Genomic DNA, 72,089 nt, shown 5'->3' with positions numbered 1-72,089 from the left:
CAAGATCAAGTTGTCTGTATTTGCAGAGGTCTTTGTGTGGACTTTCCATGATTTTTCATTTACCTCTCTGTCTATTCATTTTATTTTTTTATTTTTTATTTATTTTTTAATTTTTTTAAATTTATTTTTCCCCCAAAGCCCCAGTAGATAGTTGTATGTCACAGCTGCACATCCTTCCAGTTGCTGCACGTGGGATGCGGCCCCAGCATGGCCGGAAAAGCAGTGCGTCGGGGTGAGCCCGGGATCCGAACCCTGGCCACCTGCAGCAGAGCGCGCACACCCAACTGCCAAGCCATGGGACCGGCCCTATTTTTAAAATATCACGGTTGCAGATCCCGGGCGTGCACCGAAGCACGGATTTTCCGGCCATGCTGAGGCAGCATCCCACATACAGCAAATAGAAGGATGTGCAGCTATGACATTCAACTATCTACTGGTTCTTTGGGGGAAAAAAATAAATAAATAAAATTATAAAAAAAAAATCACGGTCTCTTGATTATTGTAGTATTGTAAAATATCACAGTCTCTTGACTTTGTAATTAATCTTGAAATTGAGAAGTGTGAGTTCATCAATTTATTCTTCATCAGGATTGTCTAGACCACTCAAGGTTTCAAATGAGTTCTTCAATATCTACAAAATAGCTTGATGAGATTTTTATTGGAATTGCACTGGATCTTTAGATCAATTTAAGAAGAATTGACATCTTAATAATGCTGTGACTTTTGATCATGAGCAAGGAATATATCTCAATTGATTTATTTTTTCCTTTATTGCTTTTAAGAGTGTCTCATATTTTTTTTCCACAGATATCTGTAAATATTTTATTGGATTTACACTTGAGGATTTCTTTGTGTATGTGTGTGTGTTGTTAACGGTATTGTTTCATATTCCAATTATTTGTTGGTATATAGAAAATCAACTGAATTTTGTATACTGAATTTGAAACTCTCTTCATGATATCGCTATAAATTCCCATCTGGGCACAGAACAGGGGCCTCCGTTTCTGTTTGAACATCCCAAATCATGGCATTGAATAATCTGAATACTGAACTTCAGCCATTCACCAGAACTGCCAAGGCACACAGCCACCACTAATACTGCAGTTACAAGTTTTTTCCAAGAGACATGCCCTCGGATTCATTAAAGAACGCGTGTTTTCCACTCGGCCTGGCAGTGGCAGTTTGGCAAGAAGACTGCAGAGCCCTTACAGGCTTATTCCTAGAGCTGAGCCAAACTCTCCCTGTCTTCCATTGTTGAAACTGAGTCTGTGCAGAACCTACCTCAGCTCTAGGAATTAAGGCTCTCTCACACATAACTTCCCAGACACACTGCAGTTACCAAACTTTTCTGAGAGTCATTCCCTCAGATTCACTAAAGAAAGCCAGTTCTCAACTCGGCCTGCCAGTGGCAGTTTGGCAAGAAACTGCAGAGCCCTTAGAGGCTTGTCCCTAGAGCTGAGTCAAACTATCTCTGTCTTCCATTTCTGGATCTGAAACTGTGCAGAACCTCCCTCAGCTCTAGGAATTAAGACTGTCTCACACATAAATTCCAAGACACACTGCAGTTAAAAGCCTTTTCTGAGAGGCATTCCCTTGGATTCACTAAAGAAAACTGGTACTTGACTCGGCCTGCCAGTGGCAGTTTGGTGAGAAACTGAAGAGCCAGATTGTATGTATAACTGAGATCAACTGGTATTTGTCTTTCTCTGTCTCAGTTATATCACTTAGCATAATGACCTCAAGGTCCATCCATGACATTGCAAATGGCAAGATTTTTTCATTTTTATGGCTGAATAATATTCCATTGTAAATATATACCCCATTTTCTTTACTTTTTTTTTGTGAGGAAGATGAGCCCTAAGCTAACATGTGCCAACCCTCCGTTTTTTCCTGAGGGAGACTGGCCCTGGACAAACATCCGTGCCCACCTTCCTCAACTTTATATGGGACTCCATCACTACATGGCCTGACAAGTGGTGAGGCAGTGCGCACCCGGGATCTGAACCCCGGGCTGCCACAGCAGAGCACACATAGTTAACCACTATGCCACCAGGCCGGCCCATACCACGTTTTCTTTATCCACTCATCTATTGATGGACGTTTAGGTTGTTTCCATATCTTAGCTATTATAAATAATGCTGTAATAATCACAGGGTTGCATATATCTTTTCAAGTTAGTGTTTTCATTTTCTTTGGATAAATATACTGAAGTGTATCTATTTTTAATTTTTTCAGGAACCTCCACTGTCTTTTCCATAGTGGCTGCACCAATTTAAATTCCCATGAACAGCACACAAGGGTTTCCTTTTCTTCATATCCTTGCCAACACTTATTATCTCTTGTCTCTTTGATGATCACCATCCTTACAGGTGTGAGGGGATGGATCTTTGTGGTTTTGGTTTGCATTTCCTTGATGATTAGTGACATTGATCTCCTTCTAATGTACATGTTGGCCATTTGGATGTCTTCTTGGGACAAATGTCTACTTAGTCCTTTGCCCATTTTTCAATTGGATTGCTTTTTTGTTATTGGGTTGTATGAGTTCATTATAAATTTTGTTATGGGTTGTATAAATTTTTTATAAATTTTAGATATTTAACCCCTTATCTATACATGGTTTGTAAAACTTTTCTCCCAGCCTTTTGATTTTGTTGGTTGTTTGTTTTGCTGGGCAGAAGCTTTTAAGTTTGATGTAGTCCCATTTGTTGATTTTTTCTTTTGTTGTTTGCAGTTTTGGTGGGATATCCACAAAATCATTGCCAAGACCAATGTGGAGGAGCCTCTTCCCTATGTTTTCTTCTAGCAGTTTTACAGCTTCAGGTCTGAGAATGCCCAAAAGGCCAGGAGGAGCAATGTCCCTTTTTTTCGGAGCTGAACAGATTCAGTCTCTCATTTCTCTATCAAGAAGTTTTGTTCAGACCTTATAAACACAATTCTTTCCAATTTTAAGCCAAATTAAAAAGGTCAGCCTGGCCCCTTCACTCCAAAAGTGCCCCCTAGCCTCCCCTGGTCTAGGAAATTCCCCCTGGGTTTCTCGTTCCTAGGAATTCCCCCCTAGGTTCCTCTAACCTAGATTATGTACCAGTACACCCTTAAGACACCTAGCCTTAAGCCTTGAAAACAGCTCAAATAAATTCTGAACTGTTGACTTACAATAAGGAGGTCCAGGTTTCAGGAGAACTCACTGGGGTCACCTGAAGAATGCAGTGATCTGGAGGGCACAGTGGGTCCCTATTGGTACCCAATGCCAGTTCAGCATAGATTCCAGGTGGTCTCTGGTGGGTTTCTCTGAAATCCTGCCATGACTACACCAACAAATGTCTACATAAGTAATCCATAATCAATGTATAAATCAAAATTGGAGTGAGTTTATTATGAGCCGCCTTTTGAGGACCATGGCCCAGGGCCTTCCTTCCCTAAGGAAGGAAGGGCATCAACGAAGTGGGGGGTACAGAGCAGTTATATGCTGTCAAAGAGCATGTATCACATAGGATTGTAATGTCCCTTTTACTACAGCGACAAGATCGCCCTGTCAGACTGCCCTGCCAGAATAGCTATTGATGGACACAGCAGGGAGCAGGTCTGCTGTCTCGATGGGCTTGGCTGGTGTCAGGTATGTTGTCTCGAACTAGGTGGTCACAGGATGACTGCAGCAAGCAAATCCTAGCTTAGGGAGAAATGCTCATGCTTAAGGTAATGCCAATGAGGGCATCCTTATCTTAAGGGCATATTCTCTTCTCTTTGGGACATGGGAAAGCAGATACACAATGCAGGCGACAGGCCCTTTTGGAAAAACAAACTCCGGCCAAATTAGTTTTACCCCAAATGGCTTTCTCATGTGCTCCAATATATCCTATTGCTTGCCATTTATTTATCAGTTCCTTAGTACTCATTGTGTGTCTGTTATGTATACAGAATATGTAATATCCTGGGGAAAACAGGGATTATAGGATATAGTGTCTGCAGACAAGGAGCTTATTACCCTACTTGGAAAATAACTACATTTCTTTTTTTTTTTTTTTTTGGGAGGAAGATCAGCCCTGAGCTAACATCCATGCTAATCCTCCTCTTTTTGCTGAGGAAGACCGGCTCTGAGCTAACATCTATTGCCAGTCCTCCTCCTTTTTTTTTCCCCCCAAAACCCGAGCAGTTATTGGGGCCGGCCCCAATAACTACATTTCTGAAATGCTAAACAGAAACACAGCAGAGAAAAAGACATGCCTCAATGGTCGATGAAATGCCACAGCAAATTTATTAAGTGAATGCAAATAGTGACAATCAGCACAAATGCCAAGAAAGCTCTGGAGTCTCAAGCTAGCTCAAATAGCTTCTCACAATAAAGCAAATGTTCAGCACTGGTTCTGGAGAGACCTTGATGTGGACATATGGTGATGACTTTGAATTCCTCAGAGGAGAAATTTTTAAATACAGGAAATAATGTGTGATTATTCTAACTAAACATAGATTTTTTTTGTTTTATTTATTTATTTTTTCCCCCAAAGCCCCAGTAGATAGCTGTATGTCATAGCTGCACATCCTTCTAGTTGCTGTATGTGGGACGCGGCCTCAGCATGGCCCGAGAAGCGATGCGTCGGTTCGCGCCCGGGATCTGAAGCCGGGCCGCCAACAGCGGAGCCCTCACACCTAACCGCTAAGCCAAGGGGCCGGCCCTAAACGTAGATTTTTAAAATGTCAAAAGGAGTGGTACTCCTGGTGTGTTATTTCTGAATAACAGCTGTCATCGTCTTAGCTCTTTCCGCATAGTGTTTGCTCCTGCCTCACACCAGCCCTATGAACAGGGCCAGAGCGGGTATCATACCTGATTTCCTGATGAGAATGCTGAGGCCTTGTAAAGTTAGGAGATCTGTCTGGGCGCCAGTATTGATGATATCCTAGGATTTTTGTCTACTCAGTATTTTTCTTTATCTTCTGTAATTGCCATTATTTCAATATAACTGATAACTTTATACCTGGGTTTTTGAAATGAAACCCACAAAGTTTGTGGGTATCTTTTGGTCCCTTGTTAAGCAAATGATGAAAATATGAGATTACCAGCTACAGCTGCTGCTCATATTGACAAGCCATCTCCTTTATTTTTCTACCTGACAAGGGTGTTCATTCAATAGACATTAAGTGGCTGTTATGCAGTCATCATCACATTGTCAAGAGTGGGGGGATTGACAGGACAAGTGTGCACACTTCTCGTGCTGAAGAGACTTTCAGTGCATTTGAGGGAAGATGAGATACACTCAGGAAAGTGTTAAGCTGCCACCCTTCCAGAAAGCACAACATTATTGTCAAAACGAGGGGTGCAGGTGTGCCGTGTTTGTGTGCCGATTCCGAAGTGGTCCAGGTGAGCTGGGCCATCAACCAGACTTTAGTGATTGATGAGACTCTGTGAGGGGAGGACCAGGTAGGGCCTTCTAGAGAAGTGGAGCTTGACTCAAGAAACAGGGAGAGATGAATTTGGGGGGTGGACAGGAGGCATGTAGAAAAATATAAGTGATAGTCTGGTTGAAGACATGGCATCTGTAGACACTAAAAAGCCATGAAAGAAATTGTGTTTTCCTTATTTTCTGCTACTGGAGCCATGTGGTGAAGGAGAGGTTTTGAGATTACCTCACAGCACTGTAATGTGTGAGAGTCCTGGGCTGTGGTTGAAAGCCTGGAGGACCAACTGAACTTTCCATATATATATAGTTTATATGGGGTTGTATAGAGTGCTTATAGCATACATTGTATTGGGGTGAACGTGGAATCCTAAGTGAAACCATTTATCCCTTTGGCTGTTGGTGCCGCCTGTTTTATATGGAGCCAGCGATGTCCAAGACTGAGTGGAATCATTGTATTAGGATGATGAAGCGCTCTAGGCAAGAGTCCATTCATCAGGAGATGTGCAGTTTGCTACCCTGATAGATGCCCGGCTACACCTTCCATGAAAGGTTCACATGATACAGATATGAAGGAGGCAGGATCCTGTGCCTAATGCCTGCAACAGGCAGGGAGACATTTTCCTAAACCAGCAGCTGGTGCAGCACTGTCAGGACATCACGCCTGACATCCTCCTTGCCCGACTCTTACCTTCTTCCTCTAAGTATGAGGATATTCTCTGATATTTTGGCCAATGCACATATACAGAATTCTTTCAGTTTCACCAATGAGAGCTCATTTCTAAATTCGTGCTAATTAAGCGAACCACTCATTTCACCAATGAAAAGCTATTTCTGATATTCAGTAAGCTAAGTAGCAAAGCCTGTGGTGCTTATCAAGATATGACTAGCTTAAAGAGACGTGAATAGCTGAAACGCACAGCCAGGTCTGAAATGTGACACTTTCTGATACAAGACTAGCTGACCCCTGGAATCTGAATTCTCTATTAGGGTCAATGACTGTCCCTGAAGGTAAAGCTTGAACTAACTCATCTATGCGTTGTATATTACCGTCAATGCTGAAGAATATTTTATGAATCTCTTAATTTGTTAAAAAAAATTACAGAAAGAGCATCTCCTGTCCATCAGTTAATTCAGTTTACTTTATAGTCTCAACATGATGACTACAGTATGTTTTTTGTTTTTAATTTGCTCTTTACCTCTGCCACACTCTTATTCTCTTTGCTTTGCTTTATAATCGACAAAGGTTTAGCAAAATATACATATAAGTAAGGAAAATATCATAGGGAGAACCCAGGACATGCATATATTGAACACATACATACTAAACATGTTGTTGTTCTGAAATACTAATGAGTAGTTTTGCAAGGTGTTTATAGGCCTCAAAGTGGCCTCCTTTGTGAGATTTCCACTTTACTCCCTGGTGCCAGGTGTAGTTATGAGCCTTCTCATTCTGTCCAGATTCTATTTGTCTGTAGCTGGGAAAAGTTTTCTTTGCCAGCAGATCTCTGTCCAATTCTTTTATTCTTGTCTGGTTTATTTACTTTTTCACTATATTTCTCCCAAACAGTTCCCAACTTGGACCTAAGATAAGTCAGTTTCCTGGACCTTTTGTTGTTGAAGGCAGGGAAGGTATTATCATCCTGTGGTGCCTAGTACAGCCTGTCCTTTGACTTTGCCACACGTATTCAAAGAGATGTTAAAGGGACAGCATATTTGAATGTATTAAAGATGCTAAAAAATTGCTTAAAAGATGCTTAAAGTTCAGGGAGTTCTCTGACTGAGCGTCTGGATTTTCTGATCTTATAATCTCTGCCCACATGCCATCTCTACCTCAAAAGGAAGAGACTTCTCTTCTCAAAGAAACTGCTCTTGGTTTGATTGAATGTTTCTATTCTTTTTCTAGCCTCTCTTTCATCTATTTCTGCTCTGATTTTTATTTCTGTCCTTCTACTGACTTTAGGCTTTGTTTATTCTTCTTTTTCTAGTTCTTTTAGGTACAGTGTTAGATTGTTTATTTGGGCTTTTTCTCGTTCCTTGAGGTAGGCTTGTATTGCTATAAATTTCACTCTTAGTACTACTTTTGCTGCATCCCATAAGTTTTCATATGTTGTTTTTCATTTTCATTTGTCTCTAGGTATATTTTGACTTCTCCTTTGATTTATTCATTGATCCAATAGTTGTTCAGTAGCATGTTGTTTACTGTCCAAATATTTGTGACTTTTCCAATTTTTTCTTGTAGTTGATTTCTAGTTTCATACAATTGTGGTCAGAAAAATGCGTGATCTGATTTCAGTCTTCTTAGAATTATTGAGGCTTGCTTTGTTTCCCAACATATGTCTATCTTTGAGAATGTTTCATGTGAACTTGGGAAGAATGTGTATTCTGCTGTTTTGGGATGAAATGTTCTCTATATATCTATTAGGGCCATCTGGTCTGATGTTTCTTTTAAGGCCACTGTTACCTTGTTGACTTTCTGTGTGGATGATCAATCCATTGATGTGGGTGGGGTGTTGAAGTCCCCTACAATTATTGTGTTGCTGTCAATTTCTCCCTTTAAGTCTGTTAATAGTTTCTTTACATAGTTTGTTACTCCTGTGTTAGGTGCATGTATATTAATGTATTATGTCTTCTTGGTGGAATGTCCCCTTTATCATTATATAATGTCTGTCTTTGTCTCTTGTTAGGCAAGGGAAACAAAAGAAAAAATAAGGAAGTGGGACTACATCAGACTAAAAAGTTTCTGCACAGCAAAGGAAACTGTCAACAAGATGAAAAGACAACCTACCCACTGGGAGAAAATATTTGCAAATCATATATCTGACAAGGGGTTAATTTCCATAATATATAAAGAACACATACAACTCCACAACAAAAAAAAGAACGGCCTGATCAAAACATGAGCAGAGGTTATGAAAAGACATTTTTTCAAAGAAGGTATACAGATGGCCAACAGGCACATAAAAGATGTTCAACGTCACTAATTATTAGGGCAATGCAAATCAAAACTACAATGAGGTATCACCTCACACCCATCAGAATGGCTATTATTAAAAAGACAAAAAATAATAAGTGTTGGAGAGGATGTGGAGAAAAGGGGACCCTCATACATTGCTGGTGGGAATGCAAACTGCTGCAGCCACTATGGAAAAAAGGATGGAGATTACTCAAAAAACTAAAAATAAAAATACCATAAGATCCAGCTATTCTACATCTGGATATTTATCCAAGGAATATGAAGTCAGTAATTCAAAAAAATGTATGTGTCCCTATGTTCTTCACAGCATTATTCACAATAACCAACACTGGGAAGCAACTCAAGTACTTATCAATGGATGAATGAATAAAGATGTGATATATACACATATATACCATGGAATACTACTCAGCCATAAAGAAGACAACCTCATGCCATTTGTGACAGTATGGATGGACATTGACGGTATTATACTAAGTGAAACAAGTCAGATAGACAAAGAAACATACTGATTGATTTCCCTCATATTGGGAAAATAAATAAACAAACACATAGATAAGGAGTACAGATTGTAGTTACCAGAGGGAAAGAGGGAAAGGTGTAAAGGGGCACATATGTATGGTGACAGATGAAAACAAGACTATTGGCTGTGAACATGATCCAGTCTATACAGAACTGAAATATAGTAATGTACACCTGAAATTTACACAGTTATAAGCCATATGACCTCAATAAAATTAAAAAAAATTTATTTTTAAATATAGCAAGACCCACTTTACACCTGGGCTGCAGGCAGCCCACGCACTCACTGAATTACACAGAAGGGCAGTTTCCCAGGTGAGTCCTGTCTGCTTTGCCACCCTCGGAACCTCCTGATGAAGAACACAGGCCCTAGGATGCTGAAGCAGGTGGGATCCCTGGAGCAGGGAATGTTCTGAGAGTGTGTGACACAAAGTATCTGTGCAGTGCATACTGGGTAGTAAGTTTGTGCTTCTCTTCAAGGTGTGCCTTTGGTCATAATCTGCAGATAACTCAAGGAAAATCACTGGTAGGCTTGTTAAATGGAAAATTCTCATGTCCCAACTTCAAAGCTGCTGAGTTAGAATTCCGGGGAAGGGACACTGGACTTGTCCAGTTATTACCGTGTAGACTGAGGTCTGAGAAGCACTGCTGCTGGCGTCCAGCTGTAGCCACTGCCCGAGGTCAAAGCTCCACATCTTGTGAGGCCTGAGACGGCTCGCAGGGGAGATTTCTGTCTGTCGTCTGCAGAGGGGCGGCCACCTCACCTCTTCCCGCTGACTCGCTTCCCTAACTGGCTTCCTTGTGCCTTTCTTATGCCTTTTCTTTACCTTCAGAGATAACTGGGAAAGGCAAGATAGAGATACAAATTTTACTAAATCTAACACTTAAGTAATCTTTAAAAAATTGTACAGCGTTCAGATGTAATATTTATTTTTCTGTTGGGTTGTTTTTTGTCTTTCTCCCTTTTGTTGTCTTAAAGCATTTTGTGTTATTGTTTGGGAAGATAGCATGATATTAACATCAGCTTTATATTGAGCCCCAAATCAGGAAAGCACTTTATATTTGTCATATGGAATTAAGAATCACATTTGTGTAATGATGTATAAAGGAATTTGGTTGTTTTATTCCTTGTTTTTTCTTCTTTTTGGCATAATGAAGTCCCAGTTTCTTCTTGGTGGACTGATCAGGAATACTGATGTCTGGTCTATAAGTGAAGAGTAAATAGAAGGGCATTGTTACTATTCATAAATCTCTTCCTCACTAACTTTTCCTAAAGGATAGCATGGGTGTTAGAGTTAAGAATTTTGATGTTCCCCCCATTGGATTATAGAGAGAAAGATAGTCGTTAGAGACTTCACTTGGAGTTGTAGTCCAAGAGCATCACAGAAGAGCACTGAGCTTGGGCTCGGCCATGTATCCGCTTTGTAACCTGGCTGAGTTTTCTAGCCGCTGTACCCAGTCTCTTCATCTATGAAATGATGAGAAGCACAACATCTACTACGTCGGGATATTTTGAGGGTTATGGGAGTTAATGTATGTTCAAGCACAGAATTAACATTCAGAATGCAGTGCCTGGTTCAGTAGAAGTGTTTGCTGCTGTTATTATAATTATCATTGTTTCATGTCCTATCTTCCTCATGAGTTCCCTGTAAAACCAACAATGATCCACAGTGTCAACAGTTTTATTCCAGGTCCCTGCTTAAAGGCCTTCAGAGGGAGCCTCGTGCTCATAACCTCCTGTTTTTATCCCAGTCTCTGGAGAGATGCATTTACCTCTTTCTTCTTTGCACTAAGGCACTGAATGGGGGCCCACACCCAACCCTGCATGTCCTCCTTTTAGTATCCGATGTTTTTCAGACACTGCTTAGTGTTTACTTGGTGGACTATACTCCCTGACATGAACAACTCATGGGAGATAAGACGTAGAAAACATTGTTCCATGTAAGTCTCTGAGTTTATCATACCTCTGAGTACAGTTGATCAAGGGCCAAGGTAGAGTTCCATAATGCAAAGATATTCAGAGATGAGGGTGTTCTAATGTGACACCACCTGAAAATAAAGCAAGCACATAAAAGCATATGAAGTTTTAAAAGGAAAAGCACACATCTAAAAGAATTGATCCCATTAAATACACTATTCTATTTGTTTATGCATCAAATTACTGATAGGAAATAGCCAGGTGTAGAGATAGTAGAATTGCTCAATTTCATAGAGAATTCTTTTTAACAGTTGTTCGTATCTTGTGTTTTACATCATTGATTGGGGTAATATTTTCATCATTTCCTTTCCTAGTGTCTTTATCTTTCTCAACTTTTCCAAGAGATATATTTATATTATCCTCTAAAATTTTAGTGCAATTTGAAAAAAGTTATCAAACATTTTAAGTTATTGATTTTGTATACTGGAGGAGCTCTAGATTGAAAGTTAATTAGTGACAATTAGAGTTTTAGTTTGGTAAAAGATGGTAGTTGAAACTGATAACAGGATGTTTGTAACCTAGTTTTTTCTTCATTATTTGATGTAGTTTTCAAAATGAGAGAGCAAGTAATTTTTCATGTAATATATTGTCTCATTTTAAAATATGTGTTCTTGGAGAGGGTGTTGGAGGTAAGTAGAAAATAATTTAATGTAGTGACTTATTTTTCTCAAGTAGATCTGTTATAAACCCAACAGCTATATAGCGTCATTTTGTCCAAATGACCTGATGGCATGTTCTTGACTTTTCTTGCTGTGACTCTAGCAATGTGAGGTCACACCATCTTTTCCCTCCTAGTTATGTTTTTAGTTGTAAGTGTGACACTATCAATAATATAGTGACAACTTTGCACACAGTCTACTATTTACTAAAATATATATATCAATTGCAAACTTTGATAACATAATTATTAAGTAATGAACTATTTGCAGTGCACTTAACAACTGATTGCTACACGTTATTGTGTAGTGACATCATGGTTAAAACCAGTATTTGCAACATGTGACCCCTTTCAATTTTATTTTAAAGGAAAGAGTTCAATGACTTTTTTCTTTTTGAAGAAGAAAGATTTACATTTCCATCTTAGAAAATTGAGAACTTTCTTTTTGCCTTTTTTTTGTCTTCAGCTCTTCTTCCTACTGGTTACTAATTCACATGTCCAGTTTCTTCAGATTCATGGTGCTACCTCTTCTGCCTTTTTTATGGTTCTCACTTTAATTTTTCTATAATCCCGTCTGAGAAAGATGTTTATCTACACCTTCATACATCAAGGAAGGAACCGACCCTCCTTTATGTGAACTTGGAGACAGAGGCCAAGGTGAAGCCTTGGTGCCCCTCCCCACCAGTGAGCTGCAGAAGGGCTGCAGACTCCTGTGAATCTTTGGCTCCCCTCCTGACTCCCTACACAGTTGGCATTGACTCCACGGAGAAGCCCAGCTTGGTACAATCGAATTTTTGAAGTCTATAGAAGCCTGCTGAAGGATAAGACTGGCTAGAAAGGACATCAGCAAGTAATGTGCTCCAAAAGTTGGTGGCAGAAACATTAATAAGAAGAAAATCTTTTCGTTTATCTTGTTTTCTTTTTATGTTCTCTATCTTCATTTTCCTTTACTTAGATGGTACAAACCCTGTCCACTCCCCATGGTGGTTCTTTTCCTGGAGTCCCACGGCAGTTTATTCATATCTCTTTCATTCAAATTATTTCTGTAGTGTAACTTATTTGTTCATATATATCTGTTTTACTTGCAGACTGCCAACATTTCAAGACCTTTGGGCACATAGTGTATACTTAAGTATTTGAGTGAATAAATGAAGCTCTTTTGTGGCATAAGATCTAAATAAATAAAATACCTACTAAGCACATGAATGCAAGCATTTGAGAGAGAGTTTTGTGTCTCCTGAAGCAGCCTGTGGACCAGTTTAGGGGCTCAGTGCCAAGGTTACTTAATAGATTTAGATAAAATGAAAGAGATAATTAACTTTAGTTTTAAAATTCTTGGAGAACAGGAACAGCATATCTAGGTGTGGATCAGGACTTGATCATTCTTGTTGCATCTTTGGAAAATCCAGTCCTTTATCTTTCTATGAAAATGTGACTGGCCAAGAGAATTAACAGAGGACTGGCTTTTAGAAAGGCAACTTTGTCAGAGGAAATCCTGGAGGAAAAAATATAGAAGGAGAGCTGGTAGAAACACAGCAGAAACTTTTTGTGTAGAAACCCTAAAAATTGGGTATACATGCTGTCTGAAAGAACTGTAACCCAACTTTTCTCCAATATAGATTTGAGCAGCTTTTAAATATCTAGGAATACAAAAGGATTACAAAGGAAAATAGATCAAACTGAAAGGAATTTAAGATGGAACAATGAAATGAAGCTGAAGTAAGCCAGTGCACTGAAATGTGTTTCAGAAGGACCTGCAGTTTTTAAAGGTAGTTGGAAATGTATCCCTCAGGTTTCAAGTAGAAAGGGAAATGGGAACAATTCTCTATCATCTCATGTCCATGAGATCAAAAGCAACAGTCTCTCAGAGAAGCAAAACTTTTCTGGCTTCTAATGTCCCAAAAAGTGTTTTGAATGGTGCCTAATGAAAGAGATTCTGTGTGATGTAATGCAAATACATTGTCATCAACTCATTTCCAAGTTTAGTTCAAACACTTTAGGACACGTTCAATTGAGGTAATGGAGAATTCTATAAGGGACCAAGGAAGAGGCTGACAGCATTCTCTCTCAGCTTCTCACTTGACCAAGGGAGAAAATGTTCTTGAACAGATCGACCACATCTCCTAAAGACGATGCTCCATTTTCAATTTTTCTTTTTGTAAACTCAGTCTGCATTTCCCATTACATATGCAAGCTAAAGCCTGTGTGTAGACATCCTTCGTTGGCAATGAGGAGCAGATCCATACTATTAAGTAATCAAATAAGCAGAACATCCGGTTGGCCCCTTTTAGGAAAATTATAGGTTTAAGCCCACCTTCAGCGGTGGAAAGACATGGTATACCAGAATTAAAATATCTACCACTTATTATGCAGCGAATCATAAGTCATGCTATTTAAATGAAACTGAATGAATTCTTCTTCTATAAAGTGGACTAGATTTTAGACAAACTGATGTATAATTTCATATAGGTGCATTTTTACTCAATTGTAAAACTCTTTAGAGACCATTTCATTCAGTTTTAGAGGCATATTTTGTATATTTTGATGATTTTATTTATTTTCATTCATAGTAGAAAGACACATCCTACTCTTTTTCTTGCTGCCTTCTCTCTACAAGATAAAACTCATCCAAGTTTATTTTGTTTTATAAGGCATAGGCTTACATTGTCATGATAAAGAGATCATTTCTGAAACATGTTTGGAACTGTAGGGAGCCCAGAATTTTAGATTATGCTCAGAATTTTGTGAGGTAACTTCAAAGAAGATGGAACATTTAAAATTTTGCCAGGAAAGTTTTCTCCTACTTTTCTTCACAGTAATTAAAAAAAAAAAATTTAGTTTCTTAATTCTTCATATGGGTGAGTGAAAGAGTTGGAAGGATTAAATGTACGCTTGAGAGAGCTCTTTCTGGGTTACTCTTTCAAAAGAAGCATTGTGGGCCGACCCCGTGGTTTAACAGGTGTACACACTCCGCTGCTGGCGGCCCTGGTTCGGATCCCAGGCGCGAACCGATGCACCGCTTCTCCGGCCATGCTGAGGCCGCGTCCCACATACAGCAACTAGAAGGATGTGCAGCTATGACATACAGCTATTTATTGGGGCTTTGGGGGAAAAAATAAATAAATAAAAATTTTAAAAAAAGTAATTCAAAAGAAAAACCACCATCCTAGTTGATGAGTATTTAACGGGGACTCTGTCAGTCCCAGAGCTGCTGACAGAGGCAGTTCCCAAAGCTCCAGCAGGTCCCGGGAGAAGACAGCGCTGGTAATCAGTGTCATCAGAGTTTGCATGAGGAGTGGTCATTCTGTGGATGTTAGAACTTAGTGGAGTTCTCAAATGCAGGCCAGTGACTCTAGACCTGAGCCCTGCTCAGAAGCCAGTTGACTTGTCATTCCCCCTGAACATGGTGTCTTCCCTCTGCTCGTGCCCCTTTTTGCCATTTCTCATGCTTCTCCTGACTCTTTCTCTTACCTACACATTCTTTCTTCTTTTTTCTCTCTTTGTTACTTTTACTCTCTATTATATTCCTTTTCCATATCATTTTTTTCTTCCTTCTCTTATTGTTCTCATTTATTTTCTTTTTATTTTGTACAGTTACTCTGTACATCACGTTCATCTTAAAATCTTGACCCTCTACAACTCTTATACTTCAGCTAGCTATTTTGAAGAAAGTGTTTTGATAAATTTCTCTTAGATGTTATAACATGCTGATTCAAGGAGATAAAAACTATCACGAAAGGGATGGGGATGGAGAATGAATTCAGTTCAGGTAACCATGGAATTAGACAGAGGGAAACTGAGAGCTTAGGTGTGGGTGTTCAAAATATTTCCTGATACATCTTTGTAGTTCATTGTTGTGGTAAACTGCACATGGTCTTATTTACTGTCGGAGCCCAGAAATTTGCTCCTCTGGGCAGGTCAGCAGGTCTTGCTTGGCCTATAGAAAAGAAGCTAGGAAACACTGCCTGCATTTCTAATGTAAAGAACTGTTCGTGTTCCACCAGGAGACCTTTTGGGCTCTTCCCTGCACTATCTGAATAGAAAAAGAGGAAGAGAAGCTTTTCTCCATCTGCCTTATCTTGAGTTTGAGAGAATTTGCATGTGACTGAAAACAAAAGTGTTCCCGAGTTTGGATTTGCTTTAACAAGATCTATTGGCTGGCTTTGATGTTAAAGGTCTTTATTCAAAATTGGCTACCTCTAGTGTTAAGTTCAGAGTTGAGATTTGTCAGTATAAGAAAGAAGAATCCCTTTTTGATTAACTCAGTGAAATACAATATTTGGGAAAATGGTTATATTTGAAGGCTACTTGTTAATATTCTGTTGCCACAGTGACATCTGTAGGTAAGTGACTACTTCATGTTATTCTTGATGATTTCTGTTTGAAAGACACGCCCTGAGCTTGATAAATAAATGGCAAGCAATAGGATATATTGGAGCATATGAGGAAGCCATTTGGGGTAAATCTAATTCAGCCTGAGTTTGTTTTTCCAAAAGGTCTTGTCGCCTGCATTGTGTATCTGCTTTGCCATGTCTCAAAGAGAAGAGTAAATGCCCTTAAGATAAGAATGCAACTTCCCCCTCATTGGCATTGCCTTAAGGATAAGCATTTCTCCCTAGGCTGGGATTTGACTGCTGCATTCATCCTGTGACCCCCCAGCTCCAGACAACAGACCTGACACTAGCCACGCCCATCGAGACAGCAGACCTGCTCCCTGCTGTGTCCATCAATAGCTATTCTGGCAGGGCAACCTAGCAGGGCGATCTTGTGGCTTTTGTAAAAGGTACATTACAATCCTATGTGATACATGCTCTTTGACGATATATAATCGCTCTGTACATCCCACTTCTTCAGTGCTCTTCCTTCCTTATGGATGGAAGGTCCAGGGCCGTGATCCTCAAAAGTTGGCTCATAATAAATTCACCCCAAGTTTGATTTATACATTGGTTATGGATTATTTACGTAGACATTTGTTGGTGTAGTCATGGCAGGATTTCAGAGAAACCCACGAGAAACAACCTGGAATCTACACTGAACTGGCATTGGGTACCAATAGTGGCCCATTGTGCCCTCAAGATTAGTGCATTCTTCAGGTGACTCCAGTGAGTTCTCCTGAAACCTAGACCTCTTTATTTTAAGTCAACGGTCCAGAGTTTATTCGAGCTGTTTTCAAAGCTTAAGGATAAAATAAAAGAAAAGCGGGAAATTGAGTTTGCTGGACCATTCCCGGCTGGGCCGCCTGGCCTCTGAACCCAGGAGACTTGCACAAGTGCTAAGACAGCAGGGGGCCTAAGACTGAAAGAAAAAAAAATGGTTAAGAAGCTTTCTGCAGATAGAAACTAATAAATTTTCTAAAACAGCGGCTATAAAATCTTTGTTGTATCTGTTGTTCTTTATGTGTGTGTCTCTACATGTATGTTATATGTGCCTGATATTATAGCTCCAGAGGGTTTGGTCAAAATCAAGAGGTCTATTCAATTAACTTGAAGTAAGCACTTACAAAAGTTGTTTCTAAATCCAAATGTTTTTCCAGTTAACGTGATATGAAATAATCTTTGGTAAATAAAAGCTTATTTAAGCTTGTTAGTTTTCAGCATTGGATATAATGCAGATATGCAGCCTTTATTCGTCAAATAAACTGTTATTTCTATTACAAAACTGGTCTCAAAAATAATAAATGATGGTGTCGGGAGAGAGGGAGAATCTCCCTCTGCCCTTTTCCTTAAGGTTCTTCTGGCTGGCCAAATAATTAACAAGACATGTTAGCAGGAGAAAATAATACCAAGTTTAATAACATGTATACATGGGAGAAACTCAGAAATGAGCAACTCATCCCTCTGTCTAAGCTGCCTGCTTAAGTATTGTAGCTAAAGGCGAGGAAGGTGTTGGGGTTGGGTAGTGGTCTGGAACCTCAGAGGGCAAGAAGACAACTCACATGGAGATAGAAATGCAAATGTTCACCTGACAACTCTTCTCAGGGTCATCTATAGATAATGTGGTCAGGGAGAGATAGAGTTTTTGATAAAAGGGGCTTGGTGTCTTTCCTGTTGTAACCTCTATCCTACATTATCTTTACAGCCATCAGGATAATAACTCCTTCCTGAAACAGATCTTTTGTTTTAAATTCTTTAGGCAATTTGGGAGGGGAAACTCAAATATTATTCCTAAGTTCTCTGAGTCCTTATTGTCCTCAGCTCAAAACAATCTGCATACCAGAGTGGTGCCTCCTGGGGTAGCTTGACCTGAGCACCATCAATGACTAATATTATCTAATGTCTCATAAAGTCTTGTAGGCAATCTAAATAATTTTTGAGAACAGATAACTAAATAGATGTGAAAAAAATGAGTATTAAGTGATCTTTAAACAATAATCATGTGTTATAGTGTATATAGCTTCTAAAGTCTTTTTGGTGACTTAAAACTTGAGAGTTTTGCCAAATTTTATGATAAAAAATCATTGAGGGGCCAGCCCCATGGCGTAGTAGTTAAGTGCGCATGCTCCGCTGCTTGCGGCCCGGGTTCGGATCCCGGGAGCGCACCGATGCACTGCTCGTCAGGCCATGGGGTGGCGGCGTCCCATATAAAGTAGAGGAAGATAGGCACAGATGTTAGCCCAGGGCCAGTCTTCCTCAGCAAAAAGAGGAGGATTAGCATGGAGGTTAGCTCAGGGCTGATCTTCCTCAGGAAAAAAAAAAAATTCATTGAGTATCTAGATCATTTCCAAATAAGATAAGCTATTAGACATTGATTGCTAAATATAGGTTTATCTACTTTTGGCTTATTACAGAAAAACTAAAAGGTGTTTTGGGTCTATTGGTAAACATGTCTTGTGTTTTATTTAAAAGATTGTATTATAAAGTAACATGTTTCCAAAAATTATAAAAAGTGTCCATGTAAATTTGTCAAGCCATGAAATGCTATTGTAAAAGAAACTTTATAATTGCTTACTTAGTTTTTACTTAAAAATTAAGGTTTCTAAGGGTTAAAAATTTCTAATATGTGATTAAGCTACTTGAAAATTAAGAAAAATATGTTTGTATTCAAGGAGAGTAAGATGTGTGTTTTCATTAAGAAGATATGAAAAATGGAAATATTTTTGTTTGGGTAGGAAAGATAAATTTGACCTGAAAAGTACTAGACGGAAAAAAAAGGAGCACATGGCACAAATTCTGAATGTAAACAAAAAGTTATAGAAGGTTTGTTGAAGAGAAACCCTGAGGAGTTTTATACACGGTCAAGTTGGCTAAGATTAAACTAAATCCGATTAAGTAAATGATTTTTAATATCAAAAGTAAGCTGGTACAAAATTCAAATTTGGTCTTCTTCCTTTTAAAAGGATAATTTTATTCTACTCTATTTTTCTTACCCCAAAGCCCCAGTAGATACTTGTACGTCATAGTTGCACATCCTTCTAGTTGCTGTATGTGGGACGTGGCCTCAGCATGGCTGGAGAAGCAGTGCGTTGGTGCATGACTGGGATCCGAACCAGGGCCACCAGCAGTGGAGCGTGAGCACTCAACCGCTAAGCCACAGGGCTTGCCCTATTCTACTCTTAATCTACTCTTGATAGAGGTTATTACGTAAAAAGATTTTTCTTTACCTTTGAGTTATGTTTATCTAAAGAACAGAGATCTGTTTTGTTAAGGTAATTTCCTATGTTCCAAAGACTGAGGTCTCTCTATTAAAGTCTTTTTGACTGTTTAACTGCTGTTTGTTAACTAAGCATGGTTTCACTGCGACAAGAGCAGCAACTCCTTGATCTTGTCTGACTAAGTGTTTGAAACCCTTCTATATTTTTGACAATCTCCCCAAAATTCATATAAATAAAGTCTGTCTTATAACTTTTTTCTTTGAGAATTTTCAAAAGACCCTGGCAATTCTCAAGAAAATTTTATCTCTTCCTATAAAGAGGGAGATACTAAAATAATTAGGCTAGTTTGCTATGCTAAATTGCACGGGAGGCATTGTCAAGTAAATGATAAAACTTCTTAGGTTATACTGTGTAGGTAAATATTACTCACTATGCTTCCAACATTACAAGAGGAAGGACCACGACTGTATTCTATTTAATTTGGTTTACAGATGGGTCTTACTTAAGTGATAAGCAAGATATTACCAAGCTGGATATGTTATCTACCCTTGAGAATGCCTGTGTGGGGGAAGAGGGAGAATCCCCCTCTGCCCTTTCCCTTAAGCTTCTTATGGCTGGCCAAATAATTAACAAGACAGGTTAGCAGGAGAAATTAATACCAAATATAATAACATGTATACATGGCAGAAACCAGGGACACTGCGATTCTCAACAAAATAGCAGAGATTCTGATCTTAAATACCGTCTTTACATAAAGACAGAGGAGGATGTGGGGGTGGGGGGTGTCAGTTACAAGAGATCACCACTAAAGCACTGTAAACAAGAGTAAGGCTATTATGCAGATTTAAGGCCTCAGCTTCCATGTTCCATCTTCCACCTTCCAGGTTTCTAGAAATAAGGTCATACCCCCTCTTCCCAATACAGAGAGAGAGATACCTTTACAAATGGAGATTTCCCTTATAAATGTAAATGTTTGTCTGGCAACTCCTCACAGGGCCATCCAGACAATGTGGCCAGAGAGACAGAACTTCTGATAAGACGGGCTTGTTGGTGTCTTTCCTATTGTAACATTATTTTACATTATATTACAGCCATCAGATAGAAGATCTGTTGCAGGAAAGAGTTACTATGTCAAATTCTTTAGGCAGTTAGTGGGGGAGGTCAAATGTCCGTCAGAGAAAACAATCGAGGTAAAGAGATATATTTCAGGGTGGCCAAATCTTGATCTCCCACACCTGCTAATTCCTATTAACTCTGCTAACCCAATAAAAGAATTCTTTCCACAGGCTTGAAAGAAATCGCCACCGAAAAAGAGAAACAGATATAGCAGTCAAAAGGGGGAGTTTTTGACAGCCCCTCACAGATGTGGTTTGCACCCAGTAAAAAAACCCATAGTACCTATTGGAGCACAATTGCCACTGCTCCAGCATATACACCAATTAACCCATTGGGCACCTGAAATGATGATTTTGTGGGAAGAGCAATGCTTTTAAAAACCTTCTCCCACAGTGACTCATAAAGCTATACTGATTGTGTTATATGTCCAAAATATCATCTAGGGACACTACTACATGAATCACAAGGCCACTTTCCCTTTACTAAGGGACGCTTTGAGGTATAGCAATCGGACTTTGTCCAAATGCAACCATCTCAAGGATAAATATATCTTGTAATGACTGCGTGTTCTCACATTGGGTGGAGGCCTTTCCTTGCAGAAGAGCAATGGCTCTAATAGTAGGTAAATTACTATTAGAGAGAATAATTTCTGTTTGGGGAATTCCGGTTGAGTTACATAGTGGCCAGGGAACTCATTTCACTGGACAAATAATTCGTCTATTTGTAATATTGGGCCAATAATACAGCATTTCTACTGCGCTTAACATTCCCAACCTCAGGATTGGTGGAAAGAACTAACGGCACAATCAAAACTCAATTGGCAAATCTTTCAGGAACATTTCATCTCATGGCTGAAAGCTCTTCCACTACTGCTTCTCAATCTTAGATCCACCCCCTTTGCTAAACATCGGCTGTCTCCTTTTGAGATAATAACTGGACAGCCTATGCAATTAGATAAAGAAATGTATGGATCAACTTCACGTAAAGAGAATATATTAATTACTGCCAAGGTCTCATTGAGACACTTAAAAATATATATAAATATGAGAAGTCGGTAGCCGATTCTTTTTACAGAGCCCTCCCAGACCGTAAGGATGATAACCTAGAAAATTTATTTATCAGAGAAGACATCAAATAAAAGACTCTACAGCCCTATTGGAAAAGACCATACCAGGTACATTTAACCAGTTCGTGCGCTGCAGAATCAAAAGACATAGACTCATGGATTCACATTTCTTGTTTTAAAAAGAGGCTTTTGCATCTGAGTGCTTTACAGTTCCTATTTCTGAAACCTGACTTCAAGTGGCCAATACGAATATCTCCAAACCAGGATGAGAAGAAGACAACATCAGTTGTAGACAGCTGTCCCAAGACTCCGGACCAGGCCTGTATTCCCAACCTTAAATCCACTCACTTAAACCTTTGTTATGCTTAAACTGTATACCTATTTTATAATTGTTACATTTAAGATTTTCAGAATACTATCATACTTAAGGAAGGTGCTTGATTTGGAACAGACTGGTCTTAATGTCCAGGCATTTGTCGGGTGACTCCTAATATAACTTAATGGTTGTATAGAACAAATCTCTGTCCTTGACTACTGGCCTGATGGCTAAAACACTACACCCGATCTTCCCTTAAATGCAAGGAAGGATTCACAGTGACAACTGCTGCCAACCTTCCTCTGCTTAAGGCCAGACGGGCTCATTCAGTGTTCCCCTGGTATGACCACCGAGCAGCTAGCTATATTTGTTCCTTTTTTAGGGCTAAAGGATGTCACATCACATACAGAAGCCCTTAATGACAGTCAAGCAAGAATTGCCTTATTAAATACTAAAATGTCTTTAATAAAAAGACTGTCCTTCAAAATAGAATGGCCTTAGATATTTTAACTACATCCCAAGGTGGTACGTGTACAATCATTCAAACTGAATGCTGTGTTTTCATACCTGACGAGTCTTCCAATGTGTCATCTCTGCTAAAGCCCATGAAAAAGCAGGTGAATGCCATAAGCGATCCTGCGCTCAGTCTTGAGTTGTTTGGTTGGCTCCCTTCTGGTATTGGTTCCCTTTTTAGATCTGGATTGCAATTCCTATTTCTATTACTTCCTGGAATTCTTGTACCAACCATAATACTTAAACTAATTGCTGTTTTCTTTACTCAGTGGTGTAAGACTGTCATGTAAGCTGGAGTAATGAAACTTGAGGTGGTCAATTGATCTTATAACCTAGGACAAACTTCCTTTTTTGATAAGGAATACACCTAAGAACTCATTTTAAAATAATCTTTTCAAAGATGTTAAATTATTATCATTGTTACTGTACTTGTTCTATAATTGTGAATAGCGTAAATACAAGGATTCATAAAAAGCACATACACAGTGCTTGTGCAACAACCTAAAATTAATCCAAAGCCCATGAAATGCTTCCTCTATTAATATATGTATACCTTTTGCTTGTCCACTATATCCAATTAATTCCCCCCAACGGGGACAGCTGGGCAAATAAACGAGATAAAAGCCTGGCACCGAGGGACATGAGGCACCCAGGGCAGGCAGCAACAACCCTGGGGCCGAGGGACAATATTTTGATCATCAATGCTTTCTATCAAAAGATTATAGATCAAAAAGGGGAAAATGATAAATAAATGGCAAGCAATAGGACATATTGGAGCATATGAGGAAGCCGTTTGGGCTAAAACTAATTCGGCCTGGGTTTGTTTTTCCAGAAGGGCCTGTCGCCTGCATTGTGTATCTGCTTTGCCATGTCCCAAAGAGAAGAGTAAATGCCCTTAAGATAAGGATACAATTTCCCCCTCCTTGGCATTTCCTTAAGGATAAACATTTCTCCCTAGGCTAGGATTTGACTGTTGCAGTCATCCTGTGATGATCAAGCTCCAGACAACAGACCTGACACCAGCCACACCCTCCCCGCTGTGTCCATCAATAGCTATTCTGGCAGAGCTATCTGGCAGGGCGATCTTGTGGCGATTGCGAAAGGGACATTGCAATCCTATGTGATACACGCTCTTTGATGGTATATAACCGCTCTGTACACTCCACTTCTTTGATGCCCTTCCTTCTTTAGGGAAGGAAGGCCCTGGGCCATGGTCCTCAAAGGTTGGCTCATAATAAACTCACCCCAATTTTGATTTATAGATTGATTATGGATTATTTATATCGACATGTTTTACAAGTAATAAAATATCTTGAAAGGAAAAAACAATAAAGCAGCAGCCCTGCATTACACATGAAAGTTGTGCTCCCCCTGGGGGGAAAATGAGGATACAACATTGGTGGAGTACTTGATTTTATAATCTACTGGGTCCTTTCAAAAATATAGCTATTATTGTAAGAGTAAAGATATCCTTAAGAATAGTGCCACAAAACAGGTTTTCTCAGCTTCTTTTGTCAGAGCTGAGACCGACATCAGGCTCTTGATGTCGGCACTTGAAGAGGCATGGTGGACTCAGCTGAGGGTTATTTAATTACTGTGAGTTAATTAGCCAATAGTGAATAAGATGCAGAATGATTAAAAACAGGTAAAGGGACATAAAGTTGGAAATAATTAAGAAAAATAATGCTTTCAAAATATCCTCTCGTTATTTTTATAGCTTTTTTTTTTTTTTTTGAGGCATGACTAGGATAATATGTTAGATTTTTCTAAATCCTTATCTCCAGGGCATATATTACTGAGTTCTTCATTATATATGATAATGCCAAAGAAAACCTGGACAAAAGTATTCTGTACTATCAACAAGGACAAAACATGTACAACATTGCTCTATATATTAAGATTCCAACTGTAATAGTCAAGATATATATTCATGTGTGTAAAATTATAATGATTTTCTATTTTTCTCGGGCTGTGAACCATGGTAAAATATATAATAATAAGCAGAAAACCTGATGAACTAGGTGATTTAAAACACCTGATTTTACAGCTTGGCCATTCAAGGGTGAAATACATCAATTTAAATTTCACACCTTCTCCTTTCCTTCTAGCCAGTGAAGTGTCTGGAAGACACAAAATACATAAAATTAATTGAGAGTTAACAGTATTTGGAAGCAGTTGAGGTTAAGCCCTTAACAATGGTGGCCCTTACTTCTGGAGCCATTGACTCTTTGTCGTAAGTTTATTGTATAGATAAGTTCTCTTAGATGATTTGTGTATGTTTCATAGAAGAGAGACAGGGCAGGAGAATTAACTATCACTCTACACCGGTTCCTTTACTGTATTACCTCATGCAATTCTTACAGTAATCCTTTAAAGTAACTATTATAATTCATATTTAACTGATAAAGAAAACCATGTTTAGGGGCCTGCCCAGTGGCGCAAGAGGTTAAATGTGCTCGCTCCGCTGCGCCGGCCTGGAGTTCGCCGGTTCGAATCCTGGGCGCACGCCGACGCACCGCTTGGCAAGGCATGCTGTGGTGGCATCCCGTATAAAGTGGAGGAAGATGGGCATGGATGTTAGCCCAGGGCCAGTCTTCCTCAGAAAAAAAGATGAGGATTGGCAGATGTTAGCACAGGGCTGATCTTCCTCACAAACAAAATAAGACCATGTTTACAAAATTGATCAAGGGTAAGAGGGAAGATCTGAACATCAGTCTGTTGGGTTTTATGTCTCTATTCTCTCCACTGTGATAAAAATGGTACTTCAACATTGGTACTCACCATCTGGCTATTTAATACCAGTTCTTGCCAGCATCATTGGATGAGATGAGATGAGAATTTTATTTCCAAAATTATTCTATTATATTTAAACTATACTATTTATGAGTCAGATGTCAAGACATGTTTTAGAGGCAGAGAGAACAACTGATCACCTACACATTTTTCAGTTTTACTATAACTTTCGTGTGTCACATTGTGTCAACTTTGTGTCAACTTTACCAACTTTAGTGCTTCACTGTTCTTTTTAAAAAAACTCACAATTTCATTTTCCATGTAAAGCACCTTGCTGTTTTCTTCTTAGTCACTACATGGCTGTTCTGTATCTCTGTAAATTACCACTGCAGCAGGAAACGAGAGGTCTTAAGCCACTTTGATCTGTACAAATGATGTACATAGGAGGATTTCTGGTCCATCAAGGCTGCCTGTGTTATTCTGTGGCTGTAACGGGGATGTCCAGGACAGCTTAGTCAGGGGCACGAAGCAGAGTCAGAAAGCATCCTCTAAGTTCTTCTTCAGATGTGAGTTCAGGCACCTATACTCTCACTTGAGCACACTGGAGTTTATTGAATGTGTTCTGACTCTTACTTTCTCCCTGTAGTTAATAAGTCTGGGAGCTCCATGCCCCTAGAAAAAACACACGACTCATAAAGCCTTTTCTCAACTAAACGAAGTTGAGGGCTATGGTGTTGCCCGAGAGTCTGATGCTTAAAGCAAACGCAGCTGGTGCTCATGTGGAGGGAAAGCGTCAGCTACTCCTAGAGGGCTTTTATTGATGCTCCTATGGAAGGAACAAGTTTAAAATAAAACCACATTGCTTAAACCTCACTAACTGATTATTTTATTTTCAAGTAATATGCTTTGAAAATCTGCTATGCCTAAAAAACTATTTCATAAAACTGAAACAATTCTGTTTTTTATTCTCTGGTATTGGAAATACTATTAAAACTGTAAATAACATCCTACAACATACAAATATGCAAATATCAATTATATTCTCTAAAAATGTTTGCTCCCATGTTAAAGATTAATATATGGTAGCAAAACGGGTTACCACCCAGTTTCTAACTAATTTTTTGCTTTTGAAATTACATATAAGATTTGTGTTTTGAAGTATTTTCCTAGAACTCAGCATCTTTCTGATATAAATGGACTAGTTGACAGGTAACTAGAATGAAATTTGATCTTTAAAACTCTAGCTTTGTGTAAGAATTGATAATATCAAGCAGTTGAAAGTTGAGTCTCTCCACATTATGATATTTATTAATTGTGAATAGCCACATCTATTACAAAGTGCTGAATAATAAAAAGAAATTAAACAATATCAGCACTCTCTTACCCCACATGTACAGTTTATACGCAAATAAACTCTCAAAGGTCAGAAAAATGCTTATGATTTCAGCTAACTGGTAAAATACTATCTCATTCCAGTTTTAACCTCATTTGAAGTTGATTTAAAACTCTTCTCTTAGGATCCTGCTCTGATCAGTGCCCCCTGGTCCCCTCAATGTCTCATTTGATTGCAAACTTATCTGAGGAATTGAATATTCTTTTCGATTTGTTCTCTTTAAGGTATCTGTGATAGTGCTTTTTATACAATTTATTATTATTTTCAGAAACATCTTGGGCCGGCCTCATGGCTTAGCGGTTAAGTGCGCATGCTCCACTACTGGCAGCCTGGGTTCGGATCCTGGGGGGCGCACTGACGTACCGCTTCTCTGGCCATGCTGAGGCCAAGTCCTGCATACAGCTCCTAGAAGGATGTGCAACTATGACATACAACTATCTACTGGAACTTTGGGGGGAAAAAAAGGAGGAGGATTGGCAATAGACGTTAGCTCAGAGCCGGTCTTCCTCAGCAAAAGAAAAAGAGGAGGATTAGCATGGATGTTAGCTGAGTGCTGATCTTGCTCACACATTTTTATTTTTTTTTAGGAACATTTTTATTTAGGAACAAATCAAGGAAACAGATGTGAGGAATTTGGGGTAGCCTAGTTGATGGTGCTTGAGGGATTCCTCACGTGAGTCTCGGCATAGAAAAGTTTAAAGAGTAAAGCAGCATTGGTCAGATCAAAAGTGTGGGGTGAACATAATTCTGAAGGAATAATGATGGAGATGTAAAAACAAGAAGCCACCTGAATTGCATTGGAAGATATTAGACACATCAAAGGGCTGAGAAAAAGCATTGTTTAATGTAAGTTCTTTCTAAACTCTAAGGCAAAAAGTAATATGAATTTACGTGGTAATTATAAACCACAAAACATCAATTCACAAGACAAGTAAACAACTAAAGTAGAAACCAGAGTGAGAAAAATAGAGGTTAAAGGAGAGATGGAGAGAGATGGTTGGGGTCAGAAAACATGGCTTAGTCATCCTTGAAGTCTCCCTCAGACTCTGATCATTCTTAGTGCTCACTAAACACTTTGAGCCCATGAGCCTGGGGAGGGGCAAAGTGAGAGGTGGTTGGGAGGGGAGACAATGCAAGGATACCCTTGTGGAGGCACTGACATTGAAAATCAGTGACATTTTCTCAAGGTGTTTACCATAATATATTAAGGATTAGTCTGGAAAGTTAAGGATTTTTCTGGAATGTATATTTTCATTTTATGGAAACTCCAACTAGCCCAGAGAATGATTTAGACATCTCAGCTTTACAAGTAAAGAGAGGGGCCAGCCCTGTGTCACAGCAGGTAAGTGCACGCGCTCCACTGAGGCGATCCCAGGTTCACATGTTCAGATCCTGGCGTGCACCGATGCACCGCTTGTCAAGCCATGCTGTGGTAACATCCAATATAAAGTAGAGGAAGATGGGCACAGATGTTAACCCAGGGCAAATCTTCCTCAGCAAAAAGAGGAAGATTGGCATCGGAAGTTAGCTCAGGGCTGATCTTCCTCACAAAAAAAAAAGAAAAAAAAAAAGGAAAAAATGAGAAATTTTCTGTCAGTTTTAAGAATGAAAACCAGTTAGCATCTGGAAAACAGTTGCAATTTGAGATGAGAATGTGGAGAAAAAATTAGATGTCACACGTTGTTTTTGCTTTTCTCTAGGGCAGTAAGGCTTGCAGGGGGAATGAAGTTCCATCTTTGCTCTATTGAGTTTGAGAAGGTGTAAAATTCAATTGTTCTGGGCAACACTGGTGACCTGTGGAGAAAGACAAATGGTTCAAGAAGCTGATCTAAAGGAATAACTGAGCTCATAAAAGTTTTTAGCTAATAAAGCGTGCTTCTTTATTGAACTTTACTGGACATCTATTGACCTATATATGCAAGGTATTTGTGGTAGGTATTGAGGGAAATACAAAGAATTATAAGGTTCCAAGCTCCTCCACATACATGAAATTGTTTGCAAGATGTAATTAGATTCTACCAAGGTATTTAGTGTATGTTGTATTATAGAAATTAAAAAAATGGGAATGTTATCCAGAAATTGTAATTAAGGACAGCTTCTTAGGAGAGGTGAACTAGATCAAGTCCTCAAAGGGACCACTGTTGGGCAGGTGGAGGGAAGAAAGAGTGAGGATTTCAGATGGGGGAGAGGGGAAAGGTACAGACGTAGAAAGGAACATGGCATTTGGGCATGGAGGTGGGGAAGCCATGACAGGCACAGTCTTCCCGTGACTGAGAGGCAGCTCAGTTTCCTCCTCCAGGAGCCCAGCACTGCTTCCCACCTTCTGGCCTCCTCCACCTGCAGACGCCCCACCTGAGCCAAGGCCTATCTTATCTGGATCACTGCCTAGTCTCCCAACAGGTCCCTTTAATTCCAGTCTTAATTTCTTCTAATCTTTCCTCCACAATGCCTCCAGAGTTACCTCCTAGAATCCAAATTTGCTTAAATCTGACATCTGCTTAGACTCCTTCAATGACTGCTCAGAGCATCTGAGAGATCATTCAGACTCCTAAGCTGGACACGCAGGATTTCTCTTGCTGTCCTCATCTTTAGCCTCATCACCCACTGTTTCCTACATGTTCGCTTTGTTCCAGCCTTAAAAATATCATTTTCTGAAACCTTTAGCATCCTTTATATCTGTATTTTTATATGTGTTTCTTCTGTCCTCTTACCCACTTTTTTGATCAACTTAGTTCCTATTTCTTAATCGAAACTCATGTCAAATGTTCCTTCCTCTTGGACACTTTTCCTGAGAGGTCTCCATCCAGAGACCCCTTTTGATGTCCCCACTCTGGGACTCCGTACTTATCTACTTTTCCATAACTGTTATTTTATTCATGTCTCATAAACAGTGAGCTGCTTAAAGCTGAGACTATCCTTCTTCTTCATGAATAAATGGCAAGCAATAAGATATATTGGAGCATATGAGGAAGCCATTTAGTGTAAAACTAACTGGGCCTGACCTTGTTTCTTTTTTTTCCAAAAGGGGCCTGTAGCCTCTGTTCATCCATTGTATATCCGCTTTAAGCAATTAGCATGTCCCAAAGACAAAAGCAACGCCCTTAAGATGTAAATGCAACTTCCCCCACATTGGCATTTCCTTAAGGATAAGCATTTCTCCCTAGGCTAGGATTTGATTGCTGTGGTCATCTTGTGACCACCCAACTCGAGACAACAGCCCTGCCCGTGGAGACAGCAGACCTGATACCCACTGTGTCCATCAATCAACATGCCGAGAGGTCAACGTCATGACTATTGTAAAAGGGAGATTGCAATCACATGTGATACGTGCTCTTTGATGGTATATAACCACTTTGTACACCCCACTTCTTTGAAGTGCTCCATTTCTTCGTGAAAGGGCTCTCCTGGGCTATATGACCCTCAAAATTTGGCTCATCCTAAACTCACCCCAATTTTGATTTATAGATTGGTTATGGATTACATGCATTGACATTCTATTTGTCCCTCCAGTATCTAAACACAGTACCTGACACCTTTGGGGCACTCAGAAAATGTTTGATTAGTGAATAAGTATGTGGGAGACTACACTGACTGGAGCAGAAGGGGCTTTTCAGGGAGTGGTAGAAAATCCGCTCACATTCCTACCATAGTGGTTGAGCCTGTGGGCTTTGGACCAGTTTGTCTGGGTACCAATCCCAGCTATTCCACTTTTAACTGGGGAACCTGTGCAAAGTATTTACTCTCTGAGCCTTAGTTTCCTCATCTATAAAATGCGGCTAATGATTACTCCTGTCTCATAGGGTTTTAGTGAGATTGAAATGCATTAACTTATGTAAAGTACTTAGAAGAGCTCCTGGGACATAGTAAGCACTAAAATGTTAGCTGTTATGTTATCATTATTGCTCTTATATCTGAGCAATACTCTGGTTTTGAAAAGATGCTTTCATAATATAGTTGATCCTCATTATTTGTGGATTCCGTGTTTGCACACTTGCCCACTAGCTAAAATGTACTGGCAGCCTCCGAATAAACACTCACAGGGCTTTCATGTCCATTTGCAGATATGCACAAAGTGGTGAAAAATTTGATTCCCTGGATGAGCACGTTCCCAGCTGAGGGGAACCAGGTGACGCTCTGCCCTCATTTCAGCTTATACTGTAAACAAGTGTCCTTCTTGCAGTCTATTTAGTGCCTCATTTCTTATCTTTTTGTGCTTTGTGTTGGTGACTTTGCTGTTTAATATGTCCCCCATGTGTAGTGCTGCAATGCTGCCTGGTGTTCCTCAGGGTAAGAGGCTGTGCTTTTACAGAAAAAGTATGTGTGTTCAACAAGCTTCTTTCAGACACGAGGTACAGTGCTGTTGGTGTGAGTTCAATGTTAATATATCAACAATATATCTTAAATAAGGTGACTTTAAAGAGAAACACACAGAAAATAAGGTTATGTATTGATCAATTGAAGAAAATGTGAGTAAGGCTTGCAGCAACCTAACCCTGCATTTCCTGTAGTAGCAGTGGGTCATATTCACCAATTGAGTGTTCACAGTGACTTTATAGAATGTCACACTGTGCATAACGAGAACTGACTGTATCTTATGTAATCCTCACATACTCCTTTATAGTGGGCAGGGTAGGGAACAGGGTGTCCGCATTCTACAGGCTATTACAGACCTTATGAGCTAAGTAGAGAATTTAAAATGTCTTGTGCTCCGCATGAGAGCCATGAGATTTTGAGCAAGGAAGATCTATGATGAACTGATGTTTAAGGAACAATTACCTGGCAAGAGAATGTAATATTGAGAGGAAGAGGGAGAACTGAGCCGGAAAGGAGGACCAGCTGTTAAATTCTCCAAGTATTCCCATTGCTAGGTGAGGAGATTCGGAGCTAAAGTGTTGATGTGATAAAGGAAAAGTAGCAGCCAAAGGATGAAATAATGGATTTGGTAACCATATATAGGGTGTAAGTTAGGCTGTGGATCTCAAAGTGAGGTCCGTGGACCAGCAGCATCAGCATCACCTGGGAACTGGGTAGAAATGCAAATTCTCAGGTGCTGCTGCAGATCTGCAGAACTGGAAACTCTGGGGTGGGGCCCGGCAATCTGGGTTTCAACAAGGCCTCCCGGTGCTTCTGATGCCCATCAAGTTTAAGAGCCAATGAATTAGAAAATGATTCAAACACGTCACCATGCCCAGGTAAGCTGCATGGCGGGGACGTGGTATTTGTTTAGAGGATAAGATGCATTTTAAATTTTAGGCAAAAGTAGTTCAGCGTCTGTTTCATTGTAAGGATTCCAGAGATGCCATTTTAGCTCTCTGCCTTTAAGCTCTTTTTTCCACAATATGTTCTCTTTTAGAGACCCTTTGGTAACTTATTTACCACTTACCACATGTTCTGAGAGTCCCTTCTTTCTTGAAATCCCCTTTCAGACGTGAAAATATATTTTATTTTTGTGCACAATCTCCTTTATTTAAAATCTGGATGTATCTTCCTATAGGATCATGTATTGCACATGCAGCCTTACTGTAAATTTGGAATGCCATTGGTTTGTTCCAAAACCTTAGAATGTTTTAGAATTTAGAACCTGATGAATAGAGAATGTATAAGCTTCTGTGTAGGACTCATATTTTTCAGATGTCTAGAGGTATCCCAACTTGCCAGTAATGTGGCCTTAGATTTAGTAGAACTTCAAAATCTGAATATAGTAGAAAATGAAATACATCTCTCATATTAACATTTACAAAATAAATGATCACAATGTTAACTTACCAATAAGCACTCTCTATATTCTAGGCTCTGAAAGTATCTTGCTTACATAATAAACATGACAAAGTTTCAAAGATGAGCCAATTAACTTTTCAGCAAAAGCTTGACTTGAGTGTATCTTGGCTTCCTTTTTGACAGTTTTAGCCTTAATGTTACAGTAATGTTTTCTTTTTCTGGGAATCAGATAATCTTGTATTTGGTGAACATTTTAATTTTTAATGGCCACTTGTGTTTTGTGATATGCACGTGTTCAAACAATCTATAAGAACTAACCATTACCACCCACATACAAGATTATACAGGAATGGAGGAATTTTGGCTGACTTGTTGTATATAACTGTTCAGCCAAAGCAGATGGCAGACTCTACCACTTACAATGATTTAGGGGTTTGAAGCAGTATTTTTAAATACAAATAATCTCAAAATTAGTAATATATAAAGTATATTACTTACAGTGTTAACTAATCAAAATAGTTAAATTTGTTATCCCTCCTCCATTTATAAGGATGCACCCATTATATAGATTCTGTACGAAATTGCAAAGATCACTTTTTTTCCTTTTCATAATTTATTTATTTTAATTTTTATAGTGAGAATCTTAGTGTCGGGAGAAGAGGGAGAATCCCCCTCTGCCCTTTTCTTTAAGGTTCTTATGGCTAGCCAAATAATCAACAAGACAGGTTAGCAGGAGAAAATAATACCAAGTTTAATAACATGTGTACATGGGAGAAATTCAGAAATGAGCAACTCGTCCCTCTGTCTAAGCTGCTTGCTTAAGTATTGCAGCTAAAGGCGAGGAAAGTGTTGGGGGTGGGTAGTGGCCTGGGACTTCAGAGGGCAGGAGGACAATTCTTTTCAGGGTCATCTATAGATAATGTGGTCAGGGAGAGATAGAGTTTTTTTGATAAAAGGGGCTTGCTGCCCCTCCCATTGTAACATCTATTTTACATTATCATTACAGCCATCATGATAGAAGATCTGTTCTAGGAAGGAGCCACCATATCAAATTCTTTAGGCAGTTAGTGGGGGAGGTGAAGTGTCCTTCAGAGAAAACAATCAAGGTAAAGAGATATATTTCAGGGTGGCCAAATTTTGATCTCCCACAGTCCCGCCTTTGAAACTAAAAGTTTCACAGTCCTTTTGAAACTTAAAGAAGTTTCACAGTCCAGAGGCTGAGTTGGCAGATTGTTTCAACTCACTGAACACATTTCTTAGTCCTGATAATAGATTAGTTTAATTAAGTTCATTTTAGAAGGTGGTGATGCAGGTGGGCTCTCAAGGTTAGGCTTTATATTGTGGAAGCAAGCAATCAAGTACTTAATAGAAGCATTTCTATGTAAACAAAAGAAAAACAAGGTTAATGGTTGGAGCAAATTGTAAACCAGTTTCTGAGGTCAGAGGACAGCCAGGTAAGATGATTTTTAGATGTCAGCGTCAAAGTATCTTTTGCAGTTTAAAATGTCTCTTATGGTGTCGTCAGGTCATCTGTTAAGTTTATATCAGGTCCATCAGCTTCAGTTTGTAAGGCTTCAGGAAAAAGGGCAGGTTCAGTTTTCAGTGATTTCAAATGAAAATGATGGAAAAAATCAAAAATGTTAGTTTGGATATCTGTAGCCAGATATTTCAGGAGACTAGAAGAAATCAGGATCCAGTCCAGTAAATAGATACAGAAGAAAAACCTCAAAAGACAATTAACAAAACTAGGATCTAATATCCGCAAATGTATACTATAGTTTTTACTGAAATATAATTTTTCTTTCTAAAATCACCCTCATTTTTATTAAGATAGCCAAATTAAAACTAACTAGTTTGCAAATAAGTCTAGTTCCAATAGAGTTGGCACAATTATTTACATAAGTACAGCAAGAATAGCAATTGATCACATAGGCTCTTTTAAATCTGCTTTGCTGGATCTTTTTATGAGGAATCTCAGATTGAACTTCAAAGGCCTCTCGAGGCCAGGAAAGCCAAACCAAGGATTTTGTCATCAGACTTTGCCTGCAATACCTACAGATTTGGGTGAATTCCTCTCTTCTGAGGTTCCCCCAAAATATTTTGAGGTTCCTTGTACCTGCCAGATAAGTGACATTCTTTACTTATCCTGGTAAGTGCTGCTTGGAACATAAGGTACCAGGCCAATATTTCCACGTGGCTTTATTCCATAAAGTCCAATCTTCATTCCTCAAAAGCTGTATGGTTATATCGCAAATATGATGTTCCAGTCACAGCCTTCGTAATATAACCAGTGTGTTTCCAATTGTGTCCTGTTATAAGGAGAACAGATTCTTATTGAACTTATGCAAATAACTATATTGCCATGAAAACAACAATACTCACTCACTAAGAGTTTCCAAATCCTGGAGGGATCAGGTAGAGAGAAAAAGGTAAATATTTCAATTTTGCTTACAAAAGTATCATTTACCAAATTGTTATGTCATAGCTAGCTCAGGAGAAAAGAGAAAAAGTTTTCCTTAAATCTGAAAAAACAAAACATTAAAAATTCAGCAATACTTCAAATGAAAAATCATAAAAATTATAATCATCCTTATCAGTTCATTCAGTCCCGTGTAATCCATTCTCGATCCCAGTCTTTTTGTTAGCAGCTTCATGAAGTCTGTTTCTCCATCGGATTTCTGTAATTTCTTACCAAGTTCAGTTTTATGATCAGAAAGTTTGTTAGAAACTTGTATTCTAGAGTAAATGTTAAAGTCCTTTCCATGAACTTCTCTGAAGATGAAATATATTTTGCAAAAGCATTAGTGCAAAGAAATAAGTCTGTAAACAACAAGACCTCAAAATGGCAATTGACAAGGAAATTTGGTTAATTTTGTGACATACAACACTTTAAAATAATAATAACCAGAATTATGATTGATAACCAGGACAGATCAGAATTTTAGTAATGTTATACAATTTTAAAACACTTTTGTCAATAACATTTGCCCACATAATACCACCTAAGCAGCCTTATCATCATTTGTCTGACAATGCTTTCATTGTAATTTAACATATTGAATCAGCCTAATAAGTTTAGTATCTTTCCCCTTATAGGAAGAGAGCAAATTTCTTTGAGAAGTTCCAGGGCCCTTTGAAAATTCTCAAAGAAAAAAGTAAAAAAAAGACTTTATTTAAGATATGAATTTTGGGGAGCTTGTCAAAAATATAAACAGTCAAAGCAAACAAAGCATTAACAGTCCAAAAAGCCTTAATAGAGAGACTACAGTCTTCTGAACACAGGAAATTATTTTAACAAAACATGGATTTTCTGTCTTTTAGGTAGACTTACTCAAAGGTAAAGAAAAATCTTTTGTAACCTCTTTATCAAGTTTAAGCAAATTATCCTTTTAATAGAAATAAGACCAAATTATAATTTTGCACCAGCTTACTTCTGCTATTAAAACTCATTTATTTAATTAAATTCATTTCAATCTTAGCCAACTTGACCATGCAAAAAACTCCTTTTCCAGAATTCCTCTTCCACAAACCTATAACTTTCTTCTTACATTCAGAATTTGTCCCATGTCTTTCTTTTCCCTCCTAGTACTTGAGGACAAATTTATCTTTCTTAATCAACCAAACAAAACATTTCCATTCTTTGTACCTTTATACATCTTACTTTCCTTGTACACAGACATATTTTTCTTAATTGTTAGTAGCTTCAATCACATATACTAATTAGAAATTTTAACCCTTAGAAACCTTAATTTGTAAGTAAAAACTAAGTAAACCATTATAAACTTTCTTTTACATTAGTATCTTGTGGCTTGGAAAATTTATAAACACTTCATAACTTCTAGAAATATGTTACTTTATAGTACAATCTTTTAATAAAACACGTTTACCAATAGACCCAAAACACCTTTTAGTTTTCCTGTAATGAAAAGCCAAAAGTAGACAAACGTATATTTAGCAATCAATGTCTAACATCTTATCTTATTTGGAAATGATCTAGATACTCAATTGAATTTTTATCATAAAATTTAGCAAAACTCTAAAGTTTTAAGTCACCAAAAAGAGTTTGGAAGCTATAACCACCATAACACATAATTATTGTTTAAAGTTCACCCAACATTCATCTTTTTCACAACTATTTAGTTACTTATTCCCAATAATTATTTAGATTGCCTATAAGACTTCATAAGACATCAGATAAAATTAGCCATCATTTAAATTAATATTTTTGTTAACCAGTTCTGTAATAGAAATAACATCAGTTTTTTTCCTACAAAATTTCATGTAAATTTCATCACCTCTTATACCATTAAACATAGTTATCATTGAGATTTTTATCAATAGGTCTTGGTCTTCTAATTTTGGACAAGGGAAGCATTCCCAGTCAGACATTTTAAAACATACTCAGGCAAAGTTGATGTAACCTCTTTATATAAAATTAGCTCAAACATTCCAACCTTTATAATCTTATCAACACTTACACTTTTACATGTTCTCAATTCAATTGTAACCTGAGTCAAGGTCTTAAGGCTAGTCAAATTTTTCCCTTCCTTTTTCTAGCCTTTTCTTAGGTACCAAATAAATAATTATGTGAGAGCTCTCAAAACAATTTTTTTTCCCCTAATTTAGAAGTTTTTCCAATTCAAAGGATCTGTCATCTGGCCATTGACGAGTAGGATCTTCGTTTGTATATTTATTCCAATAGTGACTCGAACCAATAAGCCTTTTTAAGGAAAGACCCGGAGGTAACTTTCCACGCTTAGAATAAATCTACCATGGACGCAAGAGACGTCCCTGGTGAGGGCGCAGATGTAGCCTCCATGATTCACAGAATTCACTCCCAAAGATTCAGAGCAAGTAAAGACCTTCGTTGCACAGGCGGTAAGGATCTCCGGTCTCCCACAATAGTGTGGGACGCCTCCAGTCACAGACCTGCTAATCTGTGACACCGGGCGGGCGATACTGGAATGGGATTTTTCCAGCACTAACAAGCAAAGAAGGTTAAGATGACAAAAGCCCTTATGGATTGGGCCCTTTATGACAAACTCCCCTGAGAACCTGGCACAGCCGGACAAAGAGACAGTTCAGAACCCCAGTCTTCTCAACTGGCCACCAAGGTGCACCCCGGTAAATGCACCTTCCGTATGGTGGAGACCAAGGAGAAGATTCTCACTGGTCACAAAGCCAAGTTTTCTCAGGACACAGAACAAGACAGAAGGAAAAACCTCATCCGGTTTTTTTTTTCTTATGTGCACAGTGACAGCTTTAGTCACGCCTTAGGTCTCTTGGAACCAGAATAATACCTAGGGGGGGAGGTGCTGCGGGGTTGGGGACTGTGTGCTTTTACAGAGTACCTCGTTGTTGCACGGACATTTTCTTGCAGTTGGCGGGGGACCTGTGTCATCTACCCCGTTCCGTGACCCAACTTATCCTGTCACGGGAGTCTTCTGAAAGTGGCAAGCGCCCTAATGGCTCTTAACTGCTCGACCCGTGCCCACCAAATTTGCGGCCTTTTTGGCTTCCAAGATGCCCTTGGCAATGACCTTCACTTCATGTGCATAATAACCCACAGCAAAGTTTGTAGATGCCGGTCTGGTGAGACCCGCAAACTCACCAGTCTGTGGGGCCGGCCCGGACAGCAGGCTTATAGGGCCTATGCCTGTGTCCTACCATATGGTATTTCCTTCTTATGACAAAAGACACAGACAAAAGAGAAAAACAGAGACTACCTCCGGGAGGAAAAGGGATCAAGATCAAAACCAAGAGTACTCTACCAAATTTAAACCAAGAGTCACTAAAAGCACAAGAAACTAGTTTCCCAAATATTTTCTCCTGCCAATCTAAATTTAGAAACAGAAAAAAATTCTCACCAATTCCTTCCATCGGACTCCGCAGATAGAGATTCCAGGAGGCTGACATGGTAAGAAGCCTTAACCTTTTTGCTGGCTTTCGTCAGGCGTTCCCATATCTCATCATCTGCAGTAGTCCAGGGAGAAGGCAGGTCTTCCAGCCAGAGAAGGCAACTTGCCAGCCAGTGTGGCTCTTAAGGTTCTTATGGCTGGACAAATAATCAACAAGACAGGTTAGCAGGAGAAAATAATACCAAGTTTAATAACATGTATACATGGGAGAAACTCAGAAATGAGCAACTCGTCCCTCTGTCTAAGCTGCTTGCTTAAGTATTGCAGCTAAAGGCGAGGAAAGTGTTGGGGGTGTGTAGTGGCCTGGGACTTCAGAGGGCAGGAGGACAATTCTTTTCAGGGTCATCTATAGATAATGTGGTCAGGGAGAGATAGAGTTTTTTTGATAAAAGGGGCTTGCTGCCCCTCCCATTGTAACATCTATTTTACATTATCATTACAGCCATCATGATAGAAGATCTGTTCTAGGAAGGAGCCACCATGTCAAATTCTTTAGGCAGTTAGTGGGGGAGGTGAAATGTCTTTCAGAGAAAACAATCAAGGTAAACAGATATATTTCAGGGTGGCCAAATTTTGATCTCCCACATTAGTGTTGGGTAAACTGCTGCACAATTACTGGAAATGCTGCGAGTCTTTTGGAAAACTGTAGAAGTCTAAAGACAATGAAAAGTACATTTCTCCAATGTCAAGTCCTTTGAGCCTCTGTCTAGTTGTACCTTGAAGAGATGGAAGATTAAGTACCAGCAAAGGACACAAGAGAACAGGCTGCCAACTCGAGAGCTTCCCACTGACCACAGAATGCCTGGCAGACGCTTGGAGATTAAATCTGGGCTTTGTCTATTGGTGGACCCTGAGAGGAGGATTTTGCTTAAATGACCAGAGAATAGACAACAATTTTTCTTGATAATAGGTAATACTTACCATGTAAATTTCTTCATAAATCTCTGAATAAAATAAAAATATATAACCCATATAGATACAAACTCTTACTGACAAGCCCCACAGCCTTCTCTAGAGAGCCCAACAGAAAATGTCTCAGCTGACTGTGAATTGGTCTTCTCTGAAAGCCAGCCAGCCCTTCACTGATAGCCCTGGATAAGGAAGGCCAGATACAATTCTTTGAAGATGTTTAGCTGAATTCAGAACCAAAAATCCTACCTCCAGTTGGCTCCTCTGTGAGAGTGGATGGCCAGCCTTATTTCACAGGCTGGGCAGTTGAGGTTCAGATGAGCTTATTTGCCCTGTTCCCCGGGGATGCAAAAGGAGGAATGTGACATTCATTCAGGGCTAAGGTTTTGCAGGTAAAGATTGGGTTGTTGGGAGTGAGGGAGAATCTCCCTCTGCCCTTTTCCTTAAGGTTCTTATGGCTGGCCAAATAATTAACAAGACAGGTTAGCAGGAGAAAATAATACCAAGTTTAATAACATGTATGCAAGGGAGAAAGCAGGGACACTGCGTTTCTCAACACAATAGCAGAATTCTCGTCTTAAATATCATGTTCAGCCAATGACAAAGAAGGATGTTGGGGGTGGGGGGAATCAGTTACAGGAGATTACCACTAAAGCACAGTAAACAAGAGTGAGGTTATTATGCAGATTTAAGGCCTCACCTTTTACATTGATAAATTTCTAGAAATGAGGTCATTCTCCTTCTTCCCAATACAGAGAGGGAGATACCTTTACAAATGGAGATTTCCCTTATAAATGTAAATGTCTGTCTGGCAACTCCTTGAAGGGCCATCCAAAGAGTATGGCCAGAGACAGAACTTCTGATAAGATGGGCTTGTTGGTGTCTTTTCTATTGTAACATCTATTGTACATTATATTTACAACCATCATGATAATAACTCCTTCCTGAAACAGATGTTTTGTTTTAAAATCTTTAGGCAGTTAGTGGGGGAGGTCAAATGCCCTCAGAGAAAACAACCAAGGTAAAGAGCTAGATTTCAGGGTGGCCAAATCTGAACTTCCACAGGGTCATAGAAAGGAATAAAGATTTCAGCAAATTGGTTTTTTGTTCTCTACAGTGGGAGTAATTTAAGAAGCAGATAGTCTCTCACTCCAACTTCTCTTCCCTGTTCTCTATCTGTAATATGTCTGTAAAAATTCTCTCTACAAAAATTTCAGTCTTTTTTCTTTGCAGTCTATTATCATCTTTACGAATTCTTTGACTTCACCACCTTCTTGGCACCACAGCGCTAGCCATTGAGATATTATTATAGATTCAGTTTTGCAATTTCATCCTCTTATCTCTATTTCCTCTGCCATTTCTTAGTTTTAGTTCTTATTGTATCTTATGCTTGAAAACATTTCAAGCTTACAGAGTATATCAGTTCCTTATCTTCTCAACTTTTTATTATCTACGTGCCCTCAAATATCACTTTTTTTAAAAAAGAAGTGAAATAGATAATAGAACAATATACTGTAATAAATTGACCACTTATAAAATTAAGTTCAACCTGCAATCCCTCCCCACTTAACAGCGACCATCTTTTATAACTCACCATGCTTTAGTTTGGGCAGGGTCAGTTTATCAATGATTTCTGGATGTTTTAAACCACATGAGACAAATACAGTGTAAGGTAAAATTCTTATTCTTGCAGAAGTTGTAGAATATCCTGATGATTAGGGAAGTTGATGGCGGAGAACCTGAATCATATGAAAAGTAGTTGATTAATTAGCACCTGACAGAGTTTTTTAATTTGGTAAGGACAATAATAAGACATAAATGTTGAAAAGATAACTTTGCATATCAGAGTATTGTCAAAGGCCATTGGGGAAATTCATAATATTCTCAAATACTACAAAAAATGACCATTTTTTCATAAAAGATGTCATACATGATGGCACCGTATACTTCTGTCAGAAAATTTGCAATGAAGAAAATTAAGACTTGAGTCATTTTAATTTTAACGATTTGTTTCTGCTTACTATTAGGTTAAAAAATCCTTTTAGAAATAAAGTGATAAGGGATGTACTTGCTTAATTTTTTATTTTTTTTAAGAAAAAGTCTTTTTCACATTAAAAAAAAATATTTATTTGTATTTATTTTATGCTGAATTTATTTGTGGGCCCAAAGCCTTTTTTTAATTAACTACCACCAATTCTTTTCAAACTCTTTAAAAAGTTGAAGAGGAGAGAATACTTCTAAAATCATCCTATGGGGTTAGCACTACCCTGATATGAAAGCCAAAGACACTAAGAGAAAAGAAAACTACAAGTCAGTATCTTTGATGAATATTGATACAAAAATCCTCAATAAAATAATAACTAACCAAATTCAGCAGCATATTAAAAGGATTATACATCATTTTTAAGTGGGATTTATTTCTGGAATACAAGGATGTTTCAATATATGAAAATGAATCAATGTAATAAACCACATTAACAGAATGAAGAAAAAAAACACATGATCATCTAATGGATGCAGAAAAAGACTTGACAAAACTAAACATGTTTTCATGTTAAAAACACTAGAAAACTCTCAGAGTAAAAGGAAGCTACTTCAACATAATAAAAGCTGGATATAGAAATACACAGAGAACATCGTATTCAAGGGTGAAAGACTGAAAGCTTTTCCTCTAAGATCAGGAAAAGGGCAAGAATGCCCACTGTCACCACTTCTATTCAACATGGTATTAGATGTTCTAGCCAAAGCAATTAGGCAAGAAAAAGAAAGCAATAGCATCCAAATTGGAAAGGAAGAAGTAATATTATATTTGTTTACAAATAATATCTTATATGTTGAAACCCCTAAAAATTCCACAAAAAAATCGTTAGAACTGATAAATTCTGCAAAGTAGTGGGACACAAAATCAACATGCAAAAAGTTGTTGTTCTTCTACACATTAATAATAAGTAATCAGAAAAAGAATTTACAAACTTTACATTTTTATTTACAATATCATCAAAAAGAGTAAAATAGTTAAGAATCAACTTACCCAAGGAGGTAAAAATTCCAATGATATTTTTTGCAAAAATAGAAAAATCTATCCGAAAATTCATATGGACTCTCAAGGGACCCTAAATAGCCAAAACAATGTAGCAAAAGAAGAACAAAGTTAGAGAACTCACACTTCCTGATTTCAAAACTTACTACAAAGTAATCAAAACAGTGTGGTACTGGCATAAATACACACAATATACTAATGAAATAGTATAGAGAGCCCAGAAATAAACCTTTGCATATATGGTCAAATGATTTTTGACAAGGGTGCAAAGACCATTCATTGGAGAAACGATAAGTTTTTCAACAAATAGTGCTGGGAAAACTAGATGACGACATGCAAAAGAATGAGATTGGACCCTTACCTTACACCATATACAGAAATTAACTCGAAATGGATCAAAGATCTAATATTAGAGTTGAAGCTATAAAATCCTTAGAAGAAAACACAGGGTAAAAGCTGCATGTCATTGGGTCCAAATGCCATTGCCAACAATGATTTCTTTAATATGACACCAAAGACATAAGCAACAAAAAAAAACAACAAATTAGACTTCATCAAAATGCAAAACTTTTCTGTATCACAAGATACTATTAACAAAATAAAAAGGCAACCCACAGAATGGTTGAAAATATTTGCAAATCACATATCTGATAAGGGATTAATATGTAGAATATATAAAGAACTCCCACAACTCAACAATAAAAAAACAACCCAATTTAAAAATGCACAAAGGACTTGAATAGACATTTCTCCAAAGATATAAAATGGCCAGTAAACACGTGAAAAGATGCTCAACATCACTAAGTATCAGGAAAATGCAAAGTAAAACCACATGGAGATACCTCTTCACACACATTAGAATAGTTTTACTATCACAAAATCAGAAAATAACTAGTGTTGGCAAGGATGTTGAAAAATTGGAACCCTTGTGCTTGGATGGTGAGAATATAAAACTGTGGAAAACAGTATGGCAGTTCTTTCAAAAATTAAAAATAGAATTACCATATGATCTAGAAATTCTACCTATGGGTTCTGAAATAATAGAAAATATATTTATGGATCTCTGTCTCCAGTTCCTGGCACAGAGCTCCTAAAATCCTTGTAATTTCCTAAATGATAAGAACACTAGGAGCATCTCTTGTTCTAATATTTGTCTTTGACCCCATCCCTGACACAGAGCTCCTAAAACCCTTGTAATTTCCTAAGTGATAAGAACACTAGGAGAATCATTTGTTCTATTGAGGCAACTCTGGGTGGGCTCCTGGATGGCTCCTGGATGGGGGCTGGTCACTAGACAGACCAAGCCCTGATTAGAAGCTTGGAATTTTTAGTCCTAGCCCTTATCCTCCAGAGTGGGGAGAGGGGCTAGAAACTGAGTTAATAATTGATCATGCCTACGTGAGGGAGCCTCCATAAAAATCCCAATAGAATGAGTTTCAGAGAGCTTCCAGATTGGCAATGACAAGGAGTGCTTGGAGAGTGGTGCACCTGGAGATGGCATGAAAGCTCTGTGCCCCTTCTCACATACCTTTCCCTCTGAACCACTTCCATCAGGCTGTTCTTGAGTTATATCTTTTTATAATAAACTGGTAATCTAGTAAATGTTTCTCTGAGTTTTGTGAGCCACTCTAGCAAATTAATCAAACCCAACGAGGAGGTTGTGGGAATCTCTGGTTTACAGTCACTCAGTCAGAAGTACAGGTAACAGCCTGGGGTTGTAACTGGCATCTGAAGTTGAGGTGAGGTTGGATGGGTGTGCAGTCTTATAGGACTGAGCCCTTAAACTGTGGAATCTGATGTATCTCTGGGTTGACAGCATCAAATTGAGTTGAATTATCTGACAACCAGCTGGCTTTCCAAGAATTGCTTGTTGGAGGTGTGGGGAACCCTCCCACATGTGAAAAAATGAATCTCAGAACACCATATATGGGTATAAACCCAAAAGAACTGAACGCATATATAAAGACATGTAAGTACACCCCTGTTCTTAACAGCATTATTCAAAATAAGCAGAAGCTGGAAGCAGGCCAGGTGCCCATAAACGGATGAGTTGACAAAAATTGTGGTGTAAAACATAGTGGAATACCATTCACCCTTAAAAAGGAAGGAATTCTGACACATGCTATGACATGGATGAACCTTGAGGACTTTATGCTAAGTGAAATAAAGCCAGACACAAAAGGAAAAGTACTATATGATTCCACTCATATAAGGTACTTAGAGTAGTCAAATTCATAGGAATAGAAAGGAGAATGGTGGTTCCCAGGGGCAAGAGGGAGGGACAACAGGGAGTTGTTGCTTAATGGGCACAGAGTTTCAGTGCAAGGTGAAAATAGATCTGTGGATGGTTGGAGGTTATCACTACACAGTTATGTGAATGTACTGAATGTCACTGAACTGTACATTTAAAAATGGATAAAGTGATCAATTTCATGTTATGCATATTTTATGACCATTTAACAACATTAATTATTTTCAACAAATGAACAAACCACTAGCTACATGCAATAACATGGATGAATATCACAACCATAATGCTGCATAAAAGAAATTATATTCAAAAGGCTATATATTTTATAATTCCATTTATATAAAATGCAAAAAAGAAACAAAACCGAGGTCTAGCTTCCAGTAATAGTGGAGTAGCTTGTTGAACTAACACTCTCACAGATAACAGTGATAAAATCTGCATGAAATATTATATATATTTATATAGAATCATGTATCTATATGTAATACACATATAATAAATGTGTATATGGATGTATGCATAAATCTCTTCCAAAGCCAAGCAGAACCGAGGGGGAGTCTTCCCTTGAATCATGGGAATTTTACCAGGAGATATTTGCAAGCTTGAGTCTTTTGCCTCAAAGCATTCCAAAATCTGTATGTGGCCCAGACAGGGGAAAAACTATAGTATTACTTGTAATGTTAGAGGATGTATTTTGAGGCTGGCAGAGTAGCTGGAAAGTTAGGGGAGAAATTCTGGAAGGGAGGGAACCACAAAGAGGAAAATCTTAAAATATGTATGAAAGTCTGCCCCCCACACACAGCAAATTGGCAGATCTTTGAACAACACACATGCAGGGTAGGCCCCAGAGGGCCTAGTGTAAAAACAGCAGTTGGAAGATGAAAGAACTGAATGAGGATTTCAGCTATGCCCATTGTAAAGGAGATAGGATTGGAGTTTCAGTCCAGCCAAGTTAATTCCCTGCTAGAAAAATAACAACACTCTTCAAAGGGATACAATAGAATCCAGAGTCTCTATAACTATCATCCATGGTTTCCAGTACATAATTTAAAAAATTATGAGATTTGAAGAAATAGGAAAATATAATCCATATACGACCAAAAGTGGGCAGTAGTAACTATTCCCAAGGTGTTGCAATTAGCAGACAAGGATGAGAAAGCAGCTTTTATAAAGATGATCATGGTGGTAAAGAAAAATATTCTCATAATGAATGAACAGATGTAGAAACTCAGCAGAGAATTGGAAATTACGAAAAAGAACCAAATAGGAAGATGAAATACAGAAAATATTTTTGAGTTTACTGGTAGATTAGAAACAGTAGAAGAAACATGAAGATAGAGCAATAGAAATTATCCAGTCTGAAGAAAAGAACATAAAGGTTTTGAGAAAAATGAAGAGAGACTTAAGACCTGTGAGATGAGTGAGTCTCCATCAGAGAGGAGAGAGACAAAAAATTAAATGAAGCAGAAAGGCAAATCAATGAATAATAGCATAAAACTTCCAAAATTTGGTGAAAAATCTAAAATTTTAGATCCAAGAAAGTCAGAAAACCCACAAAATAAAATACAAAATAGAACCATACCTAGGCACATGATAGTCAAGCTGCTAAAATCCAAAGATAAAAAGAAAATCTTGAAAGCAGTCAGGGAAATACATATATACAGGGGAAGACATTACATACAGGGAGAAATAATGTGAATGATGGATGATATATTACCAAAAACAAAAGAGACAAATCAACAACAAAATGACATCTCTCAAGTGCAGAAATAAAACCCAAAAGTCAACACAGGATTTTATATTTAGCAGAACTCACTTTCAAAAAGGAAGCAGAAGCCACAATAAGAGACCGCACAACTATTAGGTGGCTAAAATAAAAAATAAAATTGCAAATACCGAGTGCTGGTGAGGACTAGGAGCAACTAGAACTGGGAATGCAACATGATAATTGCATTCAGAAAACAGTTTAGCAGGTTCTTATAAAGTTAAACATATACTTATTATATGACTCAGACATCCCACTCCTAGGTATTTACTGAAACAAATTGAAAACTAATGTTTAAGGAAAAATCCTTGTGTGAATCTCCATAGCCATTTTATTCATAATTGCCAAAGCTGAAAACAAACTAAAGGTCCTTCATCAGGTGAATGGAGAAAGAAACTGTGGTGCATCGGTACATTAGAATACTACTTGGCAATAAAAAGGATAAACTCTTGATTCACACAACAACATGGATGAATCTTGGATGCATTTCTCTAAGGGAAGGAAGCCAGATTCAAAAGGCTATATAGTATATGATTCCATTTATATGACATTCTAGCAAAGGCAGAAATACAGGGATGGAAAATGATCAGTGGTTGCCAAGGGATGGAGTGGGGGAAGGGATTGACTACAAAGTGACAGCATGAGAGAAATTTGGGGGTGAATAAAATAGCTCTGTATTGTACTGTGGGGGTGGATATACGACCATAAAGTTGTCAAAACGCATAGAACTGTACACCGCATAGAGTGAATTTTACTCTGCAAATTTTAAAAATCAATCAGGATGCTGGGGAACTCAGATGGAATGCAGTGACAAATGAACCTCACTGTATTACAAGCATGTGACATAACCACACAGAAGGGGTGGGGATGAAAGGTCCTGACCTAAGTAACTTTGGAAGACAGTGTTTTGATGGGATACTGTAAAACTAAAGTACTGGACACAAACACTGTACTCTAGGTGGTAAATTTGTTTTTCATAAGGGTATGGATCAGCGATTCTGAAACTAGTTGACACTTTAGTAAATATATTGTAGATAACTGGAGTTAAGTTTCCCACTGTTGGTGAAAGAAGTTACAAATAAACAAAAGGAGAATGCTGGAATAAACTCTGTGGTGCTGGATTGGATTTGGAAGTATCAGTATGAATCCATGTCTATTTTAATATATCTATCCAGATAGATAGATAGATTGATAGATTGATATATCGATAGGTAGATGTGTATACCTGAGTTTATATTCATACATATATTTCCAAGTTCTGCTGAGAGGGTCTAGAAGCAGTGACACTCTAGTATCAATGGACACACCTAGCTCCCAGATTTTGGTTTCTAAATATCATTCTCCAATAAAAAGAGCCAGATTTTCTTGGAGAAATGGCTAATTCTAGATCTGAGGATGGGAAATACAATATGAGCCTGGAGCTTCTTGTGCCAGAAAGTAGGAAAGTGCTTTCAAAAAAAAAAAACACAGAAAATGATGAGATGTGTCAAAAGGAATCAATCTTAAAGACTTCCCAATGGCTCAAGCTGGAAAACTGGGAGCAACAAAATAAATAATGGTAGCATTGGATTATTACCCAGAGAATAAAATAAATATCCATGAGTCTATACTGATACAAAGAAGATTAAATAAGAAAGGAAGAAAGAAAAAAAGGGGGGGGAAGAATGAGAGAAAGAGAGAAAGACAGGAAGAAGGCAGGGAGAGGGAGGAGGGGAATATTCCTCACATAATTCCAAATAATAAACGTGGCTGGATAGCATGAAATAGAAAATCGCCACTAGAACACCACAGTAATAATTACTGTGGGCAAGACTGACTGATGAATGCAAAAACTGTGAGTGAAACTTAGAGAAGAATCAGTTCATTTGCAGATCCTCAAAGCATTTCCCTCCCAATACTTAACATTTTTCTCTTAATTTCTTTAAAAGACCTATGACTATTTAAAGAAAAATCATAACACTGTATTGTGGGATTTATAACATGGGTAGATGTAAAATGTATGACAATATAGCACAAAAGACAGACAGAGGTAAATGGAACTGTTCTGTAGCAAGGCTTCTATATTTTACATTGATTAAACTGGTGCACTATTAAGTCTAGGTAGGCTGTCATATGTTAAAGATGCATATTGTAATCTGGATCAACCACTAAAAACTGCAAAGGTGTGTCACTTAAATGCTAATAAAGGAATTAAACAGCATACAAAAAGTGTTTGTACAAGAACCTTCACAGGAGATGACCTGCACGTCCCCAGGAGGAAGACGAGCCCACTTCGGGCATCCACAGAGCAGAACGCCCTCAGCCGTGCTGAGGAGCAAAGGCTGACACACACGTGCTGGGTGAGTCTCATCTACCTCGTGCCGAGGGAGGCAAGCTAGACAGAAAACAATACACGTGGGCTGATTTCTGCCAAGATGAACCTATGGTGAAAAAACCAGAACAGTGGTTGCCTCGGGGGAAGGAAAAAATTGCCTGGGAAGGAACAGGAAGGAGTTTTCTGGGGGTGATGAAAATATTTTATTCTTAAAGGGGTTAAGGTTATATGGGCATGTTTATTTGCCAAAACTGTACGATTGAGATTTGTGCCTTTCAGTGTGTGTACATCTTACCCCACACACACACACAAAAAGGACTAAAAGAATAATAAAGTGAGGTGAGAATGGGAGGGAGTCTGGATAAAACAAAAATGGCAGATGATTAGTAGTTGTTGAAGTTGGGTGACGGGCCTACTATGCTATTTTGTTTATTTTGTATATTGTTTAAATTGTCCTGTAATAAGACACTTGTATAAGAAGACAAACTCGATATACAGTGTTTGCTGGTAAGATATTGGTTACCTTTGGGGAGGAAGGAGGGAGAAAGGGATTGTCAGGGCCTGAATGAAGCTGGTGCTAGTTCTTGGTCACACAAGTGTGTTCACTTTGTAATAATTCTTTGAGGTTTACACGGATGACCTCTGCATATATTTCTGTATGCATGTTATACATCAATAAACACTTTAAATCCTGCATATTTGCACAAAGATACTAACTCAATATATGAGAACAACAGCAGTGTTTTGTTTTAAAGTGGAACACGTTCACTCATGACATCATCATAAGGATTTTAATACTCCCAAGTATCTATTAATGCCCTCACCCTTCCTTGGCGCCCTAGGTCTTTCCATTTTTGCCTCAATTTGGCAAGTGGCATGGCTTTGAGTTTTTATGATGCAATCTTTTTCCATCAACATCCACCCTCACAATGATGCTCACCAAGGCCTTGACATCTAGCACAGTGCAGTGTTCACAGCAATCACTCAAGACCTGTGGGACTTGGTTGAATGAGGAAGAAAACGAGGAGAAATGATGTTCATAACTTATGTCTAGGTGCCATATCGTGACTTAGGAAATTGGTAGCATTTTTCGATAGATTTGCTATGCCTTCTAATTTTTCCTATTTAAAACAATGGGAAATAGAGTCTCAGAGTTCTTTCTCAGAGAAAGTCTGACATTTCAGGCACAGATTACTGACAAATATTAATGGTATATGACTTTCCCACCTCATCTTAGTTTTAAGTTTTTAATTCCTTACCTTGGAAATGACCTAACTTTGCTTCTTCCAAATCTTGTAGTAATACTGATGCTCCAGAAAGTTGGGCCACGGATATTCTGCTATTGTGTGTCCTCCCTGCAAAGAAGTGGAGCTGTGCATCCACCAGTCTAGAAGGGTGTGGTGCTGTAGTATTTGGAGTCAGTCAGAGAAGCTAAATGGAAAAACGACTCAAGAGAATTATCGCTATAACCCAGAAGAGCAACAAATTATTTTGCTTAATTATTTTGTGGTTCTGTGGGTATATTTAAAAAGAGGCATTAAAACTGGTTCCCAAGGAGCCAGCCCTATAGTAGAGCAGAAATTGCATATTACCTTCCTACACAAACTTCCCTGACACTGTGGGAAGGACCAACGGGAAGTTTCAGTGCTGTTGCCTGTGTTAACGAGGCCAAGAGGTCCACACTGGGATAGGGAAGTCCAGTGAACAAGCCTGTGTGCAGCGTCGGAGAAGGGGAGGCTTGCGTGTGGTCCCCTGAAGTGGCTTAGGAGTCACTTACCAGTGTACCTAAGTTTCCCGTCTGTATATGTAGGAATTGTGGCTGTCCACTGTGATGTTTTCTCCTTTTTATGACATGGCTCAGGGCAGTCCTTCTAAGATGCCTGACCAAGGTATAGGCCCTTCAGGCAGGCGGGGTCCAAAGGGAAGATCTCTGCAGCGACCCTGACCATGGAGTCCAAAGGGAGGATCATGGCAGCCTGGAGGGATGGAGGGGATAGTAGGACAAGTGGCCTTGAAAAGGCAAATTCCAGCATCCCAGTCACCCGGTATTTCCATTTTAGATATTGAATTTACATTTCAAATACTGGCCAGGGAGCTTCAAGAAGGGCTGCAAGCATCCTCAGCAACAGCCAGGCTCGTGAGCCCCACCCCTACCTGAGTACCGGCCTCAGGGATGCAGCCCAACCACACTGCGCATACTCCAGGCGGTGGGCAGGGTATGGAGGGTGGGCGTGGTAGAGAGAAGAGGCAGGATAGAGGGTGGGGTGGACAAGGAGAGGAGTGGGGCCCAGGGGTGGAGGGACAAGGAGGGAGTTGGGGCCCCTAGCTGTGCATGCTGGGAGCATTTGTCTCTCAACCGCTCCCAGCTGGGAGCTTGCAGGACTACAGGACTCCAACTCCCAGGATGCTCTGGGCACGGGGCGGTGCCTAGCCCTGAGGGGAGGAGCAGGGAGGTGTGCTCTGCCCTGTGGTCCTGCACCTGCTCCACGTGGACTGAGTCTCAGAGGGATGTGACAGGACGAGAGGGACTAAGGAGTTAGGAGGGTGTGGCGGCTGCATGGGCAGCCACGGGCCTGCATCGTGCAACTGCTTTTGTCCAAAATTGAAGCCGGATTCACGTCTATTCCACACCGCCCTCCTCCGTTGCATGATTCCTCCTCCCACCTGCATGTCTGTGGGTCTTTCCACAGCCTCCTACCTAGTCCAGGGCCAGGTGTTTCTCTAAAGTGCTTATGGGAACTGGTTTGACATCCCAGAAACTTTCCTCTGGCTGCTGCCCTCTGCCTTCTCCAGCCAAAGTGTCATCATTTCATCAACTTTTGGGAGAAATTCGCCCTTGTGGCCCCTCTTGCAAGCACAACTTAAGAGCTTTGCAGGGTGGTAACAGTGGCTGTTGCTTGCCTTTTTTGCAGAAGTGGAAGTTGAGGAATCCGTGAGGTTAATCATTGGTTTCTCCAGGATCCGCCAAGAGCAGAGGAGAACAACCCAATTCCCAGGCAAGTGTCTAGTAGAACATTTTCACCAACACATTCCAGTGCAGAGGCCTCTGAAACAGCATCCTTAAGATGAGAATAGCTTAAGCATTTTGCCATTTAGATTGATAGCCTAATCTCAGCTGAGGCCTGAGTGGCCAGTCTCTCAGGGACACGGGTGACGACTCTGATCCCTCAGGAAGAGACTAGTGGTCCAGCTTTGGGATAGGGATGTTCAAGGTAGACAGCACTTGGGCAGCATTTGAAACCCATCAGCTTTAACATCTCTGCTTTGGATTCCGGCAAGGTTCCAGGATAAACACGCCTAGGGATAGTCAGATGTACCATATTCTTTAAAAATTGTTTAGAGTAGTGAAAGGAACAGAGCATAAAATACCCTGCTTATTTGCAAAAGATGAAATGCAACCAAGACCTTGTTTTTTTCTTTTGTTTTGTGAGGAAGATCAGCCCTGAGTTAATATCCATGCTAATCCTCCTCTTTTTGCTGAGGAAGACCGGCTCTGAGCTAACATCTATTGCCAATCCTCCTCCTTTTTTTTTCTTCCCCAAAGCCCCAGTAGATAGTTGTATGTCATAGTTGCACATCCTTCTAGTTGCTGTATGTGGGACGTGGCCTCAGCATGGCCGGACAAGCGGTGCATCTGTGTTTGCCCGGGATCCGAACCCGGGCCACCAATAGCAGAGTGCGCTCTTAACCGCTAAGCCATCGGGCAGGCACAAGACCTTCTTGTTAATTTTTTTCTGCTCATTCTCTTGCCTGTACTGTACGCTTGAATGCAGAAACAAAAAACTTGAATTGCCAAATTCTTTTTTCCTGAGATTGGTAAATTAACTTAAAATTCTTATTGAAACCTGTGGAGGAATGTTTAGCAGCTTTCATGATTTATGTCGTCTCTAAAAATCTGGGCGTTGATCTACATGAAAAAAAGTCCTTGTTTATATTACACATCCCAATAGGTTACATTTCTGATTCCTGAATGTGGGATATTATCAAAACAACTGAAAAACCTGGTCATGGAATCTGGACCCTGTCACTTTGTCAAGAGTTTGCCTCTTTATGAATTAATGACACATGAATTCTTTAACATTTTTGTAAAGAACGGAAGAGAAACTGTAGTGTCTCTGAATGTGGCAAGACGGGGAATTCTCATTAGACCACTTCCTTGGGTTCTTCTCTCGTGTTCAATAGGCCCGGGTGATAGTCTGTGTGGTCAGGTGCAGCGCCACTCCCCCAGGCCCCAGTGTTCCATCCTATTCTGGTCTGTGCCTTCTTCAGGGGGTTCTGATTACACTTGTCCACAAGGGTTGGAAAGAGACATTGTAACATGAGGATATTCATCATCTTATTTTTTTTTAAGTTTTTTTTTTTAGATTTTATTTATTTACTTTTTTCACCCCAAAGCCCCAGTTGATAGTTGTATGTCATAGCTGCACATCCTTCTAGCTGTTGTATGTGGGACGCGGCCTCAGCATGGCCTGAGAAGCGGTGTGTGCCTGGGATTCGAACCCGGGCCGCCAGCAGCGGAGTGCTTGCACCCAACCGCTAGGCCACGGGGCTGGCCCTTTTTTTTTTTTAAAGATTTTATTTATTTATTTATTTTCCCCCCAAAGCCCCAGTGGATAGTTGTACGTCATAGTTGCACATTCTTCTAGTTGTTGTATGCGGGACGCGGCCTCAGAATGGCAGGAGAAGCAGCGTGTTGGTGCGCGCCCAGGATCCGAACCCAGGCCGCCACCAGTGGAGCCCGCGCACTTAACCGCTAAGCCACGGGGCCGGCCCTCATCATCTTAAAACAAGGATTAATGGAGAGGCAAGTCTCAGGGTGTGTGTGCTCCGATGCACTGCTGTTGGGGTGTGGCCACAGTGACCACTGTGCTCCCAGCAGTCCCCACAATGGCTGTCTCAGACGTTTGATCTCCTGGTGCAACCACAGCAGCTGTTGACAGAGCTGGGCTCTTGTCGTGGTTCAGTGTCTTCCTTCAGATTTTGTGGCTCTGACTCTCCTCTGCTCGCCCCCTTCCTATTCCTATCTGCTGGATAGAAATTTGGGTTTGTTCCACTTTTGGACCATTGTGAACAATGTTACTTTGAATGTCTATGGGCAAGTTTGCTCTTTTGGACATATCTACCATGGGCCTCTCCAAGTCAATGGTAATTCTAGGTTTAAGATTTTAGAAAATGCCAAGTTGTTTTCTGCAGTGGCTGCATCATTTTACTTTCCCACCAGTAGTGTATGTGGGTTTCCCTTTCTCCACATCTTTACCAACACTTGTTATTTTCCATTATGTTGAATATAGCCTTCATTTTGAGCATGAAATAGTATCACATTGTGCTTTGAATTTGTATTTTCCTAATAATTAATGATACTGAGCAACTATCTTGTGCTTATTGGCCATCTATATATTTCCTGGAGACATGTCTATTCCAGTTGCTTACCCCGTTTCATTGACTTGTCTTTTATAATTGAGTTCTAAGTGATCTTTGTATATTCTCAAAATAAGAGCCTTCTCACTTATATAAGTTGCAAATAGTAGGAGACTTCAAAGACCCACTTTTAACAATGGATAGAATATCCAGATAGAAAACAGGAAATAGCAGACATGAAAACATTAAATACTAAATGGAGCTATCAGACACACACAGAACATTTTACTGGACAGCAACAAAATGCACACTCTTCTCATAGGCACACAGAATATTTTCCAGAACAGATCACGTGTTAGGTCACAAAACAAGTCTTAACAAGATTAAGAAGACTGAAACAATACCAAGTAACTTTTCTAAACACAACGGCATGAAACCAGAAGTCAATAACAGAAGGAAAACCGGAACATTCATAACAAGTGGAAGTTCAACAAAAACACTTAAACTTAAAAGTAGATCGGGGGCCGACACGTGCTGTAGCACTTAAGTGCGTTTGCTTCGCTGCTGGCGGCCCGGGTTTGGATCCTGGGCATGAACCGATGCATGCTTGTCAGGCCATGCTGTGGTGGCATCCCACATAAAGTGGAAGAAGATGGGCAAGGATGATAGCTCAGGGCCGGTCTTCCTGAGCAAAAAGAGGAGGATTGGCATGGATGTTAGCTCAGGGCTGATCTTCCTCACACACAAAAAAAGTAGATCAAAGAAGAAATCAAAAGGGAAATTAGAAAATAGCTCAAAACATACAAAAAGAAACAATAGGGGCCGGCCCGGTGGCGCAAGTAGTTAAGTGCGTGCTCTCCACTGCGGCAGCCCATCGTTTGCCGGCTCAGATCACGGGTGTGCACTGACTCACCGCTTGGCAAGCTATGCTGTGGCGGCGTCCCATATAAAGTGGAGGAAGATGGGCACGGATGTTAGCCCAGGGCCAGTCTTCCTCAGCAAAAAATAAATAAAAGAGGATTGGCAGATACGAGCACAGGGCCAATCATCCTCACCAAAAAAAAAAAAAAGAAAGAAAGAAACAATAAACACATCAAAACTTATAGGATGCAGCAAAAGTAGTACTAAGAGGAAAGTTTATAGTGATAAACTTGTACATTATAAGAGAAGAAAGATGTCAAAGAAACAACCTGACTTACAACACACAGCATTAACAAAAGAAAAAATGAAACCCAAAGTTAGCAGAAGGATGGAAGTCACCAAGAGGAGAGTGGAAAAAAAATGAAAGCCAGTATGGAAGATCAATAAAAGTAAAAGTTGACTTTTGGAAAAAATAAAATTGAGAAACCCTTACATAAAATATCTAGGAAAACAAAGAGAAATGACTCAAACTAAATCAGAAATGAAAGAGGAGGCATTACAACTGATGCTTCAGAAAGAAAAAGATCAGAAGAGACTATTCTGAACTAGTGTAACTACTCATAAATTGCGTAACCTAGACAAAATAGACAAATTCCTAGAAACAACCTACGAAAGCTGAATCATGAAGAAATAGAAATCTTGAACAGATCAGTAACAAATAAGCAGACTGAATCAGTAATCAAATACCTCCCAACGAGAAGGGACTTCTCCACTCTGCCTGACCTTAGCCAGCCTGCCCCAGTGCCAGGCTGACTCCTGTGGACCTAGCTGGCTCCCTGCAGGCTTCTGCAAATCCAGGCCCCTGGCTCACCCTGGAGCATGCCAGCTCTGGCGGCCCCAAGCAGCATCCTTGACACCAGGCTCCCACCAGGCTCCTGGGAACCCAGGGCCCCATCTCAGCCTAGGGCCTGCCATCTTCAACAGCCCAAGGTGGCTCCTGTGACCCTAAGTGGTGTCCTTGGAACCAGGCTTCTGGTGGGCTCTGGTGAATCCAGACCCTGGCTCACCCAAGTTCCTGCCTACTCCAGGCAGCCACAGGCAGCACTCATAGCCACAGGCAGTCTGTACTAGGGCACCGAGTGGGCTCCCACACCCCCAAGACCCCACGTCACTCCAGCACTTGCTGGCTCCAGCAACCACAGGTAGATTCCATGGCACCAGGCTCCCCAGGGGCTGCTGGGAACTCAGGCCCATGGCTCACCACACCTCCTACCAGTTCCAGCAGCTGTAGACAGCTCTCATGGAACCAGGCTCCTGGCAGGCTCCCACAAAACCAGGCCCCCAGCTCACCCAGGTGCTTGCTGTCTCAGGCAGCCCCAGGCAGCTTCCATGGCACCAGGCACTGGCAGGTTCCCATGAACCCAGGCTTCCATCTTGACCCAGTGCCTGCTGGCTTCTGCAGCCTCAGGCAGCTCCTGTGGCCCCAGGCTCCCAGCAGTCTCCCAGGAATCCAGACTTCTGGCCTACCCCAGCACAAACTGTCTCTTGTGGCGCTAGGTTCCTGGCAAGCTCCCATGAACCAAGGCTCTCAGCTCATCCCAGCACTGGCGAACTCTCATGGCCCTGGATGACTCCTTTGGCTGCAGGCTCTCAAAGAGGACCTGCCAAACCAGGCTCCAGTGAGGCTACTCAAGATCTCAGGGTCCCAGCTGTGCCTAGGGCCAGACACAACACCGTAGACCCAAGATTTCCACTCACCCCAGTACCAGGCTGCCCAAGGACTCCAGCAGCAAGCCTGCCCTTGGACACCACCAGATGGCCTACCCAGGACCCCTAGATGGGCTGACTGTGAAGGCTTTGGTTTGCTAAAACCAGTCTGTAAAGAGTGGAAGAGGTGCCTACTTCCTCAAATCTGCAGACACCAATGGAAGGCCACAAGGATCATGAATAATCAAAAACCCATGACACCACCAAAGAAAAAGAATAAAACTCCAATGACTGACCAAGCAATGGAGATATAGGAACCATATGACAAAGACTTCAGAACAACCCTCTTTGAGAAATTCACAAAACTCTAAGAAAACATAGATAGACTACTAAATGAAATAAGGAAACAGTGCATGAACAAGTGAGAAGTTCATTATAGAAACAGAAATCATCAAGTAAAAACAAACAGAAATCCTAGAGTTGAAGAACATAATGACTGAACTGAAGAATTCAATAGAGAGCTTCTAAATCAGATTGAACCATGTACAAGAAATAATTAGTAAACTAGGAGATGTGTCATTTGTAATCATCCAGTCAAAGGAGCAAAAAGAAAAATGGGAATGGATAGGAACGGGGAAAGGCAGTGTGAATTATGGGATACCATGAAAAGAAATAGATAAGCATTATTAAAGTACCAGAGGAGAAGACAGGGATAAAGGAAAAGAGTGTTTACTTAAAAAAAATAGCAGCTGACACCTTCCCAAATCTGGAGAGAGATTTACACATCCGAGGTCCTGAAGCCAATCTGTCAATCTAAAATTTCAAACTAAAACTTTCTTCTCCAAGACACATTATAACAAAACTATCTGAACTCAAAAAAAGGATCAAACAACATGATCAAGTTCAACATGATGCAAATCAATGAATGTGATACACCACATTAATAGAATGAATGATAAAAATCACAAAATAATCTCAATCGATGCAGAAAAAGCTGTTTGACAAAATTCAACAGCCCTTCATGATAAAAACTCTCAATAAAGGGTTACAGAAAGAACATACCTGAACATAATAAAAGGTTTACATGACAAAACCCACAGCTAACATCATATTGAACAGTGAAAGGTTGAAAGCTTTCTTGCTAAGACAAAGAACAAGACAAGGGTGCCCAGTCTCAACACCACTCTTCAACATACTGCTGCAAGTCTCAACCAGAGACATTTGGCAACGAAAAGAAATAAAATACATCTAAATTAGAACTGAAGAATCAAAGTGGTCTCTGTTTGCAGACGATATGATTTTATATAGAGAAATACCTAAGGACTCCCCCCCAAACTGTTAGGACTAATAAACGAATTCACTCAAGCTGCAGGAGACAAAATCAACATATAGAAATCTGTTGCCTTTCTCTACACTAACAATGAACTATCTAAAAAAGATATAAAGAAAAAAATCCTATTTACAATAGCATCAAAAACAGTAAAATACTCATAAATAAATTTAACCAAGAACGTGAAAGATCTAGACACTGACAACTATAAGACATTGAGGAAAGAAATCAAAGACACAGAGAAATGAAAAGATATCTTATGTTCATGGATCAGAAGAATTAATATTGTTAAAATATCCATGCTACCCAATGTCATCTCAAGATTCAATGTAATTCCTATTAAAATTCCCATGACATTTTTCACAGAAGTAGAACAAACAATCCTAATATTCATATGGATCCACAAAAGACCTCCAATAACCAAAGCAACCCTGAGAAATAAAAACCTGAAGGAATCACAATTCCTGATTTCAAATTTTATTACAAATCTATAGTAGTAAAAACGGTATGATACAGGCATAAAAAGAGACACATAGACCAATAGAACAGAATCAAGGGCCAGAAATAAAACCACACACATACACTTTGCTAACACTTGACTAGTCAGCTAAGAAGACTCCATGGGGAACAGACAGTTTCTACAATAAATGGTGTTGGGAAAACTGAATAACCACATGCAGAAAACTGAAATTGGATCCCTATTTTACACCACTCTATAAATAATCCCAAATTGAATTAAAGACTTAAATGCAAGACACCAAATATAAAACAACTAGAAGAAAATATAGAGAAAACAGCCCCAAGAAACTCGTTTTGACAAGGATTTTTTTGGATATAACATCAAAAGTGCAAACAACAAATGTAAAACTTAAGTTTGATGACATCAATCTAAAAATCTTCTGCACAGCAAATGAAATAATTGGCAAACTAAAGGGGTTAATATCCACAGTATATAAGAAACTATATGTCACTAATATTTAAAGAAATCTAAAAAAAAACTCTCTCAACAAAGTAAAACCCAGGACCAGATGACTGCACTGGTGAATTCTACCTAACATATAAAGAAGTATTAAAAACAAGACTTCTTACATTCTGTCAAATATTGAAAAAGAGGGAACACTTCCAAGCTCACTTTACGAGGCCAGCATTACCCTGATACCAGCACTAGACAAGGACACTAAAAGAAAATAAAATTATAGACCATTACCCCTGATGAACATAGATGCAAATATCCTCAACAAAATACTAACAAACTGAATTCAACAGCGTATTAAAAGAATTATACACTACCACCAAGTGAAATTTATTCCTGATATACGAGTAGATTAACATACAAAAATCGATCAATGTAAAATGCAACATCAAGAAAATGAAGGGGAAAAAACATGACCATCTCGATTGATGCAGAAAAACCATTTGACAAAATTCAACACCCTTTCATGATAAAACACCCGAGAAACAAGGAATAGGAGGAAAAACACACAGCAAACACAAAACTCGTGATGGAAGACTGAAAGCTTTTCCTGAAAGCTCTAAGATCAGGAACAAGGCAAGGATGCCCACTTTCACCACTTCTATTCAACACAGTACTGAAAGTTCAAGCCAGAACCATGAGGCAATAAAAATAAATAAATAAAAGGCATCCAAATTGGAAAGAAAGAAGTAAAACGGTCTCTGTTTGAAGATGATATCATCTCATATGTAGAAAATCTGAAAGACTCCACAAAAAGACGTTTGATCTAACAGATGAGTTCAGGAAAGTAGCAGGACACAAAGTCAATACACAAAAATCACTTGCATTTCTATACATGAACCAGGAGCTCTCTGAAAAGGAAATTACAAAAACAATTCATTTATATCAGAAAGAATAACATGCTTAGGAATCAACTTAACCAAGGAGGTGAAAGGCTTGCACCATATAAACTACAAAACATTTCAGAAAGAAATTAAAGAAGACATTCATAAATGAACACACATCCCATATTCATGGATTGGAAGGTTTAGTATTGTTAAAGTGTCAGTATAACCCAAAGCAGTCTACAGATTCAATGTAATCCCTATCCAAATCCTAATGATGTTTTTTTGCAGAAATAGAAAAACTCGTCCTAAAATTCACATGGAATCTCAAGGGACTCAGAATAGCCAAAACAATCCTGGAAAAGAAGAACAAAACTGGAGGACTCACATTTCCTGATTTCAAAACTTACTACAAAGCCACAGTAATCAACAGTATGGTATTGGCATAAAGACAGACATAGAGACCAATGGCATAGAATAGCCAGCCCAGAAACAAACCCTCACATATATGGTCAAGTGATTTTTGACAAGGGTGCCAAACCATGCAATGGAGAAAGGCTTCTTTTCAACAAATGGTGCAGGGAAAACTGTATATCTGCATGCAAAAGAATGAACTTGGACCATCATCCAATACCATATGCAAAAATTAACTCAAGGACATAAATGTAAGACCTAAAATAAGAAAACTCTTAGAAGAAAACAGGACAAAATCTTTATGACACCGGACTTGCCAATGATTTCTTGGATATGACACCAAAGGCACAGGTAACAAAAGAAAAACAATGGACAAATTGGACTCCATGAAAATTGTATAAGTTGGTACATCAAGAGGCACTGTCCATAGTGTAAAAAGGCAATGCACAGAGTGGGAGAAAATATTTGCAAATCATATTTCTGACAAGAGACTGGTATCCACAATATACAGAGATGTCTTAAAACTAAACAACTGAAAAACAAGCCAATTCAGATATGGGCAAAGGACTGGAAGAGACAGTTCTCCAAATACTTATGAATGGCATATAAGCACATTAAAAGACGCTCAACAACACTAATCATTAGAGAAATGCAAATCAAAACCACAATGAGACACCACCTCACACCCACTAAGATGAGTGCTACAGGAAAGACAGAAAACAACAAATGTTGGCCAGGATGCGGTGAAATGGGAACACGTGTATGCTGTTGATAGGAATGTAAAATGGAGCAGCTGCTATGGAAAACAGTATGGATGTTCCTCAAAAAATTGAACATAGAATTATCACATGATCCAGGAATTCCACTTCTGGATATACACCCAAAAGATCTGAAAGCAGAGCCTTGAAGAGATATTTGTATACCCATGTTTATAGCAATATTATTCACAATAGCTAAAATGTGGAAGCAACCCCAATGTCCACTGACACATGAATGGATACACAAAATGTAGTATATCCATACAACAGAATATTATCCAGCATTACAAAGGAAGCAAATTCTGCAATATGCTACACATGGATTAACCTTTGGGACATTATGCTAACAGAAATAAGCCAGTCAGAAAAAAGATAAATATTGTATGATTCTACTAACATCAGGAAGGGAGACTAGTGAAAATCACAGAGATGGAAAGTGGAATGGTGGCTGCCAAGGGCTGGGGGGAGGGGAGAAGGGAGAGTTATTGTTTAATAGGTATAGGGTTTCAGATTTATAAGAGTTACGGGGATGAATGGTGGTGATGACTGTGCAACAGCGTAAATGTATTTAAAGCCACTGAAGTACACACTTAAAAATGGTTAAGATGGCACACTTTTTGTTATGTATATTTTAACTCAATATACAAAAAGGAAAAAAAAAAAGAAATTAGCTCTCAAGCCACAAAAAGACATAGTGGACTCTTAAATACATACTGCTAAGTGAAAGAACCCAAGTGGAAAAGGCTATATACTCTGTTCTGTAGTTTTCATATATTGCAATTACACGACATTCTAGACAAGGCAAAACCATAGAAACAGTATAAAGATCAGAGTTGCCACGAGTTGGAAGGCAAGGGATTAAGAGGCAGAGCACAGGGAATTTAGGGCAATCCAACTCTTCTGTAGGATACTGTCATGGTGGATACATGAGATTATGCATTTGTCAAAATCCAAGTACGTGACAGCGAGACAGTGAACCTTAACGTAAACCACGCACATGGTTACGAACACTGTAGCAGCATCAGCTCCTCACTTGTAAGGAATGAGCCGCACTAACACAGGTGGTCATGCAAGATGTTAACAGTAGGGGAAACTGTGAGGGAGGAGGGAGAAATGCTCTGCACTATCTGCTGAATTTCTCTGTCCATCTAAAACTTTCCTAAAAAACAATCTATTAATTAAAAATTAATCAATGGGAGGTAGGGAGTGGGTAGAAATATGGAGAAAACAAGAATATCAGAATACTGATAAATGTTGAAGCTGGGTAATAGGGACATGGGGGGCTATCACAATTATCTCTTTGATTTGTGTATGTTCAATGTCTTCCACAATAAAACATTTTTAAAGCTCCAGATTAAATCTAGATTATACGTAGAAGGAATCAAAGAATGTGAAGAAAACAGATATTTTTGAAGCAAGTACTCAAGGGGCACACTGAGGGAACGTGCAATCACACTGGATAGAGAGTGAACGTCCTGGTTCCATCAGGAAGATTCGGAGCTCAGTGAGGAAGGCAGGTGACAGCACAGTCAGGGAAATGACAGATAATGATCACGGAAAAATGTTCGCCCTCACTGGTCACAGAAATGTTAATGATGGGCCCTGATAGGACTGCCCTAGGATTTACAACGTCATGACAACCACACTTAGAGCAGGCTCAGGGAGACAGCACCACGTCCTGTGAGAATGCCAATCAGCACTGGCTTTCTGGAGGGCAAACCTCCTGATCCCTGAAACCTGCAGGCCACTGGCCCGGCTCCTTTGTTGTACAAAATCTGTCCAAAAACAAAGGGATTGGATAAAGATGATGGATTGAATAAACATATGTAGAGCCCCTTTGACATAAAATCCTTAAAAAATGACCCAAAGATTCTTTCATTGATGAACAAATTCATAATAGCCCTGGGAACCATCAAGAGAGCCGACATTTTGAGGAAGACATCAAAGAGAGACAGCAGCTGGTGACCGGGGACCCCAGTGAGAAGCTCCGTGTGGGACATGGAGACCAAGCCAGGGCGCCCTCTCCTCCTCCCCGTCCTCCCCCTGCCGCTCATCTAACACCTCCTGCATCGCCCCTCCACTCCCAGACACTGCCCACCTCACACTCCAGGAATACAGGAGCAGAGGCGCAGGGCGCCCTTTCCACCAGCACATCAGTCCTCTTGCTCTCTGCACCTGCCCAGTCAGCGGAGCCCAGCCCTGCACCTCCTCAGGGCCCAGTACGCTCCCCCCGGGCCCTCAGGCTCCTCCTCTCCATCCGGTCCTAACTGCAGCAACTGTTAGCTCATCTCCACCTTACAAACAAACTCTCCCTTGGACGCATGCTCCCTTTTGGCTATTGTCCACTTCCCGACTCCCCTTCATGGCTAAACCTCTTAAGTAAAGTGTCTCATCCCTACTGCCCTCCCATGGCCCCCTTCCCCCACTCCAGACCCAGCTTCATTCCCACCCTCTCAAGGAGACTGAGGTCACCCGTGATCCCATGTGGCCGAATCCAGCCATCTTCTCTCCATTCTGATCAGAGCTGTATCCCACCCAGCTGTGCACCCCTCCTTTCTGCCATACCCTTTTCCCCTTGTGGCTCCTGCAACTCCGTGCTCCACTCTTTCAGTCTCCTTTCCTGGACCCTCTTCAGCTGCACCTCTGCAAACACTGCCTGCTCCTAGGCTGGGCCCGGGGCCCTTCCATAGCTGCAGTGTCTCCAGGAAACCACATTCAATTCCACGTTTTTAAACATCTCTGACCTCAGCCTGACTCTGCAGACACACCGATGCAACTTTAAGAGCTTATGTGCTAGCTCCCCAGCATCAGCACCTAAGGAGTATCTCAGACTCGATTCCTCTCAAAATGTTGCTGTCATATGAGTTCCAAAACAGCATCAAATATTTCCAAAAAAGAGGAAAACTTTGGATACAATAAATAGTGGTGAACAAAGTAACCAATAAAACGTATACTTACATCCAATCATGGTTGCATGATGGGGAAAACAGAACTAGGATCAGACCCTCTCAAGCTGGGGAGTGGAAGGTGATGAGTCGGGAGTGTAGAACACAGGAACTGATCAACTCTAAGCATTTACAGAAAAAGAAGCAGAAATCGTTGCTCCTAAAAGCTGAAAGACACCCACTAGAAGAAGAGAAAAATCATGAGAAAGCCTAATAAATTAGAAATTAAATTGAAGGGTAGACTCAAATTCCAATTTATCAATAATCACAATTGTAAATGGATCAAGTTGCTCTAGAAAAACATGAAGGATCTCAAGTTGAGTTAAAATATAGTTATAAAATAAAGGTATAATATGGTTGAAAATAAGGCGATAAAGAAATAAGACTTTAAATGGGACAAACAGGGGTTTTCTGTGTTGATAACAGTCAGGGACACTTATGCACCTAACAATATGGTCTTGAAACATAAAGCAAAACTGGACAAACAAGAAGACACAGGCACCTCCAGAATCACAGGGAAACCTACCTTACCTCTCTTAGAAATCCACAGGTCAAGTGATACAGTAAGTTAGGAAACAGATCTGTTGACAAACACAAAAAAGCTAGATCTAGCCTCAGCCTGAGGGACAACAACATAAGAAACTAGTGGTGAGGAAACATTCTCCTCAAACCACAATGAAACAGTCACCACAATGGACTGTGTGCTAAGCCACAATGAAATCTCTAAGGAGTCCAAAAAGCAGAAATCTATAAGTGACCATATTACCGGATCTTAAAGCAATAAAAGTAAAAAATAATCACAAAATATTGGCTCCCCTCCCCCAACCTATCCATCTGAAAATCTGTCCACACCCTTCTAAATCTCTCAGGTTACAGAGGGGATCCAGACAGACAGGACAGACTCTTTAGAAATGAACAGCACTGAGAGAAGCATGAGGTAAATCCATGGAGTGGAGACTAAGGGACAGAAGAAGGGACATAACCTCCACTGCAGGTATCAGAGAATATCAACTCTATATGAAGAAGCTGAGCACTTCCCTCCAGGAGCCAGAACAACACCATAATAAAACCAACAACAGCAGAATGAAGTGAGTATTCACGAGGCAGGAACAACAACGTAGACCTAAGCAATGGAGTTAAGGGCTGGCTCTCCGGAAAGACCTGTAACAGTGAGAAACCTTGTGCAGTCTGACCAAGAGGAACAGACAAAGGCACCAAACTGTACCATCAGGTACAACAAACTACAGAAACAGCTTTAACGTGATAGGAGAACATAGGGGATAACTCTGACCAGGACATCAGCGGTCCTCAACTGGAGCTGTCCTTCCCCCGGGATGCACCTGGAAACAAGCGGGATGGGTTTTGTTTCTTGTTTTGTGTTGTCCTAATGGTTGTTGCCTTGGCGGTCCTGGAGGTCTTGAACAGCCTGTCACATAGAGCCGTTTCCCTCCTGAAGTGTTACTGACATCTGAGAAGACAAGCACTGATCCAGATTAAATGAACAATGTGGTAGGGAAATGTTCTCCATGGATGTATAACAGGCAAAAGATAGTACCCTCAATATGTAAGGAATATCGAGAAACCAATGTTTACAAGTACTAAAATGTAAAAGAGTGGGAAAATCAGAAACATAGCCAATAAACACACCAAAAATATATCCAACCTATTCATACAGGTAGAGAAATATGCAAGTAAAGCACAGGGAACAGTCAAGGAGATTACACACCAAATTTTACTACCGACAAGGAATAAAAGTTGGGAGGTAGGTGAGAAATAGGAGTTTTTACCACTTCTTAGCTTATGTATTTCTCTAGTGTTTTAATTTTTACAAAAGAGAATGTACTCTACTCAAAAACATGTTTCAAATTTTAAAGAAATTATTAAAGTGCTCAAAATGACTTCAGTTCAAGGATATTCATTAAAACATGAATGGAAAGAACCTCCCCATGACTTTAAGAGTCTCCTATAACTTTTCTAATAGTTTACTATGTCAATTTTATTTCACATTTAGATCCTAACTCTTTGGAATTTACATTTGTGTGAGGGATGCAACAGAAGCTGATTTTTCTCCTGTTCAAGTGGAAAAACAACGATCCAGACACCATTCATTGGGTAGGTCTGGCTTTCCCAGCTGACCTGCAATGCCTCCTTTCCCACCTGCTAAACCCTGACAACTACCTCTGCCTCTCGAGCGCCCTAGAGCGAGCGGGGTGAGCTCTGCAGCCTGGGCTCCCTGTCTGCAAGGGGCGGCTACCAGCAGCAGAGCCTTCTCCCAAGACAGCAGCAGGCATGCTGCACACAGAAGTGCTCAGGGGCCGTCTGCTGTGGAGCAGGAAACCCCTCATGATGAGCAGGCAGTGGGGGAGCCCCGAGCACTGGGACTGACCTCGGCGGGGGGCACCAGGCTGCTAAGGCAGGGAGCCCCTCCCTTCAGCTCGTCCAGCTCTTCCTGCAGTGTGCACCTGGCTGTCAGCGCCTCCCCCTCTTCAGCTCTCAGTCCTTCTCCACCTGCTCCCGCAGGCAGCACCCGTGTCCTGTTCCCCCTGGAGCAGAAGCAGTAGGAGTGCAGCGAGTCGAGGAGTGCTTGGGCCCCCAGTGCTGACAGGATGACCCCGCTGAGGGACGTGGGGCTGGTGTCGCTGTGCTCGTCCTGCACAGCTTCTGTGTCTGGCTTCAGGGTGACATCAGTTGGAGGGTGGAGGGGCTCTGGGAGGGTTTCTGAGGCATCATTGTGAATGTTGAACTTGGGGGTCTGGGCCAAGCCCTCGTCAGGCTCAAGGCTGGTCCCTCTGCAGCTGGGCTCCACATCTCTCTTCAGCCTCTTTCAGTCAACAGCCTCTCGGGGGACAGATGGTCTCTCTCGACTGTGTTCTGAGAAGAAACTGTAAGAAGGTTGCCAGCCAATAAATCTGCACACCCCAGATTCTGAGGGATAAAGTCACCCACGGAAATACCACTCTTACCTAAGAGGCCCTGGCAGGGAAGAGGGGGGTCTCATCGCCAGCATCTATAGCAGACGTGTTTGCATCTCCCTGGCTGCCTGACCCTGTGGAGGCCACACTGTCTCCTGCAGTTCCTTCCAGATACTCTGCACCTGCTCCCGACTGGCGGCTTCCTGGGCAGCCTCGGGTGCTCGCTTCAACTTGCGGGACCCCGGCTGGGCCCTCAGTTTTCCCTCGAAGACAACGATGAACCTGCAGCTCCTTTCCCATCTGCTTCACTCGCATGTTCCTCAGGCCCCCGGCGGCCTTCCTGGTGTCCTTTTTCCTGGGGTGGCCATGGCCTTCAGCTCCCCCTTCTCAGTCAGGTGGTAGATGGAGGGCACGGCCATGGCTTGAGCATGTAGTACTGACCCTCCAGCCTTTCAAAGAGCGTTTTTTGGTGAAACATTCACTACAGATGAAAGAATGCTTAGTGGGTTCCAGTCATCCCTGTGAACAGCTTTTAACCACTGAACAAGATGTTTTGAGCCCTTTATGTGGAGTCTGCAAGAATAAATGGAAAAGAAATTAAAAAGAAAAAATTAAATGTCTACCCCTAAAATAATCAACTATAGAAACAAAACAAGTGTTTTTGGGAACACCGACACCTGTAGCTGCTTTACCCATTTAAACCTTTAGTAAAGATTTAAGGAACACCTTCTGCTTGCAAGTTATTACTGGAATAGAAAGATGAAAGACCCACTGTCTACCCTAAGAAACTGACTGTCTGTAAGGCAGAGGAGGAAGAAAGGTGAAGACCTCCTCCCAGGCTGTGTTAAGTGCCCTGTAGGGACACAGACACTCAGGCAGATAGCACAGGATGGCATCAAGACAAAAGGAAAGACTTCAGGAAGCCTCAGATATAGTTCCTAGAAGCTCATGGCTGCTCAACTCTACTGCTGTCCCTGGGATGCAGGACTTTGGGTGCTAAAACGGGGAGGGTTGGTCCCCCTATTTCAAAGCCAGGCCAGGTGTCAGACAGCAGAGCCTCCCAGGCACTCAGCAGGGCGCCTGGCCCCAGCTCTGCTCAAGCAGCTGTGGTATGTGGGACTGCCGCCAAGAGAAGGTCAGCCCCAAGGGTTGTGGTTCTGTGTTCCTCCTGTCCTCACCCTACCAGGAGGCAAGCTGTTCCCTGTACAAAGCAACCAGACCCTGAAAGGTACTGAGCAAGACACTTCATAATCTCTTCTCCTCATTAAGGTAAAATCTCTATTTAGACCAAACTGTGCATGTGGGGGGTTGGGGGTGTCTCTCTCAAGGGCTTTCTGCTCCACCTGAGGTCATCTAACCCCCCTGAGGCCGCTGTGGACCAGACCGGGTGGATACTAGGTCCTCAGGGAGTTCCAAGCAACATGACTTTCTAACCTTTCTCAATGCTTTGTGACTAGTTACCAAAGGACCACCACCTCCTTTGCCCCCAGACCATGTTAGATCATGACTCATGCCAACAGCAACCTTCTCTGCAGTGCTTTGCTTCATTCTCAAAAACAGTAACAAAACTTTTGGTTCACAGTCTCTGAAGGAAACCGTCAAGAAAGCATGGTGGCTGACCTCTGAAACAAGCTCATGTTACTAGTTCTTTGGATAGATTGTAACAACTTCCTACTTAGAACAAACCACTGTAAACCTTCAATAATTCTACAGACAACAAGTGGCATTCAGGTCTTTCAAAATTCAACAAGAACATGCAAAGCAAAACAAAAGTATCTGCCAGGAGATTTTCAAAGTAAAATGTCTTCAGTGCACTGTTCTGGGACCTCCAGTTTGGAGTCCGTAGGAAAGGACTCACTGAACTGGCTGAATTACAGAAGCCCTCATGCTTCTGGCTCCCTCATGAAGGGAGCCAGGCCAGGGGGCAGGCAAACTCCTCACCACGCTGTGGGAGCCCAAAGAAGTGAAGAGAGGAGCCCCTTCCCTGAGTCCCCAGGGTAAGCCCCCGGGTGAGGAGTGGGCCGTGCCCTCCACCACCCAGGATGCTGTCAGATGCAGAGTCCACTGTCAGATGCCTCTCCAGGACTCACCTACAGTGCAGAGCCACCTTTCCCTGCACTGCTAGGACTCTTCTAGCAACAGAGCAACTGGGAAGTGTATTCATCCAGCAGGTACAAGCTACATTTGCTCAGCTACATTCCTGATCACAGAGATCAAGGCAGGCTCCCGGCCATGAAAAGAGCAGGAAAGTCATAGTAAATGCCAGAAGACAGTGAGCTAAGGAAGAGCCTTTCCAGAATACCCTGTTTCTCGACATTGTTAGCCCCAGACTGAACCAATGGAGAGTAGGGTGGTCATGGGGTGGGACTGAGAGGGTGGTACAGGCCATAAGGTGGGTGCTGGTGGCCATGGGGAGGCCACAGTGGCCCGAGGCACCCAGAGCAGAGATGGTGGCACAGACCAAGGTGACACAGTGCCCGGCGCTGACTCACCCGCTGGACCAGCCCAGAGGCCCCAAGCAAAGAGTACTGCCTGCCTCAGGCTGAACCGCGAGGGGGGCTGACCAGGCGGTGGCAGCCAGTTACCTGTGGAAGACGGCAGCAGTTTCTCCTCATTGCCGGTGGTGGGAGCAGTTCACGGCAGTGCAGCGATCACCACCCCGGGCCTCAGGCTGTCGCGCCACCAGGCTCTGGCCCCATTCTCACTACCCCACAGCAGGACTGCCACAAGGTCAAGGGCTCGCAGTGATACTCTGCAGCATGTGGGAGCTGGTCCCCACACCCCACAGGATGACAAGATGGTGGCATGCACCCGTCCGTCCTCAGTAAAGCAAGATGGCCGTGCCTGCGGGCCTAGGCAAAATGCCGGCTGATGCACCCATCCCAGGGTTGCACTGCCCAAACTCGTTTGTTTGGCTGTCCCGATGGATTGCTGCTGCGGTGTTCTGAGTGAAGGATGCAGACCGCAGGGGAGCGAGAGTGCGGCTGGCCCTCCATGAGGGGAATCGCCGTACGTCAAGATGGCGAATGACGCACTTCAGCCCACTTCCGGCCCTGCCCGCGTTGCTCTGCCGAATTGGCCCCAGCGGCTGCCCATCGCATTGCGCTCATTTTCTGGGGCAGTGGGAAGAGGGATGCAGGTGAGGGCGCACCTGTGCCTGGCGGCCTGGGAGGCTGCACTTGCCTGGGCCCTCAGCTGCTGGGACTGGCCGGCGCAGTTTGGAGTGAGGCTGTGGGGTGGAGCCGGTCCTCATGGGGAGTGGGCAGGGGTGGCTTCCGTAGTGAGACCGGTGCATCTGACAGCCTGGTCCCTGCGGGTCTGGACACTCTTTTCCTCCACTCTCGGTGTTCGGGCGCCAGCCTGACAGGCCCATGGCCGCTGGGGAGGGAGTGGCAGTGGGGTGTCGGTGAGGGGAGGGGTGGCACTGGGCGGGGCTGGGGCGCCGGCCTGACAGGCCCACGGCCGCTAGGGCAGGAGGGGCAGCAAGGCATCAGGGAGGGGAGCCAGGGGTGCAGGGCAGGGCTGGAGCGCCAGCCTGACAGGCCCACAGCCGCTGGGGCAAGAGGGGCAGTGGGGGGTCGAGGAGGGAAGGGGCGGTGCCGGGTGGGCTGGGGCACCAGCCTGACAGACCCACGGCCACTGGGGCAGGATGGGCAGTGGGGCGTCAGAGAGGGGAGGTAGGGTGCTGAGCGGGGCTGAGGTGCTGGTTCTTGGGAGGCTTTTTCCTTCCCCTCCAGGAGTTAAGAAGTGGAAGCTCTCTAACTCCTCTGAAGTTATGTTGTAGGCTGAAGGGGATGATACTACTCCAATGCTCGCAATACATGCATGATTTTGTTTACAGATAGATCATTCCAACTTCTTTTTCTGTGATGAGAAAGAGAAACAATCCATGTCATTGGGCCTTAACTTCTTGGGGTGCTAATACAATGCGTTGGGGGGCAGGGTCAGGTATTGGTGCTTTGGTCAATGCTAGTGTTGGGCAGGAGGGAGAATCCTCCTCTGCCCTTTCCCTTAAGGTTCTTATGGCTGCCCAAATAATGAAAAGACAGGTCAGCAGAACAAAATAATACCAAGTTTAATAACATGTATACACGGGAGAAACTCGGGAATGAGCAGCTCGTCATTCAGTCTAAGCTGCTTGCTTAAGTATTGTATTGTAGCTAAAGGCATGAAAGGTGTTGGAGGGGTAGTGGTTTGGGATTTCAGAGGGGAAGAAGACAATTCATGTGGAGATAGAAATGTAAACGTTTGTCTGACAACTCTTTTCAGGGCAAGCTATAGAGACTGTGGCCAGGGAGAGACAGACATTTTGATAAAATGGGATTTTTGGTGCCTTTCCTATTGTAACATCTATTTTACATTATATTACAGCCATCATATGATATTGGCTCCTTCCTGAAACAGGTCTTCTATGTTAAATTCTTTAGGAGGTTTGGGAGGGGAAACGCAAATGTTCTTCCTGAGTGTTCTGAGTCTTTATTGTCTTCAGCTCAAAATAATCCACACGCCAGAGTGGTGCATCTTGGGGTGGCCTGCCCTGAGCACTATCACTAGCGTGCTTCTGCTCCAGAGGAGACAAAGTTTATTAATTTTTGCCGGCAAGATATTATGGATTTCTGCAAGTTGCCTTGAAAGCATTTGTACACGGACTCTCTTTTTCTTCCCACAGCAATTTTAGTTCCCTCATTCCTTGTAAGGAGTGATTTGCTTTCAAGTATCCCTGCATCTGTCAAGGAAGACTTCCATTTGGTTTAATTCCACCTGTCTTCATGGATGACATTGTTTTTGCTTCCTTTTTCTTTTCCTGGCAGCTGCAACATAAGTTTACTGAAATCTCAGTTTGGGAACTGTACAGTAGACTTGTAGGCAATATTTCAATGGTTTGTGGCATCTGGCCACTTAAACGTGTTAGGTGGCTGGAGGAAACAGTAGCCCTGACTTCCAAAGGAGCGTGTTCAGCAGATGTATTTCTTGTGAAGTTTGTTTAAAAAAGACGAAGAATCAGACAGTGTTGTACTGTTTGCTGGGGGCACATGGTGGGGGAAGGAATAGAATTATTTACTTCTCCATGTGTTCTCAGGTTATTACTGCTTCCATACCTACGACCATTCCCAGGAGAGACTTGATTAAGGTAGGAAACACAGTTTAATGTCAGTCATATTACCTTAGATATGAAAGTCATCATGTTAAAGTTAGGAGAAGGCGCATGATGATTGGTAATGGGATACTGGAGGCTGCTTCAAAGTAGAAAAGGTGTTGGCATTTGAAAGCCTCTGTTGATGCTGATAAAAACGTATGGTATTTGTAGGATGTGGTGGGGAGTTTTCTTTCTAACATGATGCTGTCTGTCCTTTTAGGGCTGATTAATGGACCAGCCTCCCCTGGCCCCTGGTGTTCTTACAGATTTGGCCTTTCTTGCCCAAGGGTTATGCAGTTCCTGATTGTTTTTATAGTTATCCATTCATTAAGCTACATTTCTTATTCAGTGCATGGTTTGTGTCATGCATTGTTCTAGACCCTAGGGGCAGAGAAGTGAAGAAAACGCAAAAAGGATGCCCTCGGTGACATTCTGGATGTGACACCAATGGTGTGGCTCATGTGGGAGAGTGATGTGTGCCAGGCTGGAGGGGGGTGGAGTTGTAGCCAGGAGGGCCAGGAAAGGTCTCAGAGGTAGGTTTTGAACAAGGCCCAAAAGCAGTGCAGGAGGAAGGGGGAGTGGCCTGCTCTGGGAGCAGCAAGGAGGCCAGTGTGGCCAGGGAACAGCCGGTAAGGGCAGCAGGAGCTGAAGGCAGAGTGGTGACTTGGGTGCAATTGTCAGCCCTTGTTGGTCATAACGAGG

At 40.8% G+C, this 72,089-nt stretch overlaps 1 long non-coding RNA gene and 1 pseudogene across 1 annotated transcript; both read right to left on the bottom strand.

Annotated features, from left to right (window-relative positions):
- Positions 1 to 48,953: 48,953 nt before the first annotated feature.
- On the bottom strand, positions 48,954 to 49,962 carry LOC131405013 (uncharacterized). The gene is made up of 3 exons (XR_009219902.1): positions 49,946 to 49,962; positions 49,428 to 49,599; positions 48,954 to 49,167 (listed from the first exon to the last, which is right to left on the bottom strand). It is a non-coding gene; the product is annotated as an uncharacterized LOC131405013 (long non-coding RNA).
- A 15,869-nt stretch (positions 49,963 to 65,831) lies between these two features.
- On the bottom strand, positions 65,832 to 69,623 carry LOC131402012 (peroxynitrite isomerase THAP4-like; annotated as a pseudogene).
- Between the last annotated feature and the right edge of the window lie 2,466 nt (positions 69,624 to 72,089).

This window comes from Diceros bicornis, chromosome 4 (assembly GCF_020826845.1).
Source record: "Diceros bicornis minor isolate mBicDic1 chromosome 4, mDicBic1.mat.cur, whole genome shotgun sequence".
Classification (NCBI taxonomy): Eukaryota; Metazoa; Chordata; class Mammalia; order Perissodactyla; family Rhinocerotidae; genus Diceros; species Diceros bicornis.
This window is presented reverse-complemented; position numbering and strand designations above follow the sequence as displayed.